The following is a 72,089-nucleotide window of genomic DNA, read 5'->3' as shown; positions in this document are numbered from 1 at the left end:
GGCCAAAAAAACGACAGTCAAAAGATAAATCATAACAAACGAGGGTTTGAAGTGTTTGTCCTATATCTAGGAGAAAGCTCAGGAAATATTGTATGTTTTTTTTCTTTACACATATTTGAGCCCTTTTTTGAGTAGTCACAAAACTACTTCCAAACAGTGCATTCGGAATGTATTCGCTTAATGTATTCAGACCACTTTACTTTTCCCACATTTTACATTACAGCCTTATTCAAAAATGATAAAATCGTTTTTTCCCTCATCAATCTACACACAACAACACATAAGGATGAAACAAAAATAGGTTTTAGACATTTTTGCAAATGTATAGAATAAAAAAAAAACTGAAATAATACATTTACATAACTATTCAAACCTTTACTCTTTACTTTGTTGAACCATGTTTGGCAGCGATTACAGCCTCGAGTCTTCTTGGTATGACGCTACAAGCTTGGCACACCTGTATTTGGGGAGTTTTTCCAATTTTTCTCTGCAGGTCCTCTCAAGTTCAGGTTGGATGGGGAGCATCTCTAAACAGTTTTCAGGTCTCTTCGAAGATGTTCGATCGGGTTCAAGTCCGGGCTCTGGCTGGGCCACTCAAGGACATTCAGAGACTTGTCCCAAAGCCACTCCTGCATTGTCTTGACTGTGAACTTAGGGTCGTTGTCCTGTCGGAAGGTGAACCTTTGCCCCATCTGAGGCCCTGAGCAATCTGGCGCAGGCTTTCATTAAGGATCTCTCTGTGCTTTGCTCCATTCATCTGTCCCTCGATCCTGACTAGCCCTCCAATACCTGCACTGAAAAACATCCCCACAGCATGACGCTGCCACCACCATGCTTCACCAAAGGGATGGTGCCAGGTTTCCTCCAGACGTGATGCTGCCACCACCATGCTTCACCAAAGGGATGGTGCCAGGTTTCCTCCAGACGTGACGCTGCCACCACCATGCTTCACCTAAGGGATGGTGCCAGGTTTCCTCCAGACGTGACGCTGCCACCACCATGCTTCACCGAAGGGATGGTGCCAGGTTTCCTCCAGACATGATGCTGCCACCACCATGCTTCACCAAAGGGATGGTGCCAGGTTTCCTCCAGACATGATGCTGCCACCACCATGCTTCACCAAAGGGATAGTGCCAGGTTTCCTCCAGACATGATGCTGCCACCACCATGCTTCACCGAAGGGATGGTGCCAGGTTTCCTCCAGACATGATGCTGCCACCACCATGCTTCACCAAAGGGATGGTGCCAGGTTTCCTACATATGTGACGCTTGGCGTTCAAGACAAAGAGTTCAATCATGCTTTCATCAGATCAGAAAATCTTGTTTCTCATGGTCTGAGAGTCCTTTTGGTGCCTTTTGGCAAACTCCAAGCAGGCTGTCATGTGCCTTTTACTGAGGAGTGGCTTCCTTCTAGCCTGATTGGTGGAGTGCTGCAGAGATGGTTGTCCTTCTGGAAGGTTCTCCCATCTCCAAAGACTAACTCTGGAGCTCTGTCAGAGTGGTCATCAGGTTCTTGGTCACCTCCCTGACTTAGGCCCTTCTCCCCCGATTGCTCAGTTTGGCCGGGCTGCCAGCTGTAGGAAGAGTCTTACTGGTTCCAAACGTATTTCATTTAAGAATGATGGAGGCCACTGTGTTCTTGCAGACCTTCAATGCTGGATAAATGTTGTTGGTACCCTTCCCAGATCTGTGCCTCGGCACAATCCTGTCTCGGAACTCTACGGACAATTCCTTCGACCTCATGACTTGGTTTTTGCTCTAACATGCACTGTCAACTGTGGGACCTTTATATAGACAGGTGTCTGTCTTTCCAAATCATGTCCAATTAATTACATTTACCACAGGTGGACTCCAATAAAGTTGAAGAAACATCTCAAGGATGATCAATGGAAACAAGATGCACATGAGCTCAATTTCAAGTCTCATAGCAAAGGGTCTGAATACTTATGTAAATAAGGTACTTCTGTTTTTTTATTTTTAATACATTTGCAAACCTATTTTCACTTTGTCATTATGTAGTATTGTGTGTAGATTGATGAGGCTTTGGTTTTATTTCATCCATTTTAGAACAAGGCTCTAAATGTAAGAAAATTTGGAAAAGTTCAAAGAGTCTGAATACCTTCCGAATGCACTATACTTCCATACATTTTTAAAAACGGGTCCCGGTTACCCTCATACGAGTCCACTGACACTTGTGGGTGTCCCCCCCTTTCCATAAAGTGGTCATAATAGTTTCTAGGTCAAATCGTTCGTAATCGTTCAAACAGTTCTCACGTTTTTGTGAGAAGACCTATTTTGGGGATGTCTCACGGTCTCACTAACATTGCTTTAGCTCTGCCACCTTTCAGCTCTGATGTGTAAGTGCGCAGATGCAGTGGATTGAGACACATCCAGTGGCGGTCAGTTAAAATGAGGGAAGATTTGTATTTTTTATGATCATTCTGTTGCAGCATATTCCATTCACCCAGCTCAATGTAACATCGATAGGTTTAGGCTACTACATGATACTTACATGTTCCCTGTACCCATCATGAGGTTGCTACAACCTAGCCTGTGAATGACAGTTTACAACGTAGGTGCACAAGTCGAGAGAATTGTGAGTAATCAAGGTGACAGACAGTGACACATTCAATACTGCCTTGCACACTCTTGCCTGCATCTAGCTGATCTAGGGTGTAATCATTAGTCCAACAGTTGCAAATGAGAGTTTCGATTGAACAAATTCATGTATGTTTATCCCCGTTTCGTTCCGCTTAAAAAAGTTTTTCAACAGAATCGGCGGAATGAATACAACCTTGATCAAAGCACAGTTCACTTTCATAGCAGCCACATAAAAACAGCGTGATCCCTTTGCTCGTTGTATATATAACATTCCTTCTCGCAACTATCTCCTCCACTCACTTTTTCCCTTCGCTTGTGGACTTCAGTGCACAACACATCAGCTGTCTGTCCTAGCCAAACCTTCATATCATGACTGCTAACAGCTAACGTTACACACAGCTTACATCGTTGTCAGCTCATAATCAACATAGCTACTAGAACAAATGCATTAGTAAACCCGCTACAATCATGCAGTGTAGTGTACAGTCAGAAAACAGATTAGCTATTATACCCGGTGGCAATAAATTAATGAAACTAAAAGCTTACCTTGACTTGGAAAATGTCCATTGTTGGATAGCCATAGCCAGCTAGCTAACAAAGCATCCCTCTGCCAGGTGTTGGAGTAGGTTAAACTAGATAGCTTCATTCAGCTAGCTAAGTGAAAGTTAAAAATACAAATAAAAAACACAACCAAATATAGCTACTACTCTCTCTCTTGCTTCTCCTTAATTTTGGAAGAAATGTATTTGTTCAAAACTATTGTCTTTCTCTCTCTTTAAGTCAACTACTCACCACATTTTATGCACTGCAGTGCTAGCTAGCTGTAACTTATGATTTCAGTACTAAATTAATTATCTGATCCTTTAATTGAGTGGACAACATGTCAGTTCATGCTGCAAGAGCTTTGATAGGTTGGAGGACGTCCTCCGGAAGTTGTCATAATTGCTGTGTAAATCTATGGAAGGGGGTGAGAACCATGAACCTCCTAGGTTTTGTATTGAAGGCAATGTACCCAGAGGAGGACAGAAGCTAGCTGTCCACCGGCTACACCATGGTGCTACCCCAGAGAGTGCTGTTGAGGCTACTGTAGACCTTCATTGTAGAACAGTGTCTTTTAATCAGATATACCAGCGGAGATCCATGAAATGTGCAAGAACGGAACAGTGAAGACAGAGATGTCCAAATTACAGGTTAATTCATAGGCTGGGTTATTAATCCACCAATCGTACGCTAGCCTACTACAGTGAATTTAGGCAACCAACACCTGTGCTATGCAAGCCAGACGCCCGTTTTGTGCCAATGAATTGAAGTTGAGCATTGCCAAATGCGTTGGGTTAATTAAATATGCCTCTCTGTGTCTCTTTCTCATTACAGAGTCCTCTCTAGCCACTTTGAACAACATGAACTTGCATTGACACTGCCTTCTCACACGGGAACGACTGAAGCAGGTCGTAACGGTATTGTTCATCGTTGTTCTTAAAATGTTATATTGCACCATATTTGCGTGACACCATGTTCCATAGCGTTGTCATAGAAAATATTAATGTTGTTTCCAATAACCAATCAGCATCTTCGCCGTAAAATCATCTGCATATTGAACATTGAGATTTCGGCAAATGACAGGAGTGTCAAGGAGTGAAATGTTAGCTAATAAGACTGGTACCCAGACTAACGCTATACCAAAATAAACATATAATTTAAAATGCAGAGACTACTGAGCGCTTTTGACCAACAAAATCACAGGTTGCTGCGAAATTCTAGTCTGCGCTCTATCAGCACCATGGACAGCGACCTACACACTAATGCAAAGCCGTTGAAAACCTAAGCAGGCTAAGGAAGTCATTTTGCCATTCCATACCCGGGGTTTTTGCTGAAATGACGCCACTGGCTATCCGACCAAGATATTTTATAAAAACCAAGCAGCTAGATTGTTTCTTACCTTTTCAGAAAAGTTACAGCCTCATTGATGCTCTGTGGAACTTTCTGAGTAATCGATCATTCCATTCTCCCTGAAATCTTTTTGTAAGATACCCCTCAAATGCCAGTTGGTTTAGTTGAGCTTTCCTGGGCTGTAGCTTCTTCTGTACTGACTGAACACATTTGTCAAAGTGGAAAATTAGTTCTCGCATGTGGCTGTGGACGCCCGAAAATCATGTGTCAGTGCAGTAAGTATGGTCGGCATAGCGGAGAGAGTCACACAGAATTGTTGCAGGGTATCAAGTGGGGTCCATTTGTCCTCATTGGAGTCGGAGCGGGCGATTTCAGTCTGCAAAAACTGGCTTGCAACACTAAATCAGTTTAGTTTAGATCCAACAGTGGTTTCGCCTTTTACACATCTAGAAAGTCATGGTTCTCTGGGTCAAGGCTTTTTCACATCTAGAAAGTCATGGTTCTCTGGGTCAAAGCTTTTTCACATCTAGAAAGTCATGGTTCTCTGGGTCAAGGCTTTTTCACATCTAGAAAGTCATGGTTCTCTGGGTCAAGGCTTTTTCACATCTAGAAAGTCATGGTTCTCTGGGTCAAGGGCACACAGTGCCTCCACCAGTTGGCTGTTGCTTTTGCTGAATCGTTCGGACATTTCACCAGTGACAGCATCCAAGAACAGTCTTTCTCGTCTCCTCCCACACATTGCTGGAGATTTGTACTTGCATAACGTCGTCGTTTGCTTGGAGCTGGAGGAGCGTCAGTGCCACTTGGCCACTGTGCACAAATAGCTTGGAACTCGCTGTCACACCTCAGCTTCTAGATGCTCTCCAACGCACTGCGGACCTCTTTGACTCCAGTGAAAAGATCCATTGCTTTTTCCTGGAGTCTTTTGTTTGGATGATCAAGAAGTCTGAGGATTCTGTGCACCATGGTGGCTTCAAACTTACAGCCAGGGTCCATCACCGCCTTCAGCAGCCCTGTGGCCTCAGTCTTACTTCCGTGTTGTACGAACGTGTGCATTCGATGTCAGAGGGGAAGTTCACAATGCAGACACAGCTTTTAAGAAACCACTGACACCATTTCTCAATCACACTCCACAAGGCCCTTTCCCACCTGGACAAAAGGAACACCTATGTGAGAATGCTGTCCATTGACTACAGCTCAGCATACAACACTATAGTACCCACAAAGCTCATTACTAAGCTTAGCACCTGGGACTAAACACTACCCTCTGCAACTGGATCCTGGACTATCTGACGGGCCGCCCCAAGGTGGTAAGGATAGGCAACAACACATCTGCCATGCTGATCTTCAACATTGGGGCCTCTCAGGTGTGCGTGCTTAGTCCCCTCCTGTACTCCCTGTTCACCCACAACTGCATGGCCAAGCACAACTCCAACACCATCTTTAAGTTTGCTGAGGACACAACAGTGGTAGGCCTGATCACTGAAAATTATGAAACAGCCTGTAGGGAGGAGTTCAGAGACCTGGCAGTGTGGTGCCAGAACAACAACCTCTCCCTCTATGTGGGCAAGACAGAGGCGCTGATTGTAGACTATAGGAAAAGGAGGGTTTAACACGCCCCCATTAACATTGACGGGGCTGAAGTGGAGCGTGTTGAGAGTTTCAAGTTCCTTGGTGTCCACATCATATACAAACTATCATGGTCCAAACACACAAAGACAGTTGTGAAGAGGACACAACAACACCTTTTCCCCCTCAGGAGACTGAAAAGATTTGGCATCATTTGAGTCAATTGGAGGTTTATCTATGGATGTATTTCAAGGCCTACCTTCAAACTCAGTGGCTCTTTGCTTGACATCATGGGAAAACCAAAAGAAATCAGCCAAGTCATCAGAAAAGAAGAAGCCACTGCTCCAAAACCGCCATAAAAAAACAGACTACGGTTTGCAACTGGGGACAAAGATCGTACTTTTTGGGGAAATGTCCTCTGGTCTGATTGTTTGGCCATAATGACCATCGTCATGTTTGTAGGAAAAAGGGGGAGGCTTACAAGCCGAAGAACACCATCCTAACCGTGAAGCACGGGGGTGGCAGCATCATGTTGTGGGGGTGCTTTGCTGCAGGAGGGACTGGTGCACTTCACAAAATAGATGGCATGAGGCAGGAAAATTATTTGTATATATTGAAGCAACATCTCAAGACATCAGTCAGGAGGTTAAAGCTTGGTCACAAATGGGTCTTCCAAATGGACAATGACCCCAAGCATACTTCCAAAGTTGTGGCAAAATGGCTTAAAGGATAACAAGGTCAAGGTACTGGAGTGGCCATCACAAAGCCCTGACCTCAATCCTATAGAAAATGTGTGGGCAGAACTGAAAAAGCATGTGCGAGCAAGGAGGCCTACAAACCTGACTCAGTTACAGTTCCTGCTCTGTCAGGAGGAATGGGCCAAAATTCCCCCCAATTCGCTACCAAATGCTAATTGAGTGTATGTGCTCTTCTGACCCACTGGGAATGTGATGAAAGAAATAAAAGCTGAAATAAATCATTCTCTCTACTATTTTTCGGACATTTCACACTCTTAAAATAACGTGGTGATCCTAACTGACCTAAAGACAGGGAATTTTTACTAGGACTAAATGTCAGGAATTGTGAAAAACTGAGTTTAAATGTATTTGGCTAAGGTGTATGTAAACTTCCGACTTCAATGGTATATGTTTCTCGCTCTCTCTGTGTTTCTCTCGCTGTTTCTCTCTGTGGTTCTCTCTCTGTGTTTCTATCTCTCTGTGTTTCTCTCTCTCTCTGTGTTTCTCTCTCTGTGTTTCTCTCTGTGGTTCTCTCTCTGTGTTTATCTCGATCTCTCTGTGTTTCTCTCTCTCCCTCTCTCTCTGTGTTTCTCTCTATCTCTCTGTGTTTCTCTCTCTCTCTCTGTGTGTGTTTCTCTCTGTGGTTCTCTCTCTGTGTTTCTCTCTATCGCTCTGTGTTTCTCTCTCTGTGTGTTTATCTATATCTCTCTGTGTTTCTCTCTCTGTCTCTGTGTTTCTCTCGCTCTGTTTCTCTCTGTGGTTCTCTCTCTCTGTGTTTTCTCCCTGTGTTTATCTCGATCTCTCTGTGTTTCTCTCTCTCCCTCTCTCTCTGTGTGTTTATCTATATCTCTCTGTGTTTCTCTCTCTGTCTCTGTGTTTCTCTCGCTCTGTTTCTCTCTGTGGTTCTCTCTCTCTGTGTGTTTTCTCCCTGTGTTTATCTCGATCTCTGTTTTCTCTCTCTCCCTCTCTCTCTGTGTTTCTCTCTCTGTGTGTGTTTCTCTCTGTGGTTCTCTCTCTGTGTTTATCTATATCTCTCTGTTTCTCTCTCTCTCTGTGTTTCTCTCTCTGTGTTTCTCTCTGTGGTTCTCTCTCTGTGTTTATCTCGATCTCTCTGTGTTTCTCTCTGTGGTTCTCTCTCTGTGTTTATCTCTCTCTCTCTGTGTTTCTCTCTCTGTATCTCTCTCTGTGTTTCTCTCTCTGTGTTTCTCTCTGTTTCTCTCTCTCTGTGTTTCTCTCTCTGTGTTTCTCTCTGTGGTTCTCTCTCTGTGTTTCTCTCTCTGTGTTTCTCTCTCTCCTCTCTGTGTTTCTCTCTCTGTGTTTCTCTCTGTGGTTCTCTCTCTGTGTTTCTCTCTCTGTGTTTCTCTCTCCCTCTCTGTGTTTCTCTCTCTCTCTCTGTGTGTTTTCTCTCTCTGTGTTTATCTCTCTGTGTTTCTCTCTCTCTCTCTCTCTCTCTCTGTGTTTCTCTCTCTCTCTATGTGTTTCTCTCTCTCTCTCTGTGTTTCTCTCTCTCTCTCTGTGTTTCTCTCTCCCCTCTGTGTTTCTCTCTCTCTCTCTGTGTGTTTTCTCTCTCTGTGTGTTTCTCTCTGTGTTTCTCTCTATATTACTCTATGCTTTTCTTTCATCCAGTGCCTTTTCCACACCCTCTCATACCACTTCTTAACTCTCTCCTCTCTCTATCACTCCTCCTCATCCCCTGCTTGAGAGGGCTGTGTCAGCTGACAGATCAGAGTTGTCGTGGCCAACAGGACCTGGCATCTCCTTCCCTCCACCTGATCTCCTCTGTGTGTGTGTGCGTTGTGTGTGCGTACATGTGTGTGTGCGTGTGTACATGTGTCAGGGAGCTGTCGCTCGTCACTCTTCCTCTGACAGGTGATGGACAGCAAGGGGGAGTAGTGCTGTGACAGGATGACAGAGGAGACATCTATCTGTCTTTCTCTCCCTCCCTCTCGTTCTCTCCTTTCCTGTCCTCTGCCTCCCAGCTCTCCTCACTTTTTTAAATACCTACTTGTCTGCTCTTTATATCCTTCGCTCTGGCTACGCTGTATTAATGATCGGGTTCAGTTAATGTTTTAAACAGTGCCGTATCAGGGAGAAAAGTATGCATTATCTTTAATGATGTACATTATGAAAATTCATTATTAATCTGATAACATTTTACACTGAGACTCTTCTGTATTTTCTATTCCCTGAAAAATGTGTTTCTTCCTTTTGTAAAAAGGCACTTTCTTTCCCTCTTTTTATCACCTCTTTTCCCTCTCTGTCTCATCTCCCTTTACCCTCTCTGTCTCATCTCCCTTTACCCTCTCTGTCTCATCCCCCTTTACCTTTCTGTCTGTCGGCTGTTCAAATACTAGCCTGTCTATTGATCCTGCAAGTCTGGAGGCTGAGAGAGGCTCTATAGGGAAATATTGACTCGGGTCCACTGATGCAGCAGAATATGAATGGTCCTCATTTCAGCTTGTCAAATACACCTGTGCTCTGCACCTCGCTGTGCCAAACACACACATACACGCACACACATGCCAGCTGCATTCTGATGCCTGATAATTGAGCTTCTGGCAGCCCTCCTGTCTGTCTGGTGTCACTTTGGGATTTGTTGTACTGCACTCCACCGTGCCACAGGGGTCATGTCACATTGTGACCCCCCCCGCGCCCAGCTGTGACCCGACTGGCTGGTGCAATGCCCATGCTGGGGGTGATGTATTCATGTGTCGTGTCTGAGAGTCTGTGTGTGTCCCCTGTGCTGTAATTCCCCTTGGTAAACAGGATCCGCTGGAACAAAAGCCTGTAGAGTTTAAAACCCTTGTTTTAAAACAAGCCAGCCAGCCGGTATATAGTAATTGTGGCCACCTACACGAGTGAGTGCAGCGAGGGTGCAATCTACGTTTAGCTTGCTCAAGACATCCAATCTAATTCCATTCATAGCCCAGAGCCTGTGAAAGTGTGTAATGGTGGCGCGGAGAGAAAGAATTAGCCATAGCTTAACGAGGTTAGAAAAACATTAAGAGTCTGGGAGGCTGGGCTGCCTAACGACTCCCTGGCTATTTCTTACAAATCGGTTTTACCCACTGGAGCTGGTGCTCAGCACGATTACACTCACTGTTAACCTCTTTCATAACCTGGTCTTCCTCTGTCAACTGGAGATGCTAAGGGGAAGGGAGGCTAATGACCAATAAGCCTAATATATGTGTTGCACAACGGGGTTAGTTGCTGTTAAGCTGGCTAATGTAGTGAAAGAGGGGACCAGCCAATGTGATGTTTGATGTAGAGCTCTGGTACCCGACCCGAGCCCGACGGGACCTGACATTATACATCGGGTTAGGGCCGGATAGAGCCTCTTTACTCATCAATAACGAGGGTACGGGCGTGGCTCGGGTATCACTAAATTCATCAAATGCTTCAGTCTGGTTTTAGACCCCATCATAGCACTGAGACGGCACTTGTGAAGGTGGTAAATGACATTTTAATGGCAACGGACCGAGGCTCTGCATCTGTCCTCGTGCTCCTAGACCTTAGTGCTGCTTTTGATACCATCGATCACCACATTCTTTTGGAGAGATTGGAAACCCAAATTGGTCTACACGGACATGTTCTGGCCTGGTTTAGATCTTATCTGTCGGAAAGATATCAGTTTGTCTCTGTGAATGGTTTGTCCTCTGACAAATCAACTGTAAATTTCGGTGTTCCTCAAGGTTCTGTTTTAGGACCACTATTGTTTTCACTATATATCTTACCTCTTGGGGATGTTATTCGAAAACATAATGTAAACTTTCACTGCTATGCGGATGACACACAGCTGTACATTTCAATGAAACATGGTGAAGCCCCAAAATTGCCCTCGCTAGAAGCATGTGTTTCAGACATAAGGAAGTGGATGGCTGCAAACTTTCTACTATTAAACTCGGACAAAACAGAGATGCTTGTTCTAGGTCCCAAGAAACAAAGAGATCTTCTGTTGAATCTGACAATTAATCTTAATGGTTGTACAGTCGTCTCAAATAAAACTGTGAAGGACCTCGGCGTTACTCTGGACCCTGATCTCTCTTTTGAAGAACATATCAAGACCATTTCGAGGACAGCTTTTTTCCATCTACGTAACATTGCAAAAATCAGAAACTTTCTGTCCAAAAATGATGCAGAAAAATTAATCCATGCTTTTGTCACTTCTAGGTTAGACTACTGCAATGCTCTATTTTCCGGCTACCCGGATAAAGCACTAAATAAACTTCAGTTAGTGCTGAATACGGCTGCTAGAATCCTGACTAGAACCAAAAATTTGATCATATTACTCCAGTGCTAGCCTCTCTACACTGGCTTCCTGTCAAAGCAAGGGCTGATTTCAAGGTTTTACTGCTAACCTACAAAGCATTACATGGGCTTGCTCCTACCTATCTCTCTGATTTGGTCCTGCCGTACATACCTACACGTACGCTACGGTCACAAGACGCAGGCCTCCTAATTGTCCCTAGAATTTCTAAGCAAACAGCTGGAGGCAGGGCTTTCTCCTATAGAGCTCCATTTTTATGGAACGGTCTGCCTACCCATGTCAGAGACGCAAACTCGGTCTCAACCTTTAAGTCTTTACTGAAGACTCATCTCTTCAGTGGGTCATATGATTGAGTGTAGTCTGGCCCAGGAGTGGGAAGGTGAACGGAAAGGCTCTGGAGCAACGAACCGCCCTTGCTGTCTCTGCCTGGCCGATTCCCCTCTTTCCACTGGGATTCTCTGCCTCTACCCTGTTACGGGGCTGAGTCACTGGCTTACTGGGGCTCTCTCATGCCGTCCCTGGGGGGGTGCGTCACCTGGGTGGGTTGATTCACTGTTGTGGTCGGCCTGTCTGGGTTGGCGCCCCCCTTGGGTTGTGCCGTGGCGGAGATCTTTGTGGGCTATACTCGGCCTTGTCTCAGGATGGTAAGTTGGTGGTTGAAGATATCCCTCTAGTGGTGTGGGGGCTGTGCTTTGGCAAAGTGGGTGGGGTTATATCCTTCCTGTTTGGCCCTGTCCGGGGTGTCCTCGGATGGGGCCACAGTGTCTCCTGACCCCTCCTGTCTCAGCCTCCAGTATTTATGCTGCATGAGTTTATGTGTCGGGGGCTAGGGTCAGTTTGTTATATCTGGAGTACTTCTCCTGTCCTATTCGGTGTCCTGTGTGAATCTAAGTGTGCGTTCTCTAATTCTCTCCTTCTCTTCTTTCTCTCTCTCGGAGGACCTGAGCTCCTTCATGATGACTCTTTCCCCTCCATCTCTCGGTTTCAGGACCTGAGCCCTAGGACCATGTCCCAGGACTACCTGACATGATGACTCCTTGCTGTCCCCAGTCCACCTGGCCATGCTGCTGCTCCAGTTTCAACTGTTCTGCCTTACTATTATTCAACCATGCTGGTCATTTATGAACATTTGAACATCTTGGCCACGTTCTGTTATAATCTCCACCCGGCACAGCCAGAAGAGGACTGGCCACCCCACATATGCTCTCTCTAATTCTCTCTTTCTTTCTCTCTCTCTCGGAGGACCTGAGCCCTAGGACCGTGCCCCAGGACTACCTGACATGATGACTCCTTGCTGTCCCCAGTCCACCTGACTGTGCTGCTGCTCCAGTTTCAACTGTTCTGCCTTATTATTATTCGACCATGCTGGTCATTTATGAACATTTGAACATCTTGGTCATGTTCTGTTATAATCTCTACCCGGCACAGCCAGAAGAGGACTGGCCACCCCACATAGCCTGGTTCCTCTCTAGGTTTCTTCCTAGGTTTTGGCCTTTCTAGGGAGTTTTTCCTAGCCACCGTGCTTTTACACCTGCATTGTTTGCTGTTTGGGGTTTTAGGCTGGGTTTCTGTACAGCACTTTGAGATATCAGCTGATGTACGAAGGGCTATATAAATAAATTTGATTTGATTTGATTTGATCACTAGCATTTTGATGCGGAGCCATTAGCTGGTTCTCTGCTGCACAGTACGGTCGTATCTGACTAAGATCATAACATGGTGTCAGAAGTGCTTCAACCACGTCAAATATAAAGACAGGAGACTTTATGTCACAGGAAATAATAACGTTCCTCGAGTTTTGTCGGAGTTTAGAGTGACGAAAAGTAGCTAACACTCCCCGCTCTCTCTCATGTCTCGTCATTGAGCAGAGCAGCCCAAGCGGAGCCATTGCTGTGGACACTCAGACTCAGAGCGCCATGAGCAGGGTGCATGCAGAGCGAGCTCCCTGCGTGCAGGGATCAAGTGACAGACAGCCAATGGAGCTAATGGATTTACGAACTGAGGAAGTATTTTTTTCGGGTTTCGGGCAGGGCCGGGTTTTAAATTTGTCAATCGGGCCTCGGTAGGGTAGGGCCTGAATGTAGCGGACATAGGTATAACTCAGGCTTCAAATCCATGCCCGTGCGGGGCTCTAGTGAGAACAAGCAGCCCTGGGGTTGTTCTACCATAAAAGCCTGGGCCTCTTGGTAAAAGCAGCTTGACTAATCGTTTGATTTAGGAGTGTAAATATACAAATGAATATCCAGCCACATCACGACAGTACATCCAGAGCGGAAAATGAGACGATGAGGTGCGAGAAGGTGGGACAGGAAGAGTGAGAGGGAGGGAGTTAAAGACAGGGAGGAGGAGGGGACGTGCTTGTATTGATCATGTGCCAGACGTGATGGATAGAGCAATAAGTGGCAGGAGCCAGTGGAGGAGAGAAGAGAGTGATTTCTGCTTTTCAAAGGTCTGATGAACGAGGGAGGCAGAGGGAGGCCAGTGTCCAGACCCTGCCACATGATAGAATGGTCTGTCAGGACGAGAGGAAAAAAAGAGAGTGAGGAGAGAAAGGGAGGAGAGATGGGGGGGGGGAGATGGAGACAGACGAAGGAGAGGCTGGAAGAGAAAAGAAGAGAGGAGATAAAGAGATGAAGGGACGTGATAGAGTGGGAAAGGAGCTGAAGAGATGGTTGATGAATTGGAGAGCGAGAATGAGAATGGGAGAGAGAGAGAGAGAGAGAGAGAGAGATGAGTGCAGCTCATCTTTATTAATGGCCAAAGAGAGGGAGTTATTAAAGAAAAAGATTAATGAAAGCATGAGTGTGAAGGGGGGAGATGAAGGAGGGAGGGATGAGAGGAGAAGTGATGTATGCCCCCTCCGGCCTATCTGAAAACCAATAATAACAATGAGGAATGGCCCAGCAGACGGACAGGGAGGGAGAGAGGGAGAAAAGGAGGGAGTGGGAGGAAGGGTGTAGAGAGATCAGACTGGGGTGTAGAGGACTGTGGTCAGAAGGGGGACTCAATAAGAAACAATGTTATGAACCAGAAGAGAAGTGTATCTTTAGCTTTATTCCCACTTTAAATAGGCTCTTCCAGTAGAGGAGGAACTATCATTTCTTTGATATTAGTGTATTTACTGTGATAATGCAGATGTATAACATATACTGTATTACTTTCAGGAACCAATTTAATTTTATTTGCTGTTTGAAGAACAATTTCAGAGCGAGTGGGTACAGTCACATGCACACACACACACCTCATTGGGGTTGATGAGTAGAAAAAGAGAGGGATAGAGTTGGCCAGATATGAGAGGTGGCCATATGTAAGAGGTGGCCAGATATGAGAGGTGGCCAGATATGAGAGGTGGCCAGATGTAAGAGGTGGCCAGATGTAAGAGGTGGCCAGATGTATAGAGAGAGTAAAGAGGAGGAGAGGAGGGACAGACCCTTGACAAGCTTGTTAAAGAGAGTGAAGGAGGAATGATTCAAAAGGGAGAGAGGAGAGAGGAAAGGGGAGACGGTAGACAAGCTCATTAAAGAGAGTGAAGGAGGAATGATTCAAAAGGGAGAGAGGAGAGAGGAAAGGGGAGACGGTAGACAAGCTCATTAAAGAGAGTGAAGGAGGAATGATTCAAAAGGGAGAGAGGAGAGAGGAAAGGGGAGACGGTGATTTAAAGAGAGTGAAGGAGGAATGATTCAAAAGGGAGAGAGGAGAGAGGAAAGGGGAGACGGTAGACAAGCTCATTAAAGAGAGTGAAGGAGGAATGATTCAAAAGGGAGAGGGAGAGAGAGGGAGAGAGGAAGGGGCTGAAAGCCCAGACCAGCTCAGTCTTGGCTGGGCAAGACAGATAGAGGTGGCCGAACAAACGAAGGATGGGTAGAGAGAAAAAAAGAATGGATGAGCAGGAAGGAGGAGAGAGGAGGGCTTGAGCCCAAACAAGCTCATTAAGGAGAGGATGACACAAGATGCATGAGTACGGCAGCATCAAACCACTCACTCTACAGGAGCCTGTCTGCTGGAGGGAGATGTATGAGTACGGCAGCATCAAACCACTGACTCTACAGGAGCCTGTCTGCTGGAGGGAGATGTATGAGTACGGCAGCATCAAACCACTGACTCTACAGGAGCCTGTCTGCTGGAGGGAGATGTATGAGTACGGCAGCATCAAACCACTCACTCTACAGGAGCCTGTCTGCTGGAGGGAGATGTATGAGTACGGCAGCATCAAACCACTGACTCTACAGGAGCCTGTCTGCTGGAGGGAGATGTATGAGTACGGCAGCATCAAACCACTCACTCTACAGGAGCCTGTCTGCTGGAGGGAGATGTATGAGTACGGCAGCATCAAACCACTGACTCTACAGGAGCCTGTCTGCTGGAGGGAGATGTATGAGTACGGCAGCATCAAACCACTCACTCTACAGGAGCCTGTCTGCTGGAGGGAGATGTATGAGTACGGCAGCATCAAACCACTCACAGGAGCCTCTGCTGGACAGGAGCCTGTCTGCTGGAGGGAGATGCATGAGTACGGCAGCATCAAACCACTGACTCTACAGGAGCCTGTCTGCTGGAGGGAGATGCATGAGTACGGCAGCATCAAACCACTGACTCTACAGGAGCCTGTCTGCTGGAGGGAGATGCTGGAGGGAGATCAAACCACTGACTCTACAGGAGCCTGTCTGCTGGAGGGAGATGCATGAGTACGGCAGCATCAAACCACTGACTCTACAGGAGCCTGTCTGCTGGAGGGAGATGTATGGGCGTGTGTGTGTGTGTGTGTGTGTGTGTGTGTGTGTGTGTGTGTGTGTGTGTGTGTGTGTGTGTGTGTGTGTGTGTGTGTGTGTGTGTGTGTGTGTGTGTGTGTGTGTGTGTGTGTGTGAGTGTGTGCGTGTGTGTGTGTGTGTGTGTGTGTGTATGGGGGGGGGTCAAGCTAACGGTTGATCACCTCTGCTCCAACACTTGTCCTTCATCCACACTGACAGAGAGGCAGGGGGAGAGAGAGTGAGATAGAGGGGAGGAGGAAGGAGCGAGAGAGAGAGAGGTGCCGTGGTGACAAAGAAAGAAAGAAAGAAAAATATAGAAAGAAAGAAAGACTCCATAAAAGTTGCCTTAATAACAACGAAAAGCAGAAAGAGAGAGAGAGACAGAGAGAGAGAGAGAGACACAGAGAGAGAGAGAGAGAGAGAGAGAGAGAGAGAAATAGAGAGAGAGAGAGACACAGAGAGAGAGAGAGAGAGAGAGAGAGAGAGAGAGAGAGAGAGAGAGAGAGAGAGAGAGAGAGAGAGAGAGAGAGAGAGAGAGAGAGAGAGAGAGAGAAAGAGAGAAAAAGAAGAGGTTTGTTGAGATTCCAGCAGCGACACTGGGACTATCATTACCATACATCAGGACAATGAATGAGGCTTTCAGCGAGCGGTAATAAGAATTTGATAAATCACGAGGCCAGAATTAACTAGACGTCACAACAATGAGACTCCTCTGATGGATGGAGGGAGGGCCACGGCACAGATTACTCAGAGTGGAGGAGAGGAGAGAGGGAACAAGAGGGGGAGGAAAGGACAAGGAGTGGAGGAGGAGGGCAATCCAGGCAAGGTCAAAACAGGGTCTGAGAGAAAGGGGAGGAGGGGTGCCAGGCAAAGAGAGACAAGGGAGGGAGAGAGAAAAGAGGTAACACTCTAGAGAGAGAGTGCAACGGAGAAGATATATAGAGGACAGAGATGAGACAGGTAGAATAGAAAAAAGAAAGAGAGGGAGAGAGAGAGAGATTGGGGGGTGGGTTATGAGGGAGTGGACATTATATCTGTCATTGTATCTCTGGTCATTATATCTGTCATTGTATCTCCGATCAGGAGTACTACAGTTATCACAGAACAGTTTATCTCTCCCTCCCTCCCACTCTCCCTCCCTCTCTCCCACTCTCCCCCTCTCTGCCTCCCTCTCTCCCTCCCTCCCACTCTCCCTCCCTCTCTCCCACTCTCCCCCTCTCTCTGCCTCCCCCTCTCCCTCCCTCCCACTCTCTCTCTCTCTCTCTCTCTCCTCCCCCTCCCTCCCTCCCTCCCCCTCCCTCCCTCCCTCTCTCTCTCTCTGTCTAGCAGAGGGATGTGACACAGGGATGTTTATTTAATGAGAGCAGTCTGGAGGGGCTAATGAAATCTGCCGTACCACAGTTAACCATGAGGCTGATCAGCACTGCTCTGGTCTGCTCTGCATGGGGTCACATGTCAGCACACTGCAACCCTTTGTTCTCTACACCCCTGGTGGCAGTGGCCCCTGACACAGGTCTGGGATCAGAATGACCCATGTCACTCCAGCCTAACCTGGTGGCAGTGGCCCCTGACACAGGTCTGGGATCAGAATGACCCATGTCACTCCAGCCTAACCTGGTGTCAGTGGCCCCTGACACAGGTCTGGGATCAGAATGACCCATGTCACTCCAGCCTAACCTGGTGGCAGTGGCCCCTGACACAGGTCTGGGATCAGAATGACCCATGTCACTCCAGCCTAACCTGGTGGCAGTGGCCCCTGACACAGGTCTGGGATCAGAATGACCCATGTCACTCCAGCCTAACCTGGTGGCAGTGACACAGGTCTGGGATCAGAATGACCCATGTCACTCCAGCCTAACCTGGTGGCAGTGGCCCCTGACACAGGTCTGGGATCAGAATGACCCATGTCACTCCAGCCTAACCTGGAGTGGTGGGTTGTATGAAAGGGACTTGAGACAAGCACTAAAGGGATCGTTGTACCTTTGTTGTGTTCCCCCGTGTCGACACGGAGGAGAGAGGCGAGAGGGTGAACTAGGAGGACGGCAGTTAGGGTTAGTAATGGTTCAAGTGCAAGTTCATTTGCTCTAATAACTGCATTGGAAACACAGCGGACATTAAAGCGGTCTGATGAGCTCCACACAGACACATGTAAATGAGCAGAGAGAGAAGCTCATTAGTCATCCTGCCAGTCTCTCTCAGTCGGTCAGTCCCATTATTATTTATGACCCTAATTGGCCCATGTATCCTCAGGCTACCGACTACTCTCCCCTACTCTCTGATGCATTTGCTGACGGCCCCACTCAGCCCAGCCACTCAACACTGCGCTGTGTGTGTGCGTGCGGATGTCTTTAACCTCCCGACCTCCAGTGCAATTAAACACTGACGTGTTCCTGCTGACGTCAATTCCAGGCTTTTCATTGTCTTCATTTATGACGCGAGTCACTTAAACGCTGTTAGTAAATTAGCTTGACTGAACAGAATGAGACAAAGCTTCGTGACCTTCTACAGGCTGCTACTGTACACTGGACTCAACACCTGAGAGGGATGAGTGAGAAAATATTACAAGAGAAGAACTGGCTCTGATGTGAAGCTCACTGGGATACTACTGGTCCTTATGACAGTACACCACAATCAAATAAATGATTGAATATCATTCTTTTTAACTTTTGTTTTTGCCTTGCACCTTAGTGGTCCACTGTAGCTCAGTTGGTAAAGCATGACACTTGTAACGTCAGGGTAGTGGGTTTGCTTCCCAGGCCCACCCGTACGTGAAATGTATGCAAGCTTGACTGTAAGTTGTTTTGGATAAAAGTGTCTGCTAAATGGTGTATATTTACACCGGTTGACTTCATCTTGTTGTGTTGCAGCCTGACTTGAAAATGTTCATCACTAAACAAGTTACAGAATAAGTTGCGGGCAATAATAGTGTTTAAGATGATTTTTAAAGGACGACCACATCTCTGTACCCCACACATACAACTATCTGTAAGGTCCCTCAAACACAGATTCAACCACAAACACCAGGGAGGTTTTCCAATGCCTCGTGAAGAAGAACACCTATTGGTAGATGGGCAAGGAAAAAAAGGTGGACATTGAATATCCCTTTGAGTAGGGGAAGTTATTAATTACACTTTGGACGGTGTACCAATACACCCAATCACTATAGAGGTACAGACATCCTTCCTAACTCAGTTGCTGGAGAGGAAGGACACTGCTCAGCGATATCACAAGGCCAATGGTGACTTTAAAAGATTTACAGAGTTTAATGGCTGTGGGAGAAAACTGAGGATGGATCAACGACATTTTAGTTACTCCACAATGCTAACCTAAATGATAGAGTAAAAAGAAGGAATCCTGTAGATAATACAATTTTTCCAAAACAAGCATCCTGTTTGCAATAAGGCACTAAAGTAAAACTGCAGAAAATGTGGCAAAGAAATGAACTTATATGTCCTGAATACAAACGTTATGTTTGGGACAAATCCAAAACATCACTGAGTACCACTCGTCATATTTTCAAGCATGGTGGTGGCTGCATCAGGTTATGGGTTTGCTTGTCATCGGCAAGGACTAGGGAATTTTTTGGGATTAAAAAAACTGAATAGAGCTAATCACAGGCAAAATCCTAGAGGAAAACCTGGTTCTGTCTGCTTTCCAACAAACACTGGGCGACAAATTCATCTTTCATCAGGACAATAACCTAAAACACTGGGCGACAAATTCATCTTTCATCAGGACAATAACCTAAAACACTGGAGTTGCTTATCAAGACAACATTGAATGAATGTTACTGAGTGGCCTAGTTACAGTTTAGTTTTGACTTAAATTGGTTTGAAAATCTATGGCAAGACTTGAAAATGTCTGTCCAGCAATTTTTTAAGAATAATTTGCAAATATTGTACAATCCAGGTGTGCAAAGCTCTTAGCGACTTACCCAGAAAGACAAAAAGGTGATTCTAACATGTATTGACTCAGTGAATAATTATGTAAACAACATATTTCTGAATTTCATCTCCAAGACATTTGCAAAGGTTTCTAAAAAATATATGTTTTCACTTTGTCATTATGGGATATTGTGTATAGATGAGTGAGAAAAAGTATTAAGTATTCAATCGATTTTGAATCGTAACAAATGAATCGTTGAGTTAAGCAGGCCAGATGAATGGTGCTGTAATTGAACCCAGAGAGAGGAACACAGGGTCACAGGGTCAGGTAGGATCATACATCGCTAGGGAGGAGTACTGTCTCGAATGAACCCAGCGCAACCCTCATTCACTCCTAACATTAAAGGGAGAGAGAGAGAGAGAGAAAGAGAGAAGAGAGAGAGAGAGAGAGAGAGAGAGAGAGCAATAGAGAGAGTTTAAGGGGAGAGGGAGAGAGAGAGAGAGAGAGAGAGAGAGAGTTTAAGGGGAGAGAGAGAGAGAGAGCAATAGAGAGAGTAAGGGGAGAGGGAGAGAGAGAGAGCAATAGAGAGAGTTTAAGGGGAGAGAGAGAGAGAGAGAGAGAGAGAGAGAGAGAGAGAGAGAGAGAGAGAGAGAGAAGCAATAGAGAGAGTTTAAGGGAGAGGGAGAGAGAGAGAGAGAGAGAGAGAGAGTTTAAGGGGAGAGAGAGAGAGAGAGCAATAGAGAGAGTAAGGGAGAGGGAGAGAGAGAGAGCAATAGAGAGAGTTTAAGGGGAGAGAGAGAGAGAGAGAGAGAGAGAGAGAGAGAGAGAGAGAGAGAGAGAAAGAGAACTAGAGAGAGTTTAAGGGGAGAGGGAGAGAGAGAGCAATAGAGAGAGTTTAAGGGGAGAGGGAGAGAGAGCAATAAAGAGAGTTTAAGGGGAGAGGGAGAGAGAGAGAGCAATAGAGAGAGTTTAAGGGGAGAGAGAGAGAGAGAGCAATAGATAGAGTTTAAGGGGAGAGGGAGAGAAAGAGAGGAGAGATGGGTGGAGAGAGAGAGAAAGGCAGCGAGAGGGAAGGAGAGTAGAAGCTATTGGCAGGCGATTGGTATGTGAATGGGTTGGCCGGCTGGTTTAATGATTGACAGTCAGACCTCAGAGGTTAGTAGCTAAGTGGTCCATTGACTCGTCTGAGAAGTGCTGCTTGACATCTGCTGATCTCTTCATTGTCTCAGTGTTCTTCAATTTGACTGTAGGTGGGTCTCAATAGTCTCAATACTCCTCTGTCTGATGTGTGCAGTAGCTCACTCCACCTCATGGATTGGACTAAGCTGAAGGGCCTGTAGGGAGTGTCCAGAAGAAGTGGAACACTTTTCACACGTTGCACCAGAACTTTACAAGTCGAGCATCTATTGAATAATATATATTCTCTACCATCTGAAAGTTTTCCCTTTATGGAGAGAGTTTACCTTTTGGATGATATTTTTGTTTTTTTACTCTTAGCCGCTTACTCTATAGCCTTGGCTCACACTCTTGTTTTCTCTCTAATTCAGAATGACAAGGCTAAGAGAGAGCGCTGTCGTCTCAGTGTATGTCTTTCGTCTGGTGTTGACGGACACAGACACATACACACACGCATCCACACATACACACACACTCACTTACTCACTCACAGTCACAGTCACAGGGAGCTGGCTCCTGGCTACTTCTCACCATTCAATCATCATGGGACACATACACACTAGTGCACACACACACACACTCTGAAAAGAATCACTTTGAGACCCTGAGATTTGAATCTACCAATGTTCTTTATAACTCGACATTCCCTTCCTTTCCCCCCACTCCCTCTCTCTCTCTCTCTCTGGGAATGGTAATTGAAGCTGTAGTCGCTCCCCCTCTCTCTCTCCCTCTCCTTCCTCCTCCTCCAACTTTCAAGCTTACATTCATGCTCATGTCAAACAAGATGTCTCTCTTCTCTCCCATAGTTTATTTCTGTGTCTGTCAGTGTCACACGCACACGCACATGCACACACTTAACACTCTACACTACAAAACAAAGGAATTGATTGTTGACTCCAGGGAGCATCAACGGGACTGTGCAGTTCCAAGTTCCTCGGCGTCCACATCACCGAGGACTCGACATGGACCAACAACACCACCACTCTGTCAAGAGGGTGCAAGAGCGTCTTTACTTCCTACGGCGGCTGAAGAAATGTGTCACGCCGCCGCGGGTCCTCTCCAAATACTACCGCTGCACCATCGAGAGCGTCCTGACCGGTTGCATCCCGGCCTGGTGACGGAATTGCTCCGTCCACGACCGTGGTGAAGACGACCGCGCTCCCACCCATCCGGGACATGTACTCGAAATGGTGCTCGGAGGAAGGCCCGCAGCGTCATCAAGGAACCCACACACCCCAGCCAAGAGCTGTTCTCTCCCTTTATCGTCGGGTAGACAGTATCAAAGCATGAGGACTGATAACAGGCTCAGAGACAGTTTCTATCTGCAAGCCATCAGACTGCTGAACACTTGAACTGGACTGACCACCTGCACTGACACTCCGCACCATAGCACACACACACACACACACACACACACACACACACACACACACACACACACACACACACACACACACACACACACACACACACACACACACACACACACACACCATGTGTATCCTGTACATATGACTAATGAAACTTGTGGAAACACTTGTGGAGGTTGTCTCCTGGGGTCTGAGAGGGAGGACGAATTGGGCCATTGATGTTCTGACACCCACACACACCTCGGATACACTAATGTCCTCATCCTGTACTGGTACTAATTTGTCATGGGGTTCTCTAAGGAGCATTCGCTGATTTGGTTAGTTCATGTAAACGTTGATATTATTCTGTAGATGGGTCTTTCTATGAACGAAGGGGCCAATGTGTGACATCAGGTTCAACATTTCAAAATGGTTTGATATACATTTAAATATGGTTTTCTTGTAGCTTCACATGTGTAGTTGCAGGAATACAAGTATAGGTGGGAACAATGAGACCATAACTCCACCTAGCAACAACACAACATCTACATGTCATTCAAAGTGTCACAAGAAGCATCACTACACACGTTTGTTTGTCATGCCTAGGTGCCAGGTCTTTTTGTGCTTTAGTCAACGTCTCTATTATTTGTAGCCATGCTAAACATTCCTGAAGAATGAAAAAGATAAACAACAGAATTTCTATATGTTTTAATAGTTGATACAATAATATAATACAATGTGTTCTGTTTTTCAAAACAATTGATAAATATTAATAACCAATAATTCAATCAACTCTTCAAGCATTGTGTGTGTGTGTCTGAAAACTACCCATCAGATTCTTGCTTCCTCTGTCCTTGTTTCCTCCACTCCTTGCCTCTCCTTGAAAGTGCATTGTAGCCTGAGGGGAGGAACCTTCCCTGTTCTCCCCCAATGTGATTTGAGAGGGAGGTAAGGAATGGGGGAAACAAGGGGACAATTTCAATTGCATTTCCTTGATTCCTCATGTCCTCAAATGTGATGATATTTACATACACAGCCCCGATTGGCTGATAGGATTGTTTAGAGCCCACCCCCTTACCCAGATGAACAATCATTGGTCTATTATTAACAGATCACATTGTGATGTCATGAGGTGGGCCACAAGTTCCATCCCACCTGAACAGGCTGAAATTCCAGACATTTATTTCTTAAACAAAAAGAGCATTATCATCATTTTCACAATTTTAGTGTTATTTCGACCTCATAGTAGGGCCGGGACGATACCAGTTTTGAAACAAATCACTCAGCAAATTGAACTTCTTTAGGAAAACAGTTTGTTGGAAAGAAACATCATGTTGTCCTCCAGAGTCACATTTATTTATTTTCCAAACTATTGCACATAGTATTGTACATACAGCAGGTTTTAAAAGCACCAAAGAGTTTACATTTTTGCCATGAAAAAACATTGCGATACTGATATCATCCCGGACATACCTCAGAACCAGACTGACTGACTGCGCTACCATAATACCCATATCCTGTCCAGAAACCACCCCTAGCCCCAACTGCCCAGAGTCTAGACACTTGTGGAGATCTGAGAGGGATTGATGGGTGGTGAAAAGGTGAGAGCTTCACCTTACCCTCTGATTAGCTTGGTGGAATTTTGGTGGTATTGCTTACACTTGTCCAATCCTTTCATATCTCCACAAGTGGCTAGGGGCTAGGGGTTGCTTCCGGACAGGACCCCACAACCCTCCAGGTGTGGGGTGGACCTACAGCACGACTCGAGCCATTGGTCGGATGTTTCATTCCATTGCTATACACACATGGATTTGCACAGGTGTAACCAGATGATCCGACAGTTCTGGGTCGCTGAGGACCTGTTGTTAACAGTCAAATGAAATATTTACATGTCTACTACTCACACCCTTACTTCATTCCAGCGAGTTAGATGTGCAACCACTGACTAGCTATAGCTAGGGGAATATCTCTAGTCTAGTTGTGAGGCCAGCTGGACGTACTGCCAAAATCTCTAAAAAAAAAGAGGGTGGAGGCGGCTCCTGGTAGATCAATTAACATTGAATTCTCTGGCAACAACTCTGGTGGAAACTCCTGCTGTTAGCATGCCAATTGCACGATCCCTCAACTTGTAGTATAGTATGTATATGACATATAGTATGTGGCATTGTGTTGTGGGACAAAACTGCACATTTTAGAATGGCTTTTTATTGTCCCCAGAACAAGGTGCACCTGTGTAATGATCATGTTTAATCAGCTTCTTGACATGCTATACTTTACAGGTGGATGGATTATTTTGGCAAAGGAGAAATGCTCACTAACAGAGATGTAAACAGATTTGTGTGCAACATTTGAGAGAAATACGTGTTTGTGCTTATGGAACATTTCTGGGATCTTTTATTTCAGGTCATGAAACATGGGACTAACACTTTACATGTTGTGTTTATATTTTTGTTCAGTGTAGAAAGACCAAGATACGGCAATATCCTGAGAAGGAGTGGGTCATTAAAGTGAGCTGTCTGTGCTTCAGGGGATGGAGCCATGGCTAAATAGTGGACAATTACGTTTCTATAAAGCTACAACTAATTCCTCTCTGCTGTAAACCTAATTTCTCTCCTATGTAGCCACGAGTCTAGTTTGTGGAACACTGGAGTGAAACTGTTAGCTAATGTCGCCACCTGGTGGACGAAAACTGTAACCTCAACACTTTGGCTGAAAAACAAGCAACATCTAGGATACAATAAGTGTGCCCCCTATTTTTTTTAAACAGCAAAATAAGTGATCTAGAGAAGGGGAGGGAGGAGTGGTATGGAACAGAAATAGCAGTAACACACTTGGGTCTCACATTCTATTTTTTTGTAAGTACGGGCAACAAAGATAAATATCATATTTGACATTGAATCACGTCAATGTAAAAGGGTGAGCTACACATCAGAAAGTTCTTATTACACACTGCTTCGTGAACATACACACACACACACACACACACACACACGGTAATCAGATGTCATTCATTTACAACCCTTCAGACACACATAAGCCTCAAATACATGTTGATTTATCCCAATGATTTGATATGGCATTCAGATTCTATAGTTGTATACAGAGTGAGCTGCAATCAACCAGTAGCTAATTTTATCAAGCACCTGCGGTTTGATACACAGAAGTCGCGTAATAGCGTACATAAACACAAATCCATGGTAGCTGCATTGGAAGGGACATAGAGTAACATGGGGGAAGATTGAACAAACACGGATATGAAAATTAAAAATTACATTTTTGGCCATCAACTGTTTCCCCCTCATCTCTCTTTCCTTCTCTCTAAACTGTTTCCCCCTCATCTCTCTAAACTGTTTCCCTCTCTTTCCTTCTCTAAACTGTTTTCCCCTCATCTCTCTAAACTGTTTCCCTCTCTTTCCTTCTCTAAACTGTTTTCCCCTCATCTCTCTTTCCTTCTCTCTAAACTGTTTTCCCCTCATCTCTCTTTCCTTCTCTCTAAACTGTTTTCCCCTCATCTCTCTTTCCTTCTCTCTAAACTGTTTCCCCCTCATCTCTCTAAACTGTTTCCCTCTCTAAACTGTTTTCCCCTCATCTCTCTTTCCTTCTCTCTAAACTGTTTTCCCCTCATCTCTCTTTCCTTCTCTCTAAACTGTTTTCCCCTTTTCTAAACTGTTTCCCTCTCTTTCCTGTTTCCCTCTCTTTCCTTCTCTAAACTCATCTCTCTTTCCTTCTCTCTAAACTGTTTTCCCCTCATCTCTCTTTCCTTCTCTCTAAACTGTTTTCCCCTCATCCCTCTTTCCTTCCCTCTAAACCGTTTCCCCCTCATCTCTCTTTCCTTCTCTCTAAACGGTTTCCCCCTCATCTCTCTTTCCATCTCTCTAAACTGTTTCCCCCTCATCTCTCTAAACTGTTTCCCTCTCTTTCCTTCTCTAAACTGTTTTCCCCTCATCTCTCTAAACTGTTTCCCTCTCTTTCCTTCTCTCTAAACTGTTTCCCTCTCTTTCCTTCTCTAAACTGTTTTCCCATCATCTCTCTAAACTGTTTCCCTCTCTTTCCTTCTCTCTAAACTGTTTCCCTCTCTTTCCTTCTCTAAACTGTTTTCCCCTCATCTCTCTTTCCATCTCTCTAAACTGTTTTCCCCTCATCTCTCTAAACTGTTTCCCTCTCTTTCCTTCTCTCTAAACTGTTTCCCCCTCATCTCTCTAAACTGTTTTCCCCTCATCTCTCTAAACTGTTTCCCCCTCATCTCTCTCAACTGTGTCCCCCTCATCTCTCTTTCCTTCTCTCTAAACTGTTTTCCCCTCATCTCTCTTTCCTTCTCTCTAAACTGTTTTCCCCTCATCCCTCTTTCCTTCCCTCTAAACCGTTTCCCCCTCATCTCTCTTTCCTTCTCTCTAAACTGTTTTCCCCTCATCTCTCTAAACTGTTTCCCTCTCCTTCTCTAAACTGTTTTCCCCTCATCTCTCTTTCCTTCTCTAAACTGTCTCCCCCTCATCTCTCTTTCCTTCCCTCTAAACTGTCCCCCTCTCTAAACTGTGTCCCCCTCATCTCTCTAAACTGTTTCCCTCTCTTTCCTTCTCTCTAAACTGTTTCCCTCTCTTTCCTTCTCTAAACTGTTTTCCCCTCATCTCTCTTTCCTTCTCTCTAAACGGTTTCCCCCTCATCTCTCTTTCCATCTCTCTAAACTGTTTTCCCCTCATCTCTCTAAACTGTTTCCCTCTCTTTCCTTCTCTAAACTGTTTCCCCCTCATTTCTCTAAACTATTTCCCCCTCATCTCTCTTTCCTTCCCTCTAAACCGTTTCCCCCTCATCCCTCCTTCCTTCTCTCTAAACTGTTTCCCCCTCATCTCTCTTTCCTTCTCTCTAAACTGTTTCCCCCTCATCTCTCTAAACTGTTTCCCCCTCATCTCTCTATACTTCCCCATCTAAAAACAGTCCTGTAGACTTCCATACTTCCAGAACTTTTAACTAACAGATCCTCCAGTGTGATATCTCGAGGGTCAGTTAACTGCATTGTTTCTACAGTCGGTTTGGGTTGGGAGGAGTCTTATGATGATGATGACTTGGAACAACCCCTCTCTGCCTGCCCCCCCTCTCCTCTGGTGTGTCCTGGTATTCTGTCGCAGTATTCCGTCTGTCTTCGCGGGCTGGCTGGCGGGCGGGCTCAACCTCTTCCGTGCAGGTGCCCATACTGGAAGAGAATGCGGAGCTCTCCGACGCGACTGCGAGGCAGGATGTCTGGGATCCACTCACAAAGTGAGTGTGGTCCTTCTGATCTTCGGTACATGTACACAGACCTGTGGCAAGAAATCAGTTCATATATGACATTACACACTCACTAGTCCAGCTCAAACATACATCAGGCACCGGGGTTCCCCAACTAGTGACCCATGGGTCAAATTTGTCCCTGGGGTGATTTTATTTGGCTCCCAAGTTTTCTGAGCAAATGTATTTCTTTATTTTTAGCATTTTTTAGGGGACGGAAGATATAAAAGAAACCAGGAAATCAGCTTCAAGTGATTTTAATTTTCGGAAATCTCTTCCCAAGTATTCCCACGCATAATAAAGAGACACGTGATCATATACAAATGTAAACAATATTTGCAATGATTATGTTTTAGTCAAATATTCTGTTTGGGCTTCTTGCGGTCAATTTGCAGTCTACAAATGATTTGTAATTATGTTCCGGCCCCCTGACCATCTGCTCCAGAAATGTCCCATGGCTGAATCTAGTTGATGATGATCACACCCTCACTCACCTCACCTCACCTCACTCACTCAATCCATGATCACTGGTGGGTCATATGTGGGAGAAGGAGAGAATGAGAGACTAGCCTATATGGTCCTTAGTTATCTCCCGGCCGCTTGTTCCAAACCTAGGAAAGGCTGCTGGTGTCAAATGGATCTCGCTGGTTTGGTTGTTAATCAATATCAGGCCAATAAAAACGTTCCAATCTCTGAGGCCTATAGAGCCATTGGACCTTTGTGGCCGTGGTCTCTTTCTGCATGCCTCAGGCAGCTCAGGTCTGCCTAGGTAAGACACGACTCTTATTGTCAACCTCTGGTTGTCCCAGCAACGACCTTACCACGCATGTTAAATCGACAGGAAGACTAACCTACATGGTCTTACCGGTGTATGTGCTTTGTTATGGCACTCCATTGGAATCGGCTGATGTGGCATTTTGCGGAGATGGTTGCAAGTGCTGGATCATGAGTATGTGTGTGTGTGTGTGTGTGTGTGTGTGTGTGTCATCCCCACCCCAGATGGAGATGTCTGCGGGTCCAGCGCAGGGCACGCAGAGGACTGGTACGGTGAAGAGGAAGATGTGGGGGGGCCTGAGGCAGCAGTGGAAGCTACTGGGCCTGTTTGAGATCGACCAGCAGCACAATTTCTACAGCCTCACCTCTATGATGAAGGAAGGCCTCTCTGCAGCCGTGCAGAACACCATCGACAACCCACCACCGGTGAGCACCCACAGGTCATTAAATGTGATGCAAGTAAATATGCTTTGCATTTTACTAAGCAAAAGTTCACACCTGTGTTTTAGGGGAGTAGGAGGTAAAACACTCGAAACAAAAGGCATAACAAGAGACTGTCATCCTTCACACCTCCTTTGCTTGTTTTGGGTTCATCCCTCTGTGTTTAATGACCTATGGGAATAACAGCGACTGTACAAACTTGCACAGGGGTACACGCGGTTCAAACACCTCACAACACCTCACAGAGCAGGATTTTTCACAAGGGATAAGTAGTTTGAATTGAGCAGTATCTTTAGCTTGTGCAATCACATAGTGGTCTAAAGCTAACTGAATGGACCAAACAAACAAAAATGCAGACATCTATTATGTGCCATTGCCAGCATTTGAAACGATTGGTTGCAAACTAGTTTCATTTACCGCGGTGGCTGATGCCTCTCAATTCCTCCTTAATTTGCATCACCTATCGTGTTCCCCAAGAGGGCCAAGAGTGGGGCTGAGGCATGAACAAGACTCACTCACTCAGACCAACTTTGAGGAAGGTGCGTAGCTCCAGGGGTGGAATGGCCTGGGATCTGTCTTTGCAGCAGTAGCCCTCGGTTGAGTCCAGAGTGGGGAGTTCGGGACGGCGGAAGGGAGAATGAGAACCATCAATGTTCTTCACAAAACTCTGGAGGACAGAGAAAGAGAGGGATACATGATGAGATGGAGGGAATGTCACAAAGGAAGGGATTGAAACCAAAACATGATCAAATCAACAACAAAATGTCACATGCGCCAAATACAAGAGGTGTAGGTGCTTTTACACCTGCATTGCTTGCTGTTTGGGGTTTTAGGCTGGGTTTCTGTACAGCACTTTGAGATATCAGCTGATGTACGAAGGGCTATATAAATACATTTGATTTGATTTGATTAGGTAGACCTTACCGTGAAATGCTTACTTACAAGCCCTTAATTAACCAACAACGCAGTTAAGAAGATATAGATCAAATCATATTTACCAAATCAAATAAAAGCAAAAAAAAGATATACAAATGTGTACAGATAATAAAACATTTATTAAAGAAGTAACAATAAAATAACAACAATGAGGCTATATACAGTGGGTACCGAGTCAATGTGCGGGGGTACAGGTTAGTCGAGGTCATTTGTAGATGCAGGGAGGGGTAAAGTGACTATGCATCGATAATAAACAGTAGTAGCAGCAGTGTCAAAACAAAGGGGGTAGCCATTTGCAAATAGTCTGGGTGGCTATTTGGTTAATTGTTCAGCAGTCTTATGGCTTGGGGTTAGAAGCTGTTAAGGAGCCTATTGGTCCTGACTTGGCTCTCCGGTACTGCTTGTCGTGCGGAAGCAGAGAGAACAGTCTATGACTTGGGTGACTGGAATCTTTGACAATTGTTTGGGCCTTCCTCTGACACCGCTTGGTATACACAGTGCATTCGAAAAGTATTCAGGCCCCTGGACTTTTTCCACATTTTGTTACATTACAACCTTATTCTAAAATTGATTTCTTTAAAAAAAAAAGTTCCCCTCATTAATCGACACACAATACCCCATAATGGCAAAGCAAAAACAGGTTTAGACATTTTTGCACATTTATTTATTTAATATAAAACTGAAATGTCAAATTTACATAAGTATTCAGACCCTTTACTCGGTACTAGGTTGAAGCACCTTTGGCAGCGATTACAGCATCGAGTCTTCTTGGGTATGATGCTACAAGCTTGGTATGCCTATATTTGGGGAGTTTATCCCATTTTTCTCTGCACAGCTATTTTCAAGTCTCTCCAGAGATGTTCGATCGGGTTCAAGTCTGGGCCACTCAAGGACATTCAGTAACTTGTCCAGAAGCAACTCCTTCATTGTCTTGACTGTGTGCTTAGGGTTGTTGTCCTGTTGGAAGGTGAACCTTCGCCCCAGTCTGAGGTCCTGAGCGCTCTGGAGCGGGTTTTCCTCAAGGATCTCTCTGTACTTTTCTCTGTTCATATTTGCCTAGATCCTGACTAGTCTCCCAGTCCCTGCCGCTGAAAAAAATCCCCACAGCATGATGCTTCACTGTAGGGATGGTGCCAGGTTTCCTCCAGATGTGACTCTTGGCATTCAGGCCAAAGAGTTTAATCTTGGTTTCATCAGACCAGATAGTCTGTCTAGTTTAGGTGCCTTCCGGCAAACTCCAAACGGGCTTTCATGTGCCTTTCACCGAGGAGTGGCTTCCGTCTGGCCACTCTATCATAAAGGCCTGATTGTTGGAGTGCTGCAGAGATGGCTGTCCTTCTGGAAGGTTCTACCATCTCCACAGAGGAACTCTGGAGCTCTGTCAGAGTGACCATCGGGTTATTGGTCACCTCCCTGACCAAGGTCCTTCTCCCCGACTGCTCAGTTTAGCCAGGCGGCCAGCTCTAGGAAGAGTCTTGGTGGTTCCAAACTTCTTCCAATTAAGAATGATGGAGGCCACTGTGTTCTTGTGGACCTTCAATTTCTGCAGAAACGTTTGTGTCCTTCCCCAGATCTGTGCTTCGACACAATCCTGTCTCAGAGCTCTATGGACAATTCCTTTGACCTCATGGCTTGGTTGTTGCTCTTACGTGCACTGTCAACTGTGGGACCTTTATATAGACAGGTGTCTGTCTTTCCAAATCATGTGCATTCAATTTAATGTACAACAGGTGGACTCCAGTCAAGTTGTAGAAACATCTCAAGGATGATCAATGGAAACAGGATGCACCTTAGCTTCATTTCGAGTCTCAGAGCAAAGGGTTTGAATACTTATGTAAATAAGGTATGTTTTTTTATTTAGAATCAATTAGCAAAAATATCTAAAGCCTGTTTTCTCTTTGTTGTTAACGGAGCTCAATTTTGAGTCTCATAGCAAAGGGTTTGAATACTTATGTAAATAAGGTAATTCTGTTTTAATTTAAAACAATTTTTTGCCAAAAGTTCTAAAAACATGTTTTTGCTTTGTTATTATGGGGTGTGTATATTGCTGAGGATATTTATTGACTTAATCCATTATAGAATAAGGCTGTAATGTAACAAAATGTGGAAAACGTCATGGTGTCTGAATACTTATGGTCCAGTGATGTACTGGGCCGTACGCACTACTGCCTTACGGACGGATGCCGAGCCGTTGCCATAGCAGATGGTGATGCAATCAGGCCGGATGCTCCCGGTGCTGTTGAACTTTGAGTATCTGGGGACCCGTGACAAATCTTTTCAGACTCCTGAGGGGGAAAAACATTTTTCTGACTTTCCTGGTGTATTTGGACCATGATCGTTTGTTGGTGATGTGGACACCAAGAAACTCTCGACACGCTCCACTACGGCCCCGTCGATGTGAACGGGGCCCTCCTTTTCCTGTAGTTCATGATCAGCTCTTTTGTCTTTCTCAAGTTGAGGGAGAGGTTGTTGTCCTGGCACCACCTCCCTATAGGCTGTCTCATCATTGTCAGTGATCAGACCTACCACCATTGTGTGGTCAGCAAACTTAATGGTGGTGTTGGAGTCGTGCTTGGCCACCCAGTCTTGGGTGAACAGGGAGTACAGGAGGGGACTAAGCATGCACACCTGTGGGGCCCCTGTGTTGCGGCTCAGCGTGGCAGATGTGTTTTTGCCTACCCTTACCACCTGGGGGCGGCCCGTCAGGAAGTCCAGGATCCAGTTGCAGAGGGAGGTGTTTAGTCCCAGGGTCCTTAGGTTAGTGATGAGCTTTGAGGGCGCTATGGTATTGAACGCTGAGCTGTAGTCAATGAACAGTATTTTCGTCCAGGTGGAAAAGGGCAGTGTGTAGTGCGATTGAGATTGCGTCATCTGTGGATCTGTTGGTGCGGTATGTGAATTGGAGTGGGTCTAGGGTTTCTGGGATGATGGTGTTGATGTGAGCCATGACCAGCCTTTCAAAGCACTTCAAGGATACTGACGTGAGTGCTACGGGGTGGTAGTCATTTAGGCAGGTTACCGGACACAGTCCAAGAAAAGCTCTTCCACAAATCAAATCAAATCAAATTTTATTTGTCACATACACATGGTTAGCAGATGTTAATGCGAGTGTAGCGAAATGCTTGTGCTTCTAGTTCCGACAATGCAGTGATAACCAACAAGTAATCTAACTAACAATTCCAAAACTACTGTCTTATACACAGTGTAAGGGGATAAGGAATATGTACATAAGGATATATGAATGAGTGATGGTACAGAGCAGCATACAGTAGATGGTATCGAGTACAGTATATACATATGAGATGAGTATGTAGACAAAGTAAACAAAGTGGCATAGTTAAAGTGGCTAGTGACATAAGAATGCAGTCGATGATCTAGAGTACAGTATATACATATGCATATGAGATGAATAGTGTAGGGTAACAGTAACATTATATAAGGTAGCATTGTTTAAAGTGGCTAGTGATATATTTACATCATTTCCCATCAATTCCCATTATTAAAGTGGCTGGAGTTGGGTCAGTGTCAATGACAGTGTGTTGGCAGCAGCCACTCAATGTTAGTGATTGCTGTTTAACAGTCTGATGGCCTTGAGATAGAAGCTGTTTTTCAGTCTCTCGGTCCCAGCTTTGATGCACCTGTACTGACCTCGCCTTCTGGATGATAGCGGGGTGAACAGGCAGTGGTTTGGGTGGTTGATGTCCTTGATGATCTTTATGGCCTTCCTGTAACATCGGGTGGTGTAGGTGTCCTGGAGGGCAGGTAGTTTGCCCCCGGTGATGCGTTGTGCAGACCTCACTACCCTCTGGAGAGCCTTACGGTTGAGGGCGGAGCAGTTGCCGTACCAGGCGGTGATACAGCCCGCCAGGATGCTCGATTGTGCATCTGTAGAAGTTTGTGAGTGCTTTTGGTGACAAGCCGAATTTCTTCAGCCTCCTGAGGTTGAAGAGGCGCTGCTGCGCCTTCTTCACGACGCTGTCAGTGTGAGTGGACCAATTCAGTTTGTCTGTGATGTGTATGCCGAGGAACTTAAAACTTGCTACCCTCTCCACTACTGATCCATCGATGTGGATAGGGGGTGTTCCCTCTGCTGTTTCCTGAAGTCCACAATCATCTCCTTAGTTTTGTTGACGTTGAGTGTGAGGTTATTTTCCTGACACCACATCCGAGGGCCCTCACCTCCTCCCTGTAGGCCGTCTCGTCGTTGTTGGTAATCAAGCCTACCACTGTTGTGTCGTCCGCAAACTTGATGATTGAGTTGGAGGCGTGCATGGCCACGCAGTCGTGGGTGAACAGGGAGTACAGGAGAGGGCTCAGAACGCACCCTTGTGGGGCCCCGTGTTGAGGATCAGCGGGAGGAGATGTTGTTGCCTACCCTCACCACCTGTGGGCGGCCCGTCAGGAAGTCCAGTACCCAGTTGCACAGGGCGGGGTCGAGACCCAGGGTCTCGAGCTTGGAGGGTACTATGGTATTGAATGCCGAGCTGTAGTCGATGAACAGCATTCTCACATAGGTATTCCTCTTGTCCAGGTGGGTTAGGGCAGTGTGCAGTGTGGTTGAGATTGCATCGTCTGTGGACCTATTTGGGCGGTAAGCAAATTGGAGTGGGTCTAGGGTGTCAGGTAGGGTGGAGGTGATATGGTCCTTGACTAGTCTCTCAAAGCACTTCATGATGACGGAAGTGAGTGCTACGGGGCGGTAGTCGTTTAGCTCAGTTACCTTAGCTTTCTTGGGAACAGGAACAATGGTGGCCCTCTTGAAGCATGTGGGAACAGCAGACTGGTATAGGGATTGATTGAATATGTCCGTAAACACACCGGCCAGCTGGTCTGCGCATGCTCTGAGGGCGCGGCTGGGGATGCCGTCTGGGCCTGCAGCCTTGCGAGGGTTAACACGTTTAAATGTCTTACTCACCTCGGCTGCAGTGAAGGAGAGACTGCATGTTTTCGTTGCAGGCCGTGTCAGTGGCACTGTATTGTCCTCAAAGCGGGCAAAAAAGTGATTTAGTCTGCCTGGGAGCAAGACATCCTGGTCCGTGACTGGGCTGGGTTTCTTCTTGTAGTCCGTGATTGACTGTAGACCCTGCCACATGCCTCTTGTGTCTGAGCCATTGAATTGAGATTCCACTTTGTCTCTGTACTGACGCTTAGCTTGTTTAATAGCCTTGCGGAGGGAATAGCTGCATTGTTTATATTCGGACATATTACCAGACACCTTGCCCTGATTAAAAGCAGTGGTTCGCGCTTTCACACTGACATAAGAAGTTTGTGGACTTTGTAAGTAGACCTTTCACATTTTAGCAGGCGCTCTGACCCAGAGAGACTTTTGCACATTGGCAGATCTTTCTTTTTCACCTAGTCAGCTCTGGGATTCAAACCAGTAACCTTTCGGTTACTGGCTCAACACGCTTAACCACTAGGCTACATGCCTCTGGGGTGTCAAAGATACATTTGACCTGCATCAGATTGGTGATGTGCCAGGTGTACTTTGGGGAGGCAGATCATCATTCCTCACAAACGCTGACCAAAGAAAACAAAAATCTGTTTTTACCTTGTAACTTAACTTTTAGGTTAACGATCGCATTTGATTGGCTCCGAGTAGAAATGACATTTCGATGTCTTGTCTGTGCCTCTTTCCCTAACGGGTTGGGCAAAGACTTAGTAGTCTACGCTGAGTAATTAAAAAAAATATTATGCTTGCTAGTTTGTTACAAGTCGATAAAAATATTTTATTGGTTTGATAGGTGGCAATGCTTCAGCTAGCTTCCATCTAGACTCTAGACCATATTTTTGGAATAGGCTCAGTTGTGGAGTTGTAGTTGTGTTAGGTTTGGGTTAGGGTTCTGGTTAAGGTTTACCTGAGGTAGCGTTGGGCAGCCGTCTCTTCTCGGATCCAAGGGACAGACGGTGCTGCAGGGAGCTGAACACCTGGGGAACAACTCCAGAGCCTCCGGCTTTCCTTACCTGGAGCCAACAACTTCTGCATCGTCATCATCAATTATACAAACAGAGGGGCAGAGGGCTGTGTGTGTGTTACTGTCAAAATAGTAATGCCTGGTGGATCCTCTCCTTAACGCTGCCTAGCCACTGCTGGAAACCCAGGGTCACCAGGCTCTCATACAGAGGCTGGCTGCTCCCTGACACACACACACTTAAAGATATAGAGTAATATAATAAAACGTTTTAATGCTCAAGAAGCTGTGGTTAATTAGATACTACCTTTCTCACTGCATTTATGCCCCTTACGAGTGAGAGACAGAGAAAGACAGATGGACAGGAAAGAGACAGTGGGCGAGAGACAGAGAGAAAGACAGATGGACAGGAAAGAGAGTGTGTGAGAGAGAGAAAGACAGATGGACAGGACAGGGACAGTGGGTGAGGGACAGAGAGAAAGACAGATGGACAGGGACAGTGGGTGAGAGACGGAGAAAGACAGATGGACAGGGACAGTGGGTGAGGGACAGAGAAAGACAGATGGACAGGGACAGTGTGTGAGAGACGGAGAGAAAGACAGATGGACAGGGACAGTGTGTGAGACGGAGAGAAAGACAGATGGACAGAGACAGTGTGTGAGAGACGGAGAGAAAGACAGATGGACAGGGACAGTGTGTGAGACGGAGAGAAAGACAGATGGACAGGGACAGTGTGTGAGAGACGGAGAAAGACAGATGGACAGGGACAGTGGGTGAGGGACAGAGAGAAAGACAGATGGACAGGGACAGTGTGTGAGAGACGGAGAGAAAGACAGATGGACAGGGACAGTGTGTGAGACGGAGAGAAAGACAGATGGACAGAGACAGTGTGTGAGAGACGGAGAGAAAGACAGATGGACAGGGACAGTGTGTGAGACGGAGAGAAAGACAGATGGACAGGGACAGTGTGTGAGAGACGGAGAAAGACAGATGGACAGGGACAGTGGGTGAGGGACAGAGAGAAAGACAGATGGACAGGGACAGTGGGTGAGAGACGGAGAAAGACAGATGGACAGGGACAGTGGGTGAGGGACAGAGAGAAAGACAGATGGACAGGGACAGTGGGTGAGAGACGGAGAGAAAGAGAAAAGACAGTGAGACAGGCAGGCAGCACCTGGCTCCTTGAGTCCAGTAGAAACAGGAGGATCAGGACTGTTCTGACCCCCACTCCTACAGGACATACAGCTGGGGGAGCTGGGGATGGAGGGAAGAGAGGGAAGAGAGGGGACAGGGAGGAAGAAAGGAGATCGAGAGGAGTAGATGAAAGAGTCACAAAGAAGAGAGGACAGATTGAGAGAGATTTTTTTTTTTGCTCAGGCGGCTCTCAAAAGAACATACAGGTCCTATCTAGATGACGCATTCTCCCTTCTATTTGATGAACGGTGTGACTGGCAGGGCAGCTCATCAATGACGTGCTCTTCCAGACAGAGTCTCTTAGTTTTGTGAGCGGTGATTGGTTCAGGCAGCTGAGATGGGTTGGAGACACAAATAACTGTGCAGTCAGCATTCCATTGTACACCTACAGTACAAATGACAGGGAGGCAATTCAATCTCTTACATACACTGCATTGCACATACACACACACACCATAGGACATATTACACAAAGTGCAATCACACACACACAAAATATCCCGCTCCTAGGCACCATTGGAGCTGTAGTTGAGGAAACCCGTGAACTCTTGTGGCCAGTTACTCATCATTGGCGAAGGCACGGACATAGAAGTGGAGGCGGAGGTATGGAGCTGCAGGACCAGGCCGAGAGGTGGAGTCGGGTAAGACACCTGAGAACCCTCACCTCCCCAACCCCATCCTGGGAAGTCTCCATGGGGGTCCCCTTCCCCCCCCACCGTACCCCCTCTGACACTCTCCTGACAGGCACACTGAAACACAGCCCCCTCTCTGCCTCTTCCCCCCCAGCACCTAGTCAGGTGCTGCAGCCCCAGAGGACGACTTGCTCTACTGTTACATTTCACCACCAGATGATTTTTAGTCCACCCTCTGGACCAGGGGTCCCGGGGACTCAGTAGCCAACCTCCAGAATTAAACTCTTCAAAAAGGGAGAGGGGTGGTCTGCGCATGGCACTCCCATGGCTTGCTTCACGTGGACACAGGGAGTGACGGAATTGGAAACCTATTTGGAGAGGGTGTTGGTCAGAACAGCGGCCCTGGCCTGTCCTTTCACCCTGGGCTGGAGATGTCACACTGCATGAGGCAAATACTGACTGGTTTTCTGATCAACGCCCCTACCGTAAAAAAATAAATAATAATGGTATCCGTGACCAATAGATGTGTTCTCAGTCACGTGAAATCCATAGATTATGGCCCAACACATTCTCCATTTGACTGGTTTTCTTAGATGAACTGTAACTCAGTAGCATCTTTGAAATTGTTGCATTTATATATTTGTTCAGTCTATTTTGTTGGTTTACACCCGTAGTTCATAAATTCATGCTCAACAGCTTGTGTCAAAAGGTTCTGTACTGTAGGTAGGCCTGTACTGTAGGTAGGCCTGTACTGTAGGAAGGCCTGTACTGTAGGAAGGCCTGTACTGTAGGTAGGCCTGTACTGTAGGTAGGCCTGTACTGTAGGAAGGCCTGCTCTGTTCAATTATTCCAGTTTCTGCTACCAACACAACGTGTTCTGATTTTAAAAAATCACTGGATCTGAACATTACATGTAAGCAAGCTCATTGTAAACAACAAACAACATTTAATTGCAAGACTGAACCAAGCTCACATCGAGCGGTTTTAAATACAGTAACAAGAACAGTGGAGAGAAATATGAACCGTTCCCACAAGCAGTGTTTATACGCATCAGCATTTTAATGGGACAAAGCAAGAACACGTCGTAGCATCAACATAACCCCCAGAAACACCGCCTCAAAAACACAAGGTCGGAAAATAACCTGACTTTATGAGCCGTTTATGATAATAGGTTGGTTCAAATGAAATGAACTCAAAATAAGGCAAAACAAGGGGTCTCGACCAACGGTATTATTAAATCAACTCCATTAGGGGGAACCAGTTCAAAATTCTGATCCGGTCAAGTTTTTCCCCCGTTTTTTTACAACTATTTACTACTTTATAATTAAAAAAAAATAAAAAGCAAAAAAAAAAGTTCAATATTTAGGTTTTATACACAGAATAACTTTAAGTCTACATTACTTTTCGGTCTAGCTCATTTTGCAATGCTGTTCTCTCCTCACAGGCCCCTGGAAGAATCAAATGTTGTACTGTCCTTACATTGTCCTGAACCAGCATTAGACAGTGACGCTAATATGCCCACGTCTACTGTTAATGATCCCTTACCCCCGGGCCGCTAGTCAAAAAAACAAGCAAGCTTCCATAATTAACATGAGGTTTTTCCCCCTCTAGACCTTCTCAGAACAGTTTAACAGACGGTTTGGTTATTTACATACAAAACAGTATAGTATGTAAGCCCTCCTAAAATAAACTTTTCAAAAGGAAAAATAAAGTGGAATGCAAAACAATTCAATACCTAGAATTTTTGTAACATCAAATTGTGTGAAAAGGTAACTAAGAGTAATAGTATTGTGCAATATGTCTGCCTCGTAAAGAAAGAACAGTGGCAGTAATCCCTGCAATTGGTTTTTAGTTGAGATTGAAAATCGTATTTTTAAAAATTCCACAGTTGATATCCATTTGATCAAAAAAAAAAAAATGATAAACAAAAAAAGGTTCTTACATTTCACATGATTCCATGGTGTCCTTGCTATAAACAGTTCTTTAAAATGACAGTCCCGAAACAAAAACAGGCAAAGCGTCGTTTCTTAAACGATATCAGCAGTTGAAATTGTTCTTAATAAACAAACCAACAAGAAAAAGCAAATCCAAAAGAAGTCGCTTTTTCTTGTTTATCGTGTATTTTATTTATTTAATAGTACTTTAATTAAAAATGGCATAGTCCTTTCTGATTCTTGAGTCAATCGATCTGACACGGGGCCAAAGACCTTTGTAAGGTATGTGTGTGTCTGTGTGGACATGGGTGTGTGTTTGTGTGCATATATCTATATGCATGTATCTTATATCCCAGGACTGGGAAACGCTCCGACCTCCGATGGATGACACACAAGCCTCATCTCCTCCTCCTTTAAACTTGCATGTAAAAACCAGGATTGGGGGAACTGGACAGGAAGAGGTGGAATCACGCATCCCCACTCCCCGCCATAGAGTTCTTAAATGGTGTTGTAAAAGACGGGGAACATGTCCGCCCCGTGTGATCCCTGTGGTGGTGGTGGGAGGGTAGGAGGCAGACACTGGGCTGCCGGGCCGGCGTTGATCAGTGGGTGTGGTAGCCAGCGGTGCCCATGACCGACTGGTTGGCCAGCATCGCCCCGTTGACTCCCTGTCCAGGCTCCACCACGCCGCCATTACTGACCGCTCCAACGCCCGTCCACCCTGCACCCGCCTGTAAATGACTGCACACAGACAAGAGGTCAGAGGTCAGATGAACAACAACAAGACTGCTCTTTGAGGGCGGATGTCACTTCATAGTAGTCTCATAGTAGTCTCATCCTGACGGGCTGCATTTCAATCCAACACTTTATTTTTGTTTACCCCTCTTCGGTAGTTCATGAGTACTCACTTGAAGCCCTGCTGGTTCCAGGCCTGTCCGTAGACTCCGTAGGTCGGCACCTGCCACCCGTTGGGCACGTATTGGCCAATCTGCTGGGCATTACCGTACCACTGGGCATACTGGCCGTAGGGCTGCGCTGCAAAGCCAATTTTGTTCGGCTGTGGAGACAACGCTTAGAGATCAACTATGTTTACCGGTTTCCCTTAGCAGGCCCACTTCGAACTCTCACACACAGTTGAAGTCGGACGTTTACAAACACTTAGGTTGGAGTCATTAACTCGTTCTTCAACCACTCCACACATTTCTTGTTAACAAACTATAGTTTTGGCAAGTCAATTAGAACATTACTTTGTGCATGAAACAAGTAATTTTTCCAACAATTGTTTACAGACAGATTATTTCACTTACAATTCACTATCAGAATTCCAGTGGGTAAGAAGTTTACATACATTAAGTTGACTGTGCCTTTAAACAGCTTGGAAAATTCCAGAAAATTATGTCATGGCTTTAGAAGCTTCTGCTAATTGACATCATTTGAGTCAATTTGAGGTGAACGTGTGGATATATTTCAAGGCTTACCATCAAGCTCAGTGCTTCTTTGCTTGACATCATTTGAAAATCAAAAGAAACCAGCCAAGAACCCAGAATAAAAATTGTAGACCTCCACAAGTCTGTTTCATCCTTGGGAGCAATTTCCAAATGCCTAAAGGTACCACGTTCATCTGTACAAACAATAGTCGGCAAGTATAAACACCATGGAACCACGTAGCCGTCAAACAGTCTCCTAGAGATGAATGTACTTTGGTGGGAAAAGGTCAAATCAATCTCAGAACAGCAGCAAAGGACCTTGTGAAGATGCTGTAGGAAACCGGTACAAAAGTATCTATATCCACAGTAAAAACGAGTCCAATATCGACATAACCTGAAAGGCCACTCAGCAAGGAAGAAGCCACTGCTCCAAAACTGCCATAAAAAAGCCAGATTACAGTTTGCAACTGCACATGGGGACAAAGATCGTACTTTTAGGAGAAATATCCTTTGGTCTGACGAAACAAAAATAGAACTGTTTGCCAATAATGACCATTGTTGTGTTTGGAGGAAAAGGGGAGAGGCTTGCAAGCCGAAGAACACCATCCCATCCGTGAAGCACGGGGGTGGCAGCATCATGTTGTGGGGGTGCTTTGCTGAATGGGGGACTGGTGCACTTCAAAATAGATGGCGTCATGAGGAAGGAAAATGATGTGGATATATTGAAGCAACATCTCAAGACATCAGTCAGGAAGTTAAAGCTTGGTCGCAAATCGGTCTTCCAAATGGACAATGACCCCAAGCATACTTCCAAAGTACTGGCAAAATGGCTTAAGGACAACAAAGCCCTGACCTCAATCCTATTGAAAATGTGTGGGCAGAACTGAAAAAGAGTGTGCGAGCAAGGAGGCCTTACAAACCTGACTCAGTTACACCAGCTCTGTCAGGAGGAATGGGCTAAAATTCACCCAACTTATTGTGGGAAGCTTGTAGAAGGCTACACACGTTTTACCCAAGTTGAACAATTTAAAGTCAATGCTACCAAATACTAATTGAGTGCATGTAAACTTCTGACCCACTGGGAATGTGATGAAAGAAATAAAATCGGAAATAAAAACACTACTATTATTCTGACATTTCACATTCTTAAAATAACGTGGTGATCCTAACTGGCCTAAGACAGGGAATTTTTACTAGGATTAAATGTCAGGAATTGTTAAAAAAACTGAGTTTAAATGTATTTGGCTAAGGTGCATGTAAACTTCAACTGTATATATTATATACACATACACCTACACGTGTTATAACATACAATATACAGATATGTAATAGACAGTAATGGACGTATGAGAAAGGGAGATGTTACCTGCGGTGTGAGCTGAGGCACCTGTACCTGCTGCATGGGGCTGACCATGTCTGTGGTCTCCTTCCCCCAGTAACACTTCACCACGTGGCCCTCTATGGACGTCCCGTTCACTGACACTATGGCGTGGGCCGCTCCCTCGTGGGAGTTGAACCTAAGCCAGGTAGAGACGTGCGAGGACAAGGGTGAGACGGGGTCAGAGTGAGCAGTCACATGGCAATGAGTGCAGTCCAACTGCAATATGGGTAAATCTCAAAACACACTCTGAGTCTGTGGTCTTACCTCACAAACGAGTAGCCTTTGTCTGGGAAAACTCTGATCTCCATGATTTGACCGAAGGGGGTGAAGGTCTGCCTCATCAGTTGTTCTAAGGAGGGGAAATAGAGGAAAGTTCTATACCCGTCAGTCCTATATTAACACGATCACAGTGATACTGTAGAGAGGAGAGATACTAGCTATACTGTAGAAGAGAGATACTAGTGATACTGTAGAGAGGAGAGATACTAGTGATACTAGTGATACTGTAGAGATACTAGTGATACTGTAGAGAGGAGAGATACTAGTGATACTGTAGAGAGAGGAGAGATACTAGTGATACTGTAGAGATACGAGAGATACTAGTGATACTGTAGAGATACTAGTGATACTGTAGAGATACTAGTGATACTGTAGAGATACTAGTGATACTGTAGAGATACTAGTGATACTGTAGAGATACTAGTGATACTGTAGAGATACTAGTGATACTGTAGAGAGGAGAGATACTAGTGATACTGTAGAGAGGAGAGATACTAGTGATACTGTAGAGAGGAGAGATACTAGTGATACTGTAGAGATACTAGTGATACTGTAGAGAAGAGAGATACTAGTGATACTGGTGATACTGTAGAGATACTAGTGATACTGTAGAGAGGAGAGATACTAGTGATACTGTAGAGAGGAGAGATACTAGTGATACTGTAGAGATACTAGTGATACTGTAGAGAAGAGAGATACTAGTGATACTGGTGATACTGTAGAGATACTAGTGATACTGTAGAGAGGAGAGATACTAGTGATACTGTAGAGAGGAGAGATACTAGTGATACTGTAGAGAGGAGAGATACTAGTGATACTGTAGAGATACTAGTGATACTGTAGAGAAGAGAGATACTAGTGATACTGTAGAGATACGAGAGATACTAGTGATACTGTAGAGAGGAGAGATACTAGTGATACTGTAGAGATACTAGTGATACTGTAGAGAAGAGAGATACTAGTGATACTGGTGATACTGTAGAGATACTAGTGATACTGTAGAGAGGAGAGATACTAGTGATACTGTAGAGAGGAGAGATACTAGTGATACTGTAGAGATACTAGTGATACTGTAGAGAAGAGAGATACTAGTGATACTGGTGATACTGTAGAGATACGAGAGATACTAGTGATACTGTAGAGAGGAGAGATACTAGTGATACTGTAGAGAGGAGAGATACTAGTGATACTGTAGAGAAGAGAGATACCAGTTATACTGTAGAGAAGAGAGATACCAGTTATACTGTAGAGAAGAGAGATACTAGTGATACTGTAGAGAGGAGAGATACTAGTGATACTGTAGCGAGGAGAGATACTAGTGATACTGTAGCGAGGAGAGATACTAGTGATACTGTAGCGAGGAGATACTAGTGATACTGTAGAGAGGAGAGATACTAGTGATACTGTAGAGAGGAGAGATACTAGTGATACTGTAGAGAGGAGAGATACTAGTGATACTGTAGAGGAGAGATACTAGTGATACTGTATCTGCAGAGAGGAGAGATACTAGTGATACTGTAGAGAGGAGAGATACTAGTGATACTGTAGCGAGGAGAGATACTAGTGATACTGTAGCGAGGAGAGATACTAGTGATACTGTAGAGAAGAGAGATACTAGTGATACTGTAGCGAGGAGAGATACTAGTGATACTGTAGCGAGGAGATACTAGTGATACTGTAGAGAGGAGAGATACTAGTGATACTGTAGAGAGGAGAGATACTAGTGATACTGTAGAGAGGAGAGATACTAGTGATACTGTAGAGGAGAGATACTAGTGATACTGTAGAGAGGAGAGATACCAGTGATACTGTAGAGAGGAGAGATACCAGTGATACTGTAGAGAAGAGAGATACCAGTTATACTGTAGAGAAGAGAGATACCAGTTATACTGTAGAGAAGAGAGATACTAGTGATACTGTAGAGAAGAGAGATACTAGTGATACTGTAGAGAGGAGAGATACTAGTTATACTGTAGAGAAGAGAGATACTAGTGATACTGTAGAGAAGAGAGATACTAGTGATACTGTAGAGAGGAGAGATACTAGTGATACTGTAGAGAGGAGAGATACTAGTGATACTGTAGAGAGGAGAGATACTAGTGATACTGTAGAGGAGAGATACTAGTGATACTGTAGAGAGGAGAGATACTAGTGATATTGTAGAGAAGAGAGATACTAGTGATACTGTAGAGAAGAGAGATACTAGTGATACTGTAGAGAAGAGAGATACTAGTGATACTGTAGAGAGGAGAGATACTAGTGATACTGTAGAGAGGAGAGATACTAGTGATACTGTAGCGAGGAGAGATACTAGTGATACTGTAGCGAGGAGAGATACTAGTGATACTGTAGCGAGGAGAGATACTAGTGATACTGTAGCGAGGAGAGATACTAGTGATACTGCAGAGAGGAGAGATACTAGTGATACTGCAGAGAGGAGAGATACTAGTGATACTGTATCTGCAGAGAGGAGAGATACTAGTGATACTGTAGAGAGGAGAGATACTAGTGATACTGTAGCGAGGAGAGATACTAGTGATACTGTAGAGAAGAGAGATACTAGTGATACTGTAGCGAGGAGAGATACTAGTGATACTGTAGCGAGGAGAGATACTAGTGATACTGTAGCGAGGAGAGATACTAGTGATACTGTAGCGAGGAGAGATACTAGTGATACTGTAGCGAGGAGAGATACTAGTGATACTGTAGAGAGGAGAGATACTAGTGATACTGTAGAGAGGAGAGATACTAGTGATACTGTAGAGAAGAGAGATACTAGTGATACTGTAGCGAGGAGAGATACTAGTGATACTGTAGCGAGGAGAGATACTAGTGATACTGTAGCGAGGAGATACTAGTGATACTGTAGAGAGGAGAGATACTAGTGATACTGTAGAGAGGAGAGATACTAGTGATACTGTAGAGAGGAGAGATACTAGTGATACTGTAGAGAGGAGAGATACTAGTGATACTGTAGAGGAGAGATACTAGTGATACTGTAGAGAGGAGAGATACTAGTGATACTGTAGAGAGGAGAGATACTAGTGATATTGTAGAGAAGAGAGATACCAGTTATACTGTAGAGAAGAGAGATACCAGTTATACTGTAGAGAAGAGAGATACTAGTTATACTGTAGAGAAGAGAGATACTAGTGATACTGTAGAGAGGAGAGATACTAGTGATACTGTAGAGAGGAGAGATACTAGTTATACTGTAGTGAAGAGAGATACTAGTGATACTAGTTATACTGTAGAGAGGAGAGATACTAGTTATACTGTAGTGAAGAGAGATACTAGTGATACTGTAGAGATACTAGTTATACTGTAGAGAGGAGAGATACTAGTTATACTGTAGAGAAGAGAGATACTAGTGATACTGTAGAGAAGAGAGATACTAGTTATACTGTAGAGAAGAGAGATACTAGTGATACTGTAGAGAGGAGAGAGATACTAGTGATACTGTAGAGAGGAGAGATACTAGTGATACTGTAGAGAGGAGAGATACTAGTGATACTGTAGAGAGGAGAGATACTAGTGATACTGTAGAGAGGAGAGATACTAGTGATACTGTAGAGAGGAGAGATACTAGTTATACTGTAGAGAAGAGAGATACTAGTTATACTGTAGAGAGGAGAGATACTAGTGATACTAGTTATACTGTAGAGAGGAGAGATACTAGTTATACTGTAGTGAAGAGAGATACTAGTGATACTGTAGAGATACTAGTTATACTGTAGAGAGGAGAGATACTAGTTATACTGTAGAGAAGAGAGATACTAGTGATACTGTAGAGAAGAGAGATACTAGTTATACTGTAGAGAAGAGAGATACTAGTGATACTGTAGAGAAGAGAGATACTAGTGATACTGTAGAGAAGAGAGATACTAGTTATACTGTAGAGAAGAGAGATACTAGTTATACTGTAGAGAAGAGAGATACTAGTTATACTGTAGAGAGGAGAGATACTAGTGATACTGTAGAGAGGAGAGATACTAGTGATACTGTAGAGAGGAGAGATACTAGTGATACTGTAGCGAGGAGAGATACTAGTGATACTGTAGCGAGGAGAGATACTAGTGATACTGTAGCGAGGAGAGATACTAGTGATACTGCAGAGAGGAGAGATACTAGTGATACTGCAGAGAGGAGAGATACTAGTGATACTGTATCTGCAGAGAGGAGAGATACTAGTGATACTGTAGAGAGGAGAGATACTAGTGATACTGTAGCGAGGAGAGATACTAGTGATACTGTAGCGAGGAGAGATACTAGTGATACTGTAGAGAAGAGAGATACTAGTGATACTGTAGCGAGGAGAGATACTAGTGATACTGTAGCGAGGAGAGATACTAGTGATACTGTAGCGAGGAGATACTAGTGATACTGTAGAGAGGAGAGATACTAGTGATACTGTAGAGAGGAGAGATACTAGTGATACTGTAGAGGAGAGATACTAGTGATACTGTAGAGAGGAGAGATACTAGTGATACTGTAGAGAGGAGAGATACTAGTGATACTGTAGAGAAGAGAGATACCAGTTATACTGTAGAGAAGAGAGATACCAGTTATACTGTAGAGAAGAGAGATACTAGTGATACTGTAGCGAGGAGAGATACTAGTGATACTGCAGAGAGGAGAGATACTAGTGATACTGCAGAGAGGAGAGATACTAGTGATACTGTATCTGCAGAGAGGAGAGATACTAGTGATACTGTAGAGAGGAGAGATACTAGTGATACTGTAGCGAGGAGAGATACTAGTGATACTGTAGCGAGGAGAGATACTAGTGATACTGTAGAGAAGAGAGATACTAGTGATACTGTAGCGAGGAGAGATACTAGTGATACTGTAGCGAGGAGAGATACTAGTGATACTGTAGCGAGGAGATACTAGTGATACTGTAGAGAGGAGAGATACTAGTGATACTGTAGAGAGGAGAGATACTAGTGATACTGTAGAGGAGAGATACTAGTGATACTGTAGAGAGGAGAGATACTAGTGATACTGTAGAGAGGAGAGATACTAGTGATACTGTAGAGAAGAGAGATACCAGTTATACTGTAGAGAAGAGAGATACCAGTTATACTGTAGAGAAGAGAGATACTAGTGATACTGTAGAGAGGAGAGATACTAGTGATACTGTAGAGAGGAGAGATACTAGTTATACTGTAGAGAAGAGAGATACTAGTGATACTGTAGAGAAGAGAGATACTAGTGATACTGTAGAGAGGAGAGATACTAGTGATACTGTAGAGAGGAGAGATACTAGTTATACTGTAGAGAAGAGAGATACTAGTGATACTGTAGAGGAGAGAGATACTAGTGATACTGTAGAGGAGAGATACTAGTGATACTGTAGAGGAGAGATACTAGTGATACTGTAGAGGAGAGATACTAGTGATACTGTAGAGAGGAGAGATACTAGTGATACTGTAGAGAGGAGAGATACTAGTGATATTGTAGAGAAGAGAGATACCAGTTATACTGTAGAGAAGAGAGATACCAGTTATACTGTAGAGAAGAGAGATACTAGTTATACTGTAGAGAAGAGAGATACCAGTGATACTGTAGAGAGGAGAGATACTAGTGATACTGTAGAGAGGAGAGATACTAGTTATACTGTAGAGAAGAGAGATACTAGTGATACTGTAGAGAAGAGAGATACTAGTGATACTGTAGAGAGGAGAGATACTAGTGATACTGTAGAGAGGAGAGATACTAGTGATACTGTAGAGAGGAGAGATACTAGTTATACTGTAGAGAAGAGAGATACTAGTTATACTGTAGAGAGGAGAGATACTAGTTATACTGTAGAGAGGAGAGATACTAGTGATACTAGTTATACTGTAGAGAGGAGAGATACTAGTTATACTGTAGTGAAGAGAGATACTAGTGATACTGTAGAGATACTAGTTATACTGTAGAGAGGAGAGATACTAGTTATACTGTAGAGAAGAGAGATACTAGTGATACTGTAGAGAAGAGAGATACTAGTTATACTGTAGAGAAGAGAGATACTAGTTATACTGTAGAGAGGAGAGAGATACTAGTGATACTGTAGAGAGGAGAGATACTAGTTATACTGTAGAGAAGAGAGATACTAGTGATACTGTAGAGAAGAGAGATACTAGTTATACTGTAGAGAGGAGAGATACTAGTTATACTGTAGAGAGGAGAGATACTAGTGATACTAGTTATACTAGTGATACTAGTTATACTGTAGTGAAGAGAGATACTAGTGATACTGTAGAGATACTAGTTATACTGTAGAGAAGAGAGATACTAGTGATACTGTAGAGATACTAGTTATACTGTAGAAGAGAGATACTAGTTATACTGTAGAGAAGAGAGATACTAGTTATACTGTAGAGAGAGAGATACTAGTTATACTGTAGAGAAGAGAGATACTAGTGATACTGTAGAGAGGAGAGATACTAGTGATACTGTAGAGAGGAGAGATACTAGTGATACTGTAGAGAGAGAGATACTAGTGATACTGTAGAGAAGAGAGATACTAGTTATACTGTAGAGAGGAGAGATACTAGTTATACTGTAGAGGAGAGAGATACTAGTTATACTGTAGAGAAGAGAGATACTAGTTATACTGTAGAGAGGAGAGATACTAGTGATACTGTAGAGAGGAGAGATACTAGTGATACTGTAGAGAGGAGAGATACTAGTTATACTGTAGAGAAGAGAGATACTAGTGATACTGTAGAGAAGAGAGATACTAGTTATACTGTAGAGAGGAGAGATACTAGTTATACTGTAGAGAAGAGAGATACTAGTGATACTGTAGAGAGGAGAGATACTAGTGATACTGTAGAGAGGAGAGATACTAGTTATACTGTAGAGAAGAGAGATACTAGTGATACTGTAGAGGAGAGATACTAGTGATACTGTAGAGAAGAGAGATACTAGTGATACTGTAGAGAAGAGAGATACTAGTTATACTGTAGAGAGGAGAGATACTAGTTATACTGTAGAGAGGAGAGATACTAGTGATACTAGTTATACTGTAGAGAGGAGAGATACTAGTTATACTGTAGTGAAGAGAGATACTAGTGATACTGTAGAGATACTAGTTATACTGTAGAGAGGAGAGATACTAGTTATACTGTAGTGAAGAGAGATACTAGTGATACTGTAGAGATACTAGTTATACTGTAGAGAGGAGAGATACTAGTTATACTGTAGAGAGGAGAGATACTAGTGATACTAGTTATACTGTAGAGAGGAGAGATACTAGTTATACTGTAGAGAAGAGAGATACTAGTTATACTGTAGAGATACTAGTTATACTGTAGAGAGGAGAGATACTAGTGATACTAGTTATACTGTAGAGAGGAGAGATACTAGTTATACTGTAGTGAAGAGAGATACTAGTGATACTGTAGAGATACTAGTTATACTGTAGAGGAGAGATACTAGTTATACTGTAGAGAAGAGAGATACTAGTTATACTGTAGAGAGGAGAGAGGGGCTTCTAGTTATACTGTAGTTAGAATAGTTTAGAATAACATTGTATGCTGTCGCGTTAAGATTTCCCTTCACTTGAACTAAGGGGCCTAGCCCGAACAATGAAAAACAGCCCCAGAACATTATTCCTCATCCACCAAACTTTACAGTTGGCACTATGCATTGTGGCAGGTAGCGTTCTCCTGGCATCAGCCAAACCCAGTTCTTCCGTTGGACTGCCAGATGGTGTAGCGTGAGTCATCACTCCAGAGAACATGTTTTCATTGCTCCAGAGTTGGCGGCAAGCATTACACCATTCCAGCCAAAGCTTGTAGATCCACTGTAGATTATTTCACATTGAAAATCACAGTAGCAGGGGGTTTAGAAACCATCACACCTACTCCATACCAGTTGGCGATCTTAGGCTTGTGTGCTGCTGCTCGGCCATGGAAACCCATTTCACGAAGCTTCCGATGAACAGTTCTTTGTGCTGACGTTGCTTCCAGAGGCAGCAACTCGGTAGTGAGTGTTACAGAGGATCGTTACACGCTACGGGCTTCAGCGGTCCCGCTCTGTGAGCTTGTCTGGCCTACCACTTCGCGGCTGAGCAGTGGTTGCTTCTCGACGTTTCCACTTCACAATAACTACACTTACAGTTGACCGGGGCAGCTCTAGCAGGGCTGGAATTTGACAAACTGACTTGTTGGAAAGGTGGCATTCTATGACGGTGCCACGTTGAAAGTCACTGAGCTCTTCAGTAAGGGCCATTCTTCGGTCATTGTTTGTCTATGGCGATTGCATGGCGGTGTGCTCGATTTCACACACCTCAAGCAACAGTTGTGGCTGAGATAGTCGAAGGCACTAATTTGAAGGTGTGTCCACATACTTTTGGTCATGTAGTGAATGTAATGGGGAATTGATCAAAAGAAACAAACAAAGGGCAAACAATTCACATGAAACAAATGCACAAGAATAGGCTATACAGCTGAGTGGAGTCTGGAGAGCAGAGCATGCATATTGGAGAGATATGCCTATAGGCTATACAGCTGAGTGGAGTCTGGAGAGCAGAGCATGCATATTGGAGAGATATGCCTATAGGCTATACAGCTGAGTGGAGTTTGGAGAGCAGAGCGCATGCATATTGGAGAGAGATGCCTATAGGCTATACAGCTGAGTGGAGTCTGGAGAGCAGAGCGCATGCATATTATAGAGAGATGCCTATAGGCTATACAGCTGAGTGGAGTCTGGAGAGCAGAGCGCATGCATATTGGAGAGAGATGCCTATAGGCTATATTCGCCACAAACCCCTCCCCTTTGAGTTGCGACTGCCACGCGCTCCCTATGAAAGACTTCTTCATTCGCCAATTTTCTCCAGTTCTATAATAAACTTTCTTTCATTGTCCAAAAGCACAAACGCACTAATCATATTAGCAACCCATCCTAGTTTGTTGCATCTTTAGATTCACCCAAGTGTCTAACAGAGATTATCTTCTCGGTCACATACCGCGTGCATCAGGTGCGCCCTTTCGAATAGTTTTCCCCTTTTGGCAAACCTTTCTGGTCACGTTGTCCATTTTCCTAAAGGAAACCCCCGGGGTAGTTCTATACCTGTAAGCCCTGCAGTGACTCCTCCACAGTAGACGGTACAGTTGCTGGGGCTGGACTGGTTCACTACCTCCTCAAACGACAGGTGCTTTGTGTTCGCTGCTCCACAAGTTGGGGAGGAATAGAAGATGCATTTAAAACTTTGAATGACAATAGATGGACAATCTTTTTTGTTGTTGTATTCAATAACCAACAGGTGTGTGCAAGTCATTCTTTGGAGCAGTGAGAGGTGTGTCTAACTCACTCTCGTAGGTGGCTTTGGGTGCAGGGGGCTTCCTGGTGGCCCAGTTGGTCCTGATCTGCCGTCCTCCCAGCCACTGACCTCCCATCTGTTGGATGGCATTCTCTGCATCCTACACACACACACACACAGTTCCAATATCCACAGACTTTATAAAGCATGGTGGTAGTAATCACGGTATAACCTAGAATCTAAACCTTATCTACACCAACGTAGCGAATCAACTACAGAGTGGTATTTGCTTGGCTAAACATTGCTGGCTGTTGTTTAGGGGGGACAACAACAAAGGATTGGAGGCTCACACTCTTCGTGCCGACGCTAATGATTTCTTACAAGCCACAAACCCAAGAGTGAGCAGTAGGCCGAGGGTGGTGGGGGACACTCACCCATTTGTTGAAGAAGGACACAAAGCCATAGCCTTTAGATTTGCCAGTAGCCATGTCTTTCACCACCCGGGCATCACTACGAACAGACAGAAAAACACCGGTTGGCAAGACGAGAGCACAGAATCAATCCTACTGAGCAGTGTTTCCAGGGAGCTTTTCCTTGCCACCAGCTCCCTGGGTTTCTGTCCAGCACTTGATAAGTAGGATTCTAAGAAGTTCGGTTGTGCATATTTGCTTCTTGAGAGATACGCGAAAAAGATCTGTAGAGAACATATTTGACAGATGAATGCTGGGAGTACAGGTTGTTGTTCTCTTCTGTTCAATCAATACAGTCACAATCTTTGTAGTGTTTTGAATAAGCATAACCGAGATAATAACTTGGGTAAGGAGAAGCAGAGAGAACACTCACGATATCCTCCCAAAGGGGGCAAAGGCAGCTTTGATGTCATCCGTGGTGATTTCAGGACTGAGGTCTCCGACGAAAACGTGGAAGTGATCTGAACACAGAATCATATGTATCATACGTTTTTTTATTTTTATATAGCCAACTCATTTTAGGCACCAATGCTAACAATTCTTGGAATATAAATGTGCTCTGAATGCACCAAGCACAGTCTAGCCCCCCCATGCGTTATACAGGCGCTACACACTCCTTAAAAACAGTTGGGTATGGGCCGTGTCAAAGTATCAAGGGAGATCATGCTCACTGCTTGTGTCTTTCTTCTGGCTGCTAGGGGTTGTGGCCCAGTTCACTTTGACCTCCTGAAGAAAAGAAAGAAAGAGAAAGGAAGAGAAAGAGAGAGAAAGAAAGAGAGCCGGAAAGAGGGGTGAAAAGCGAGCCTTACTTGGACAGCACACGTGCCCGTCTGTTTGCCGATCAGAGGGCTTGTTGTAGTCACACAATGATAAGAGGGAAAGCCTGCTCACACTCAGACTATGTCACAATTCAGTCTCACTGTCTAATCAATCAAATTTGGAACAAAACGTCTAGGAAGTTTTTTAAAAAAGGGTCCAAATAACAAGGGACTTACAAACAAGTGAATTTTACGAACTTGTATTACTCCTCAAATGGTCCTTCATTACCTGTTGAGGATAAAATATTTTCAACTGAATGTGTCTTTAGAGATATAGTATAGTTATTATCTGGATTCTTTATGCAAAGGAATTTGCAAAAGAACACATTGTACACAATAATAATAATAGAGACTGGCAGTGTAGAAGTAGAGGAGTGTTATTTGAAACAGGTTAATAGGGGGGGGGCACTACTTAGAAAGATTACACAACCCAACCAGGTTTAAAGTCATGGGACGTGCTGCCAATACTAATTGGCTATAGTCTTCTCTTCTGAGCGTGACCCCGTTTACATGGGCGACGTCCAGGGCCTCTGTCTACCAGCAGGAGCGAGAACTCCGACCACAGAGGGTAAGGACAGAGGATGAGAAGAAGCTACACCCAATCGAGGACGGCAGGGTCAGGGGAACGGCACAGAATCCGTAAAAAAATGTAAATCACTACCAAGCTACATTTTGTAGTTAAATAACCCGAAACATTTTTGGGGGTATCCATAACATCTTATCAACAGGTGTTTCATACAGTGTTTGAATTCAAGTGCAATCCCTCCTCCACGCTCGTTCAGCATTTCCCCTCAGGCCAAAGGAACAAGACGTTTTACTTCCAGTGAGACATCGGCAGGCTTCAAACCCAAACAAATGGCACCATCTAATTCAGTCAAATTACACCGTGTCAAACGTCCCCGTTAATTTGAGATTGGGGCCTGCAGTGTTTTTCTAATGTATATAGGACGCCATCTACGGAATATGTAGTATTCTCTAAAAACCAGAGCAGAATGGAGAAAGCTAGATTTTGGGGTGAAGAACATAGTACCCTATCGTTGGAAGACATGCTGCCACCCACTCAAACCGAACCTAAGTACCCTACAAAACTTTCTGGTGTTGTGGTATTATTGACCAATCACGAAAAAAACCTTTCCATTCATGTAATACTTACTGAGGTTTAATGTAAATGGTTGGGGTTGAACGGACAACACGACGCAGTGCGATACCCATGATGCAATGTGATACCCAGTCAATGGGCCTCAGTCGCTACCCCTAGACACTTCTCATAGGTCTGCCATAATGCTCGCACACATCCGACCTTTCCAGACCTGCATCAAGTCAAGTGTCTGGGGATAGGGGCTTCAATTCCTTCCTCCTGTCTTTTGGCCAAACCTCCCCTCCCCTAGGGGCTTCAGTTCCTTCCTCCGGTCGTTTGGCCAAACCTCCCCTCCCCAAGCCGACTCACCCTGTAGATACGATAGCTTACCTTACTCATTATTTTACGACCGTTCATGGCTGCGAGTGACGCGGCAGCGTGCCTGTGTTCGTAGAACTCCACAAAGCAGTAGGGGTCATTACCTGCCGTCTGGAGGGGGACAAGAACAGGGACTTTTTAACGTCAGAACTGGGAATTTCATCCTACCATTGTAAAAAAGGTAGGCCTAGTTGAGTCTCCCTCCTTGCAATGTAAATGGGCAGCTCTAGCTAGCCTATGCAACTCAAACCCGTGACCATTCGTCATCGTTAAGAGATTGGCCAAACAACACGTCTTCTATTTCGACTGACAAGACTCAGGATCCTAATATGAATCAATCCCAGAGGTAAGACTCACAGCAGTACAATGTGTTCTTAAACAGGCTCCTGGCTAAGATTGGTCAACGCTGTTTGTCCTATTGGGCTAATCAGTCCTGGGGCTCATTCTGTGGGGTTTCAGATAAAGCAGCATTGTATAGACATTCCTCTCCGTCATGTTCAACAGGGAATTGTGTGGTCACGTTTGTTTTCTTATAGGTTCGACACATTACATTTCTGCAATGTTGTATGTGCTGCAGACCACTGAATAGGCCCCTAGTCATGGTCAACGTTTGGTTGGCACAAAACTAGAGACATTTTTTTTAAGCGGAGGTAATGCCCTCACTTTAATATAATGCTAATATTAAAAAAATAAAAAAATAAAAAAACATTTTCTCCGGGTTTGTTCTAACTGAACATGGCGCAGCGTTAAGTCATTCTGAGCAGAATCATAGGGGAATCTGATTGAAGAAGGTTCATTCCCAGACAACAGAAAGGTTGATTTTTGACTCACATCTACTATCATTTTACAGCTCTTGCAGGGTCCGATCTGTCCGAACAGCTGCATGACGAGGGCTTCGGTCACATCCCGGGACAGGTTTCCCACATACCTGCAGCACAGTGACAACACATCAGCATGGACACCCTCAGCTCAGCAAATAGAAGAGAAATGGATGCTCCACTTAGCAGACAATAAATAGACAAGGAAGTGTGGATTTAAAAGGGACGGTTCACCACCATCCACAACGTTGCTGAGGTGTGAAACCGTCTGGAATCGTTTCTTATTTTGGGGATGAACTGTTCCTTTAAACCACACTATTTTACCTCACAACTAACCATTAGGAAGAGGTTGTATTGAATGATTCAGTTTTACATTGGGTAAATCCATTTGAATTCAATTACTTTTGGCAGCATCCCTTTTGAACAAAACCTTGCACACATATTGTGTAGAAGTGCTCAGAAAGTGACTTTTTGGGACCTGAATGAAAATATTCAAGAGATAAAGGTGCTCAAAGTTGACAATGTTGCATACACCACCATACAGGGAAACATCCATGTCTTCATCACTGGAAAACATAAACGGTTGAGATTAGTATAATTTAAAAATCTTACAAACAGGGTTGTCAAATTATTTTAAAATCACATTTTATTGGCCACATACACCTGGTTAGCAGATGTTATTGCGAGTGTAGTGAAATGCTTGTACTTCTAGTTCCGACAGTGCAGCAATATCTAACAAGTCCACAACCACTACCTAATACTAGAGGTCGACCGATTATTTTCAACGCCGAAACCGATTATTGGAGGACCAAAAAAGCCAATAACGATTTTTATTTATTTATAATAATGACAATTACAACAATACTGAATGAACACATATTTTAAGTTAATATAATAAATCAATAAAAATCCATTTAGCCTCAAATAAATAATGAAACATGTTCAATTTGGTTTAAATAATGTAAAAACAGTTGGAGAAGTAAAAGTGCAATATGTGCCATGTAAAAAAAGCTAACATTTGAGTTCCTTGCTCAGAACATGAGAACATATGAAAGTTGGTGGTTCCTTTTAACATGAGACTTCAATATTCCAAGGTAAGAAGTTTTAGGTTGTAGTTAATATAGTATTTATAGGACTATTTCTCTCCATACCATTTGTATTTCATATACCTTTGACTATTGGATGTTCTTATAGGCACTATAGTATTGCCAGTGTAACAGTATAGCCTCCGTCCCTCTCCTCGCCCCTACCTGGGCTCGAACCAGGGACACATCGACAACAGCCACACTGGAAGCAGCGTTACCCATCGCTCCACAAAAGCCGCGGCCCTTGCAGAGCAAGTGGAATAACTACTCCATGTCTCAGAGCGAGTGACGTTTGAAATGCTATTCGCGCGCACCCAGCTAACTAGCTAGCCATTTCACATCGGTTACACCAGCCATTAGGCTGATAGGCTTGAAGTCATAAACAGCGCTGTGCTTGCGAAGAGCTGCTGGCAAAACACACTAAAGTGCTGTTTGAATTAATGCTTACGAGCCTGCTGCTGCCTACCACCGCTCAGTCAGACTGCTCTAAAAAAAATCATAGACTTGATTATAACATAATAACACACAGAAATACGAGCCGTTGGTCATTAATATGGTCGAATCCGGAAACTATCGTTTCGAAAACAAAATGTTTATTATTTCAGTGAAATACGGAACCGTTCGGTATTTATCTAACGGGTGACATCCATAAGTCTAAATATTCCTGTTACATTGTACAACCTTCAATGTATGTCATAATTACGTAAAATTCTGGTAAATTAGTTCACAATGAGCCAGGCTGCCCAAACTGTTGCATATACCCCGACTCTGCGTGCAATGAACGCAAAAGAAATGACACAATTTCACATGGTTAATATTGCCTGTTAACCTGGATTTCTTTTAGCTAAATATGCAGGTTTAAAAATATATACTTCTGTGTATTGATTTTAAGAAAGGCTGTGTTTATGGTTAGGTACAGCCGTCCAACGATTTTGCTTTTTTCACATATGCACTTTTGTTAAATCATCCCCCAGCATTGCATCGATTATATGCAATGCTAGATAAACGAGTAATATCATCAACCATGTGTAGTTATAACTAGTGATTATGATAGTTTTTTATAAGACAAGTTTAATGCTAGCTAGCAACTTTCCTTGGCTTTTACTGCATTCGCGTAACAGGCAGGCTCCTTGTGGAGTGCAATGAGAGGCAGGTGGTTAGAGCGCTGGACTAGTTAACTGTACGGTTGCAAGATTGGATCCCCACGAGCTGACAAGGTGAAAATCTGTCGTTCTGCCCCTGAACAAGGCAGTTAACCCACCGTTTCTAGGCCGTCATTGAAAATAAGAATGTGTTCTTAACTGACTTAACCTCTTCAGTCGACCCTCTACTTTTTTGAACATTCTGTTAAAAATCGCGCAACATTTCAGCGCCCTGCTACTCATGCCAGGAATATAGTATATGCATTTGCTTAGTCTGTGTGGATAGAAAACACTCAGACGTTTAAAAAAACTGGTTAAATCACTGCTGTGGCTTTACCAGAACGGCATTTACATCGAAAAGCACAGGAAAAACTGATCACTGAAAATGGGAAAATATATCCATGCGCTACTTGATCCCATTGATAAAGGTGAACCACAATTAATTGACTACCTACAGCTTCCACACGGTGTCTAGAGTCTTGTCATTTCCCTTCGAGTTTTTTCTTGGTCAAACACATGCAGGACACCGTATCTAATCCGGTCTAGGACCGGATATTTTCGTTGAGTTTCTAGCCGGACATTTTTCCAGACGGACAGCTAATGATCTTTACATCGCCTCCTGATGAATTTTATCGCTTATTAACGTTTACTAATACCTAAAGTTGCATTACAAACGTATTTCGAAGTGTTTTGTGAAAGTTTATCGTCGACTTTTTGAATTTTAAAAAATGACGTTACGTTTTGAAACGATGTTTTTTTTCGTTTATCACACAGTCTACATATAACGATATCTAGGCTTTATATGGACCGATTTAATCGAAATAAAGACCCAAATAGTGTTTATGGGACATCTAGGAGTGCCAACAAAGAAGATGGTGAAAGGTAATGAATGTTTTCTATTTTATTGTGCGGTTTGTGTAACGCCGAAATGCTAATTATTTTGTTTACGTCCCCTGTGGGTCTTTTGGGGTGTTGCATGCTATCAGATAATAGCTTCTCATGCTTTCGCCGAAAAGCATTTTAAAAATCTGACTTGTTGCCTGGATTCACAACGAGTGTAGCTTTAATTCGATACCCTGCATGTGTATTTTAATGAACTTTTGAGTTTTAACTAATACTATTAGCATTTAGCGTAGCGCATTTGCATTTCCAGAGCTCTAGTTGGGACGCAAGCGTCCCGAGTAGAAGCAACAGGTTAAATAAAAAGGTACAAAAAATAAAAAATATGCGGCCAAAAATACCGTTTTCCGATTGTTATGAAAACTTGAAATCGGCCCTAATTAAAATTGGCCATTCCGATTAAATCGGTCGACCTCTTCATAATACACACATAACTAAGTAAAGGGAAGGAATAATGTTTCATAGAAATTGTCATTTAACTTCAAGTATCTACAATCTTGTAAACTCCTAATTTTTACATAATCACATTTGTAACTTAGACCCAATTTTACATTGACGTTTTTTGTGATTTGCACGCCATTGGTTGAGACAAAACATGCTCTTGAATACAGGGTGGGTGTCATGTTTTCACTGATCAAAATGTTAAAATGTCAACTTTCAAACATGGTACCACAAAGATGGTTGGAGGTCCACACGTCAGAGAATGACTTGAAATCGGAATATCTGTTTCAAATTATACTGTCAATCTTCTATAGGAAACCTATTGAAATCATATGAACACAGATAAATGGTCATGTATATTCTAAGTTGCCATTCGACAGTGGGTGGACCGGCAGTCATCTTTGTGGTAGTACTTACAAGTCATTTCAATAACAACTCAATTGTGTACCAGTTAAATTGCAGTGGTCTGAAGGGTCCATTCTATGAATTATATTTCTATGATTGAAATTACCCACTGTATTCAAGATCATGTTGTCTCAACACAAAAACACTAACATTTCAGATGTGAAATATGGTCTCTAAGCTACACTACAACATATACAAATATGAATTTGCTGATTGTGCAAGATATGCAGACATCATTATTAAAGTGGCATTAATAAAGTGACTAGTGATCCGTTTGGCCACTCTAACAAACGGATCACTAGTCACTTTATTAATGCCACTTTAATAATGATGTTTACATATCTAGCACTACTCATCCCAGATGTATATACTGTATATACCATCCATTGCATCTCATGGCCCAGCCATACATGTACATATTCCTCATTCCTTCCCTTCCCTTAGATTTGTGTGTATTAGGTAGTGGTTGTGGAATTGTTAGATTACTTGTACTGTCAGAACTAGAAGCACAAGCATTTCGCTACACTCGCAATAACATCTGCTAACCAGGTGTATGTGGCCAATAAAATGTGATTTTAAAAAATTGAGTTTACAGTGCTCTAGAGTGCGATCGTTTTACTCGCATATGCGCCTAATTACTTTGCTGTGCGACCTGGAATTTTAATTTAGGAGCACCAGTGTGCCTAGAAAAACAAAGGACTCTAGCGTCATTACCTCAAATATTTTTCATTGCGTGCCTAAATATTTGTGCCCACCTACATTTTCCAACTTAGGCACATACCCGGTAAAAAAAAACATCAGCATAGAGCCCTGTTTTTAAATAATTGATGTTAAAGGTCTAAAAAAATATATTCCTATTAAAAAAAAATTAAATGAAAAGTTGAATGGTTTGTAAGTGTTTAAATTATATGGAACTAAACCGTTTCGTTCCAGTGATGAAGACATGGATGTGTGGAAGCCCATTCCCATCACCCACATTATAATTTTTTTTTTTTTTTATGACTAGGAGTTGAGATATGTCATAATTATGAGTTAAAGTCATTATCATGAGATAGTAAGTCTGGATCATGGACATTGCCCCTGCAGGACTTTTCAATCTGGGATTCAACAAAGCACTTCCCCGCCACTAAGAACGGGGCAGGAGAAATGTAGTCAACCATATACATAGACGCAAGGACTTTCACATATGGATGCAAGTACTGACCACCCACGACATAAAAATTATAGTTTTAACCATGTTTTGAAGCTAAACAGTATTTGTTTACAACTACATTGTTTAAAAAAACATGAGTAAAACAAGACTATTTGGGGTTCTGATGGGATAAGACTGTTGCTCCCAGTCCCCTAAGCTACACTCAAGGTCTATATGAACAACTTAAAAAGTCCCAAAAAATGTATGTACCAATCCCAGTTTGCCCTTTTAAAAACGGACACTGTATAACTTCAAAAAGTGGTTAAAACTATAATTTCAGGGTCTTTGCGTCTATGTATTTGAGAACGGTTACGTTTCTCCCGCCCCATTCCTCAACTGTTAACCAAATAAAGTAGCAGGGAAATGCGTTGTTATTGTTTGAATCCCAGACTATTCAATGTCCATGATCCAGACTTGCATATCTCATAATGACTTAGTATCTCAATTATGACTTACTACTAAAGCTGGATGATATGGCCTAAAAATCTTAGGTTTTTTTTCAAAGTTAGGGGCAATTCACCATTCGGAAAGTATTCAGACCCCTCGACCTTTTCCACATTATGTTCCAGCCTTATTCTAAAATTGATTCAATTGTTTTTGTCCCTCAATCTACACACAATACCCCATAATGACTAAGCAAAAACCGGTATGCAGAATATTTAACTTTATATTTAAAAAAACAAAAACATTTACGTAAGTATTCAGACCTTTTACTCAGTACTTTGAAACACCTTTGGCAGCGATTACTGCATTGAGTCTCCTTGGGTATGATGCTACAAGCTTGGCACACCTATATTTGAGGGTTTTCTCCCATTCTTCTGTGCTGATCTCAAGCTCTGTCAGGTTGGATGGGGAGCTTTGCTTCAGGTCTCTCCAGAGATGTTCGATCGGGTTCAAGTCTGGGTCACTCAAGAACATTCAGAGACTTGTCCCAAAGTCACTCCTGTGTTGTCTTGGCTATGCGCTTAGGGCCGTTGTCCTGTTGGAAGATGAACCTTCACACCCAGTCGGAGGTCCTGAGCGCTCTTTGCTCCGTTCATCTTTGCCTCAATCCTGACTAGGTGTCCCAGTCTCTGACGTGGAAAAAAATCCACACAGCATGATGCTGCCACCACGACTCACCGTAGGGATGGTGCCAGGTTTCAGATGTGACGCTTGGCATTCAGGCCAAAGAGTTCAATCTTGGTTACATCAGACCAGAGAATCTTGTTTCTCGTGGTCTGAGAGTCCTTGAGGTACCTTTTGGCAAACTCCAAGCAGGGTTTCATGTGCCTTTTACTAAGGAGTGGCTTCTGACTGGCCACTAACAAAGGCTTGATTGGTGGAGTGCTGCAGAGAAAGTTGTCCTTCTGGAAGGTTCTCCCACAGAAGAACTCTAGAGCTCTGTTAGTGACCATCGGGTTCTTGGTCACCTCCCTGACCAAAGCCTTTCTCCCCCGACTGCTCAGTTTGGCCAGGTGGCCAGCTCTAGGAAGAGTCTTGGTAGTTCCAAACTTCTTCCAATTAAGAATGAAGGAGGCCACTGTTCTTGGGGACCTTCAGTGCTGCAGAAATGTTTTGGTACACTCCCCCCAGATCTGTGCCCTGACACAATCCTGTCTCGGAGCTCTAAGGACAATACTTTGACCTCGTGACTTGGTTTTTGCTCTGACATGCACTGTCAACCTTATATAACAGGTGTGCCATTCCAAATAATCTCCAATCAATTGAATTTAGCACAGGAGGACTCCAATCAAGTTGTAGAAACAGCTCAAGGATGATCAATGGAAACAGGATGCACCAGAGCTCAATTGAATCTCATCGCAAAGGGTCTTACAGTACCAGTCAAACGTTTGGAGACCTACTCATTCAAGGGTTTCTTTAGTTTTACTATTTTCTACATTGTAGAATAGTGAAGACATCAAAACTATGACACATAGAATCATGTATTAACCAAAAAAAGTGTAACCTACTTTGATTTATATGTTCCAGCTGTCTAGTCTGCAATGGGCATAAAAATAAGTCTTGCCAACTTGGATATGCTTGCTTGCTAACAAGGTAGAACAGTTGAACTGTTAAGAATACACCCTTCTCTTCGTCTCCAACTGTTTGAACAACATAGTCTGTTCACTTTGTTTAGATGTTGAAATCAAGTGGCCCACCTGGATAAGAATATACTTATTTCTCAGAATTAAAACTAGTTCCCAATTCCTTATATAAACATGTATTTTTATTCTCATTGCAGACTAGACGGCTAGCACACTAGTCTGTGGCTAAAACGCTGCCAGTGGTACATGGTACTGCAATGCTCCGAGCAAAAGAACTGAGCATACACTTTCCACAATCATGTTCATTGTTACTCTGGTTTCAGTAGGGTCTGCTCTGTTCTACGTTTTGAGAGTTAATACATAAAAAGAGCATCATTATAAACGTTCAATTCTCGTCTATTACAGTAAAATAATGTATCTAAGTGTTTCGGTGTGCATATAACTGATTCTGTTGGACCAAATCTCAAACACAAATAGCGAGTTTAAGTTGCTTGTTGTCAGAGAGGAAGACGTCATCTTTCATCGTTAGTTGTGAGTGACAGATGGAGGGGCTTGGTGTCTGTGCTTGAAGGTGCACACCGGCACAGAAGGAGCGAAGACCAAAAAGACATAGAACACGCAACAACAAAAAGTGTTTCTTGCGATACAGGCATTTGGCACATTGCACTAAAACATTCATTCAATAGACTTACTCCCTCATAACTCTGTCTGATACATTTTTTTTTTGGGGGGGGGGGGGGGCGCAGGCTTCCATAGATGTGCTCGAAGTTGACATACCATGAGACCTTTATCTCCTGAACGTTTTGGCACACAGGTCCAAAAATCCACTTTCTGAAAACGTATTCTATGGGCAAACATGTATGTAAAGTGTTGTTTAAATCAAAGTGGAGGTTGTCAAAAAAAAAAGTTATTCATTTCAAACGGATTTACCCATTTGGGGTATTGGGAGTTCACGTAAAATGGATACCAGCCCAAGCAAGGCACGGTATAACCAGTGGCCACATGAAGAAGCCAACTGAGGTGATACTGAAACCAAGACAGGGATGCGCCATACAAAGAAGAAAAACAACAGTGAAGTAAAGTCAGCTGGGCTGTTTGGAAACAGTAAACACCCGACCGTATTTTACAGCCACTGTACATATTATTTGTAACATTGTCACACCTGAATTTACGTGACTGTAACAGCAACATAATACAGTAACATTCACGGTTATAATTTCCTTGAGATAGTAACGTTAGGCGCCTATAGGCCTCAGAAACTAAAACTCGGCATCCGACAAGACTAGGCCACGCTTTCACATTGCATTACATGTTTTATGTTCCTTAACTAACTAGCTAATAGCTACGTGCATTCGCTATCATTACATGGCAGTGTTGTAGTAACAACACCGACATACAAATGGTAGCTGACAAACCCAATTTGAAGCTCAGATTTGTAGCGGTATGATGAACGGTAAGTTAGGGAACATTGGTTAATTAAGTTAGCAAACCTACATAACACGGTCGTCTGATTGTTGGTGTACGCCGAGCAGTGTCGCTAGTTAAAATGTAGCTAGCTAGCCAATGTTAGCAGGTAGGTTATGATTTCACAGACATTGTAGAGTATGGCCACCGGTGTGGAAAGGTATCAGACTGATGACAACCGCATTGCTTCGCATAATACAGAAACTAGAGGCCCGGCATGCTGCCGACAAGAGTTAACGTTAGTTAGCAAGCAAGATAGTTAGCAAGCATGCTAGTCTTTCTCGAATAGCTGCTATTACCAAAATATACAACCATTAACAGTTAACTCCCGTAGTATAGGCTAAGAAGAACATCGCAATATTAATAAAATGTTGAGATTTAAAAAAAGGTGGCTTTCGAAATTATTGTGCAGTGGCAACAGTGCTCGCAACAAAATACAGCCTTTGCTTTGTCTAAAAGATGGACACGTCTGACATGTTGTTAACTAGCTAAGTTAGCCAGTGCGGCTGGCTCACAACTAGAAAGCAGGAGGGTGGAGAACTGACTGACATGACTATTACAGACCACATATTAAGAAAATGCAATTGATACATGCACGGCTACATGATACTTAAAATAAACGGTCAGTCGGCTAGTTAGCTTGCCGCTATTCATACATACAGGGTCTTGGGTTGTTCGTCGTCCATCATATTTCCCGACGAGGTGTGAGATCGAACCCTGAGCGATAAATCCGCGTGTGTCACGTATTCTATGATGACCGTGGGTTCTTTCTCCTTCCCCCTATTTTGCTGATGTCAACTGAACAATACACCCGAAATGTTTTAATGCGCAGTAAATAGCTCCGCCACCCCTGCTAACTTCAATGAACAATGGAAAGGCGACATAAGATGGCGGAGAAAGAGAGCGGATATACGGCTTCGCATGCGCACTGTGGCTTCGTTGAAAGCACTGGCAGAATGACCAAACTCATATTTGTGCTACAGATGGCATGGTTTACATTCGGTTCGATGTGCATCCAAAATGTAGGAGAAAATTGGGATAAAATGTACCAAAATACCTGCGCCGCCCGGGAATCGAACCCGGATCGCAAGAATGGGAATCTTGCATGATACCACTACACCAGCGGCGCGATGCAATGTCCTACCTTTTTCTGTTAAAACATCAGTCTTTCCCGCGAGCTCTCAGGTGCGCTAACTGTGCCAGTCGCGGGAATGTGTGAAATACTGTTCAGATGTCCTTTAGTTCACATGCAGCATTCCATCACAATGTTTTACATAATCAAATAGGACATCAGTCACTTTTCTTATTCATAATTTATTTCAACATATGTATAAAAACAAATAGGATATCATCTGCTCTGGCCCCCCAATGGTGGAACAAACTCCCTCACGACGCCAGGACAGCGGAGTCAATCACCACCTTCCGGAGACACCTGAAACCCCACCTCTTTAAGGAATACCTAGGATAGGATAAAGTAATCCCTCTCACCCCCCCCTTAAAAGATTTAGATGCACTACTGTTCCACTGGATGTCATAAGGTGAATGCACCAATTTGTAAGTCGCTCTGGATAAGAGCGTCTGCTAAATGACTTAAATGTAAATGTAAATTTAAAATAACCACACATTGGATTGGAAATATGGAGGTAGCCAGCATAGATATAAAACAGTTATATCTTCAATGGTAGCCACACCATGCACTCTGATCCAATTATTTTAAAGGTGAACTATGCAGAAATCACCTCTCTATTTCCTGGTTGTTAAAATTCTAATAGTTTGCCTAATTTCAGTTTATGTGAAAAAACAAGCACATATAGTGTATAGAATCATTGTACCATTTAAACCTCTATGAAATATATTTTCCATAACCACAAATATTGTATTTTCAGCTGTTTGAAGCTGGTGTTCAAAACCGAAAGTAAAACTTAAGAATGGGAAGCATAGACATAACACACATAGAACAGATATACTGCTTCTGGGACGTGCTTTAAATGAAAATGACAGATCTATAACTCACATTTCTATGTGAATTTGGTAAGATCGCACAAAAAGTTACATATTGCAGCTTTAAATCCTTGAGGGAGCCTGAATGGGCAGTGTACTGCACAAACATCTGGGGAAAGTGGAAGAAATTAACTGAAAGTAGTGAACTTACATGAGGGATAGGCCAGGGTGTCCATTCCTTTCAGACACAACCTACTAGTCCCTCATCTAGGGCAGCTGTGGTGGACCTGGGGCCCCTTGCTGCAGCTGGAAGGAGTACAGAGCCTGCAGAGGCTTCAACGGAACCCGGAGGAGACAGGAAGAGGAAATGATAAGTCACATATAGTGACAGGAGCACAGGGAAACACTCCCTGGACCTAGCCCTGTTCAGGAAGGTTGTTTGTAAAGGCCCCCCCCCCCCCCCCCCCGGCATCATGGCGTGGGTCTGTGGCGGCCTTATGCGCAAGAAGGTTAAGGCTGCCCTCAGAACAGCCTCAATTCGTCGGGGTATGGACTCTACGTGCCACGGGGATGCTGGCCCATGTTGACTCCAATGCACTGGATGTCCTTTGAGTGGTGGATCATTCTTGATACACACAGGGAATTATTGAGTGTGAAAACCCCAGCAGCGTTGCAGTTCTTGACATTAACCAGCGAGTCTGGCACCTACTACCATACCCAGATCAAACGCACTTCAATTTGTTGTCTTGCCCATTCACCCTGTGAACGGCAGACATACACAATATATGTCTCAATTGCCTCAAGGCTTAAAGATCCTTATTAACCTGTCTCCTTCAATGCACTAAAGAGGCCTTTCTACTGACACCAAAAGAAAGATGCCCAGGGTCCCTGCTCATCTGCATGAACGTGCCTTAGGCATGCTGCAAGGAGGCATGAGTACTGCAGATGTGGCCAGGGCAATAAATTGCAATGTCCATACTGCGAGACACCTAAGACAGCGGTACAGGGAGACAGGACGGACAGCTGATCATCCTCACAGTGGCAGACCATGTGTAACAACACCTGCACAGGATCGGTACATCCGAACATCACACCTGCGGGACAGGTACAGGATGGTAACAACAACTGCACAAGTTACACCAGGAACGCACAATCCCTCCATCCTTTGCTTAGACTGTCCACAATAGGCTAAGAGAGGCTGGACCTGAGGGCTTGTAGGCCTGATGGGCACCCACCCACCGTCGCTGGACCAGACAGGACTGACAAAAAGTGCCCTTCGCTGATGAGTCATGGTTTTGTCTCACCAAGGGTGATGGTCAGATTCGCGTTTATCATCGAAAGAATGAGCGTTACACCGAGGCCTGTACTCTGGAGCGGGATCGATTTGGAGGTGGAGGGTCCGTCATGGTCTGGGGTGATGTGTCACTGCGTCACCGGACTGAGCTTGTTGTCATTGCAGGCAATCTCAACGCTGTGCGTTACAGGGAAGACATCCTCCTCCCTCATGTGGTACCCTTCCTGCAGGCTCATCCTGACATGACCCTCCAGCATGACAATGCCACAAGCCATACTGCTCGTTCTGTGCTTGATTTCCTACAAGACAGGAATGTCAGTGTTCTGCCATGGCCAGCGAAGAGTCCAGATCTCAATCCTATTGAGCACACCTGGGACCTGTTGGATCAGAGGGTGAGGGTGAGGGCTAGGGCCATTCCCCCCAGAAATGTCCCCAGAAACTTGCAGGTGCCTTGGTGGAAGAGTGGGGTAACATCTCACAGCAAGAACTGGCAAATCTGGTGCAGTCCATGAGGAGGAGATGCACTACAGTACTTAATGCAGCTGGTGGCCACTACAGATACTGACTTTTACTTTTGATTTTGACCCCCCTTTGTTCAGGGACACATTATTCCATAGCTGTTAGTCATATGTCTGTGGAACTTGTTCAGTTCATGTCTCAGTTGTTGTTTTTTGTTTATGTTCATACAAATATTTACTTCCTTGCTGAAAATAAATGCAGTTGACAGTGAGAGGACGTTTCTTTTTTTACTGAGTTTATATACTTGAAAGCGCTTGATTTAGCTTGTAGTTTGCACTTTTGGGACTATTAAATTGTTTTCATTGTACTTAATCAATACTTCCCCAGTGTAAAGTACCCTGCGTCCATTAAACTTACTTACCCTGGTTACTTTGTACTAAATACATTGTGCCCTATTGGACTGTTGCGATTCCACCTCTTTGGGCTGGTTGAGAATGGTGTTTCTCAGGAAAATGTCTTTGGCCTGGCTCCAGGTGCTGTCGAGGATGATGATGATGATGATGTTGTGTCCCACTGTCGTCACGTCCTGGTCTCCCTGGTTCTGTTCTTCCCGTTTCAGGACTTGGTTCTGGACTAGCTCCTCCAGGTTCGGAGCACCTGGTCCTGGGTACAGGATCAGCATTCTGCTGTGTCTGCACACTGCAGCCACCGCAGCCAGACTGTTAAATAGCCAACACTAGCTGGCCTCCATCCAGTACCCTTCCCTGAACTTAGTCACTGTCACTAGCCGGCTACCACCCGGTTACTCACCCCTGCACATTAGAGGCTGCTGCCCTATGTACATAGACATGGAATCACTGGTCACTTTAATAATGGAACGCTGGTCACATAGTGTTTACATACTGTTTTACTCATTTCATATGTATATACTGTATTCTATTCAATGCCACTCTGACATTGCTCGTCCTAATATTTCTATATTTCTTAATTCCGTTCTTGTAAATTGTTAGATACTACTGCACTGTTTGAGCTAGGAACACAAGCATTTCACTACACCCGCAATAACATCTGCTCAAATCTCATCTTGTTAGAAGCAGCAGAATAGCAAAGACAGAGGGTACAGTTTGAAAACTCTTGAGTGTGAGAATAGTTTGTGGTGAGAATGAATATCCTCCGGTGGCTAGCTAATCCTAAATATTCAACTATGATAACAAGCGTGGGTCAAGAAAACACAAACTCCCAGCCTCCCACTGAACTCACCAACATGTAGCCAGCACGGCTGACAGCTGCACTAGGGTCGGACAGGCTCCCTGTGTAGATTAAGACACCGGGGGAGCCAGCACGAGGTATGGCTCAGGAAACATATCTCAATCCAAAGAGGAGAAATGTGACGTACTCAGAATTGTCCAATTATCCCAACTGTTACACAAGAAGATTGACTGACTGCTCGTTTTTAAGTGAACTGTCACAACAGTAGCCACGGCAGTCATTATGGAATGGTTGAACAACAAAGGAGCTGATTGGCTGACACTGCCATTCCAAAATTGGAAATCTTCGTCACCAGATAACTGATGTTCTGAAAGAGCTGCAAAATATGGACCCTTACAAATCAGCCGGGCTAGACAATCTGGACCCTCTCTTTCGAAAAACATCTGCAGAAATTGTTGCAACCCCTATTACTAGCCTGTTCAACCTCTCTTTCGTATCGTCTGAGATTCCCAAAGATTGAAAAGCTGCCGCGGTCATCCCCCTCTTCAAAGGGGGTGACATTCTAGACCCAAACTGCTACAGACCTATATCTATCCTACCCTGTCTTTCTAAGGTCTTTCGAAAGCCAAGTTAACAAACAGATTACTGACCATTTCGAATCCCACCATACCTTCTCCGCTATGCAGTCTGGTTTCAGAGCTGGTCATGGGTGCACCTCAGCAACGCTCAAGATTCTAAACGACATCATAACCGCCATCGATAAGAGACATTACCGTGCAGCCGTATTCATCGACCTGGCCAAGGCTTTTGACTCTGTCAATCACAACATTCTTATTGGCAGACTCGACAGCCTTGGTTTCTCAAATGATTGCCTCGCCTGGTTTACCAACTACTTCTCTGATAGAGTTCAGTGTGTCAAATCGGAGGGACTGTTGTCCGGTCCTCTGACAGTCTCTATGGGTGTGCTACAGGGTTCAATTCTCGGACCGACTCTCTTTTCTGTATACATCAATGATGTTGCTCTTGCTGCTGGTGATTCTCTGATCCACCTCTACGCAGACGACACCATTCTGTATACTTCTGGCCCCTCCTTGGACACTGTGTTAACTAACCTCCAGACGAGCTTCAATGCCATACAACTCTCCTTCCGTGGCCTCCAACTGCTCTTAAACGCAAATAAAACTAAATGCATGCTATTCAATCGATCACTGCCCGCACCTGCCCGCCCGTCCAGACGGCTCTGACTTAGAATATGTGGACAACTACAAATACCTGGGTGTTTGGTTAGACTGTAAACTCTCATTCCAGACTCACATTAAGCATCTCCAATCCAAAATTAAATCTATAATATCGCAACAAAGCATCCTTCACTCATGCTGCCAAACATACCCTCGTAAAACTGACCATCCTACCGATCCTCGACTTCGGTGATGTCATCTATAGAATAGCCTCCGACACTCTACTCAACAAACTGGATGCAGTCTATCACAGTGCCATCCGTTTTGTCACCAAAGCCCCATACACTACCCACCATTGCGACCTGTACGCTCTCGTTGGTTGGCCCTCGCTTCATACTCGTTGCCAAATCCACTGGCTACAGGTTATCTACAAGTCTCTGCTAGGTAAAGCCCCGCCTTATCTCAGTTCACTGGTCACCATAGCAGCACCCACTCGTAGCACGCGCTCCAGCAGATATATCTCACTGGTCACCCCCAAAGCCAATTCCTCCTTTGGTCGTCTTTCCTTCTAGTTCTCTGCTGCCCATGACTGGAACGAATTGCAAAATTCTCTGAAGCTGGAGACTCACATCTCCCTCACTAGCTTTAAGCACCAGCTGTCAGAGCAGCTCACAGATCACTGCACCTGTACATAGCCCATCTGTAAACAGCCCATCTATCTACCTACCTCATCCCCATACTGGTATTTATTTATTTATTTTGTTCCTTTGCACCAGTCTCTCTACCTGCACATTCATCTTCTGCCGATCTACCATTCCAGTGTTTAATTGCTATATTATAATTACTTCGCCACCATGGCCTATTTATTTCCTTAACTTACCTCATTTGCACTCACTGTATATAGACTTTTTGTTTTCTTTTGTTCTACTGTATTATTGACTGTATGTTCTGTTTATTCCATGTGTAACTCTGTGTTGTTGTATGTGTCGAATTGCTACGCTTTATCTTGGCCAGGTCGCAGATGCAAATGAGAACTTGTTCTCAACTAGCCTACCTGGTTAAATAAAGGTGAAATAAAATTAAAATAAATAAAAAATCTTGCTAGGTAGTTCTGGCTAGTATCAACAAGTGCTTTCTACAAAATAGCAAAATGAGTGCAGTTAGCTTGGAATCTATGGAGTATCTATGGAGTATCTATGGAGTATCTATGGAGCTTTGGAGTATTTTAAGGTCTTTGCGGTGTGAACACAAAAGAGATTGACTGTTGACACTGTTCAGAGGTGCTAAGTACTGTCGGCAGGCAAACGTGACAATCCTATCGTTGTGTCTGAGGTATTACAGCGACACAGTGTCAAGATGGGGGTTGTCATGCTCAACGCCAGTGACAATTATTTATAAGTAGAGGCAAGGGGTGGAATTTAGATCCCCCTCTCACACACACACACACACGCGCACACGCACACACACCCTTCCTATTAAGTAGTGTGTTATTTTGTCGAATGATTTGAAATATGTCACCTTTGGAGGCTATCGCATGTGTATCTTGGCAACATTGGTATTTGCATTTAGTGAAAATTGTTTGTCAATTTCAGTTAATAGTTTATGTCACTCTAGTTGTTGGCGCTATCTGTTGTATGGTGAACTTTTTAGCTAGTGGTTACCCAGCCACTGACCATCACTGCCCCTATTTCTCAAACACACTCACAAAGCTATACCTCAACCAGCTACCATCCATCAACACAGAGGGGACTGGCTGATCTGGAGCAGCGGGTGTATTACTCTCTTAGGCACAAAAGGAGAGGAACACACCTAGTACTTTATTTTACAGCACAGCAATGATCTGGTGTTTACTTAGACATTACATGATGAAATGGTAATAACCTAACAATTACTGCTCAATGGAGAATCTCCATTGAAAGTGCTTGTATGTCCAGGAGTAGGCTTTATCTGGCCAAAAAAGGGGCCCAGAAAGGGGCTATTGATTTAAAATGTAAAACAAACACTTATGCATGACAATATCCAGAAAAAAGGTGACATTCTGTCATTTTTGCATCAATACATAATTTGACCTCTCCATTCCAAATTGCTGTGGCATAATGCCAAGAAGACTAAAAGGACATTGTATTTTCCCCCTAAACTA

The 72,089-nt window shown here is 44.0% G+C and overlaps 1 protein-coding gene, 1 non-coding gene and 1 pseudogene across 2 annotated transcripts; all 3 read right to left on the bottom strand.

Annotated features, from left to right (window-relative positions):
- Nucleotides 1-29,210: 29,210 nt before the first annotated feature.
- LOC135562374 (uncharacterized protein C2orf42-like) lies at nucleotides 29,211-37,942 on the bottom strand (annotated as a pseudogene).
- A 466-nt stretch (nucleotides 37,943-38,408) lies between these two features.
- On the bottom strand, nucleotides 38,409-64,774 carry LOC115101015 (cytotoxic granule associated RNA binding protein TIA1-like). The gene is made up of 12 exons (XM_029620159.2): nucleotides 64,529-64,774; nucleotides 55,226-55,322; nucleotides 54,407-54,505; nucleotides 52,792-52,846; nucleotides 52,494-52,581; nucleotides 52,085-52,160; nucleotides 51,702-51,810; nucleotides 51,461-51,556; nucleotides 42,380-42,464; nucleotides 42,101-42,251; nucleotides 40,216-40,364; nucleotides 38,409-40,048 (listed from the first exon to the last, which is right to left on the bottom strand). The coding sequence occupies exons 1-12, from the start codon at nucleotides 64,555-64,557 to the stop codon at nucleotides 39,910-39,912; spliced, it is 1,173 nt and encodes a 390-aa protein (XP_029476019.1). The 5' UTR covers nucleotides 64,558-64,774; the 3' UTR covers nucleotides 38,409-39,909.
- A 152-nt stretch (nucleotides 64,775-64,926) lies between these two features.
- Nucleotides 64,927-64,997, bottom strand: trnag-ccc (transfer RNA glycine (anticodon CCC)). The gene has a single exon. It is a non-coding gene; the product is annotated as a tRNA-Gly (tRNA).
- Between the last annotated feature and the right edge of the window lie 7,092 nt (nucleotides 64,998-72,089).

Source organism: Oncorhynchus nerka, linkage group LG19 (genome assembly GCF_034236695.1).
Source record: "Oncorhynchus nerka isolate Pitt River linkage group LG19, Oner_Uvic_2.0, whole genome shotgun sequence".
Classification (NCBI taxonomy): Eukaryota; Metazoa; Chordata; class Actinopteri; order Salmoniformes; family Salmonidae; genus Oncorhynchus; species Oncorhynchus nerka.
Note: the sequence above shows the minus strand (reverse complement) of the source record. Positions and strands in the feature narration are given on the sequence as shown.

What these genes read in the sequence shown, in the direction of transcription:
- LOC115101015 (XM_029620159.2), bottom strand. Translation starts at nt 64,557, where the DNA reads ATGATGGACGACGAACAACCCAAGACCCT. An exon ending in GCCCCCTTTGGGAGGATATC is followed by an intron (nt 52,161 to 52,493) that starts GTGAGTGTTCTC and finishes GTCTGTTCGTAG; the next exon opens with TGATGCCCGGGTGGTGAAAG. An exon ending in ACCCAAAGCCACCTACGAGA is followed by an intron (nt 51,557 to 51,701) that starts GTGAGTTAGACA and finishes CTTGTGGAGCAG; the next exon opens with CGAACACAAAGCACCTGTCG.